The sequence below is a fragment of the Triticum aestivum genome, chromosome 6D (genome assembly GCF_018294505.1).
Source record: "Triticum aestivum cultivar Chinese Spring chromosome 6D, IWGSC CS RefSeq v2.1, whole genome shotgun sequence".
Taxonomy (NCBI): Eukaryota; Viridiplantae; Streptophyta; class Magnoliopsida; order Poales; family Poaceae; genus Triticum; species Triticum aestivum.
This window is the reverse complement of record NC_057811.1, coordinates 246,922,541-246,994,629: the sequence shown is the minus strand read 5'-3', so window position 1 is coordinate 246,994,629 and position 72,089 is coordinate 246,922,541. Positions and strand designations below refer to the sequence as shown.

The 72,089-nt window shown below is 46.9% G+C and overlaps 2 long non-coding RNA genes across 24 annotated transcripts; both read left to right on the top strand.

Annotated features, from left to right (window-relative positions):
• The first annotated feature begins 26,999 nt into the window (after nt 1–26,999).
• On the top strand, nt 27,000–50,791 carry LOC123144551 (uncharacterized). Of its 23 annotated transcripts, none has more exons than XR_006471680.1 (11): nt 27,001–27,399; nt 44,612–44,671; nt 45,087–45,367; nt 45,890–46,943; nt 47,012–47,251; nt 47,332–48,292; nt 48,425–48,453; nt 48,934–49,281; nt 49,534–49,736; nt 49,810–49,966; nt 50,344–50,791. It is a non-coding gene; the product is annotated as an uncharacterized lncRNA (long non-coding RNA). The 23 variants fall into 23 exon arrangements; XR_006471678.1 differs by having other exon boundaries at nt 27,004–27,399; nt 47,332–47,574; nt 48,215–48,292; nt 48,425–49,281; XR_006471675.1 differs by having other exon boundaries at nt 27,004–27,399; nt 47,332–47,640; nt 48,215–48,292; nt 48,425–49,281.
• A 2,156-nt stretch (nt 50,792–52,947) lies between these two features.
• On the top strand, nt 52,948–58,612 carry LOC123144550 (uncharacterized). Its single transcript, XR_006471657.1, has 4 exons — nt 52,948–53,487; nt 55,445–55,682; nt 57,675–57,794; nt 58,329–58,612. It is a non-coding gene; the product is annotated as an uncharacterized lncRNA (long non-coding RNA).
• Nucleotides 58,613–72,089: the final 13,477 nt, after the last annotated feature.

The following is a 72,089-nucleotide window of genomic DNA, read 5'->3' as shown; positions in this document are numbered from 1 at the left end:
CGAGGGGTGCCTCAGGCATGATGAAATCCTTGCTGCCGAGGCTCTCCTCATCCTCGGAGAGTGGACGATAACTATCGTCATCCGGGTCACTGGGCATGGCCTATTTATCAGGGTTAACTTGCCCGTTGCCTTGTTCTTCCTGTTTGGATGCTACTCCGACAGGGTCCTCATTGTTTTCGGCGTCGTCCGGAGTGCTATTTTCTCCGGGCCAGTGTTGCCGTCTTTTGAGCGGCGTTTAGGGCGCCGACGCTTGGACTGTGTCTCAGAAGGTTTATTCGCGACTGGATCTTCTTTGTCATCGTCGCTAGCTTTTTTAGGTGTGTCAACTATGTACACATCATACAAAGAGGTGGTCGTCCAACGTCCAGTGAATGGCGGGTCTTGGCCTTGCTCCTTGCTGGCATCGTCGTCCATACCGTCGATGTCTTCGGAGCCATAATCAAGCTCGTCGGTTAAGTCCTCGGCAGTGGCTATGAAGTGGGTGGTGGGTGGGAAGCGAAATTCCCCATCATCAGCCCCTACTTCGAACCGGACACAGTTCGGCTATGAAACCCCCGCCAGGGACAGGTTTTTAAATGAATTTAGCACATCGCCGAAGGGCGAGTGTTGGAAGATATCTGCGGCGCTGAACTCAAAGATCGATAACCGATCCAACTCGGTGTCCGCGACGTGCGCGGTTTGGAATTTATAGCCGGAAATGAGTCCGGAATTCCGTTGATGGAGATATTCCCTGGTGTTGAGTCAGTGTGCTGCTCCAACGCCGCGGACTCTGTATCTTCAGATGGTGCAATCTGCTCCGGATCTAAGGTCGTGGCAGTTACAGGAACCATCTCTTGAATCTGGTCCGATGACAGATTTAAGTCATGTTCATCGGAGCGAGGGGAGCGATCGCCGCGGTCTCAAATCCATTGAAGATCAAGTCTCCACAGATATCCGCAACGTAGTTCAAGCTTCCAAATCTGACCTGGTGGCCAGGGGCGTAGCTATTGATCTGCTCCAAATGGCCAAGCGAGTTGGCCCGTAGTACGAAGCCACCGAACACAAAAATCTGTCGGGGAGGAAGGTTTCTCCTTGGACAGCATCACAATAGACGATTGAAGGGGCCATCGAACCTTTCGTCGATGGCACAGTGGAACTCTCAATGAAAGCACCAATGTCGGTGTCAAAACCGGCGGATCTCGGGTAGGGGGTTCCGAACTGTGCGTCTAGGATCGATGGTTACAAGAGACAGGGGACACGATGTTTACCCAGGTTCGGGCCCTCCCTATGGAGGTAATACCCTACTTCCTGCTTGATTGATCTTGATGAATATGAGTATTACAAGAGTTGATCTACCACGAGATCGTAATGGCTAAACCCTAGAAGTCTAGCCTGTATGACTATGGTAATGAGTATGTCCTTTCCGGACTAACCCCTCCGATTTATATAGACACCGAGGGGATCTAGGGTTACGTAGAGTCGGTTACGTAAGAAGGAATCTTCATAGTTGGTTGCCAAGCTTGCCTTCCACGCCAAGGAGAGTCCAATCCGGACATGGGTACAGTCTTCGGCCTCCATGTCTTCAAAGCCCATCAGTCCGGCCCATGGATAACAGGCCGTTCTCCCAAGGACCCCTTAGTCCAGGACTCCCTCATACGCCGTGGGCCACAGGCAGACAAGTCTAGGGACCCCCATTCCCAGGACGCCGACAGTAGTCCCCGGGCCCAAGGCGCGCTCGGACTTGGCTTCGAGGCGAAGCCAAGGGGCAAGTGCGGAGCGCCGCGGGCCCCAACAGCCTGCGGCCTTGATTGACGCGTGGCGACTGACGGGACGTGGGCGTCTCCGCTTCCCCATGCAGCCTTGATATCTGTCTGGCTAGGCGGCCACCACGACCTACACTGTTATTCCCTCATTGCTGGCGACGCACTTCCCCAACTCAACCGCCTTCCTAAACAACAACCTCCTCTCCAAATCCGACCTGAGCTCGGCCGTCCCTGTCACCATGGCGCCGAGCCGAACGGAGAAGGGGAAGAAGAAGTCCCAGTCTTCAGCCGAGCCACCTCCGGCCATTGAACCTGCCGTCGGTCAGTTGTTGGTGCTCAACCAGGAAGCCATGGACAAGGTCCGCCCAGCGCTCGCCACCGGCTTCAACAAATGGGGGGAGACGGTGGCCTAGCCTGCATCCCGCGCCTCTGTTGATAGGACAGCCACCAAGGTCCAATTCTTCATTGACGCCCTGTGGGCCGGCCTAGTTCCCCCTTTCTCCACCTTCTTCAACGCCGTGCTTTCCCACTATCAGATCCATATGCTGCACCTAGATCCCTAATCCGTCGCTCTTCTTGCCGTCTTCGCCTTCGTCTGCGAGGCCATGGTGGGCATTGCTCCTTCTGTGGCCCTACTACGCCATTTCTACTCGCTGCACCTGACCGATCCTAGGCAATGCTCGGGATTCCTGAGCTTCCAGGCCGTGGCTGCGACAGCCGGCTGGGGGATTGACTTTGAGCTCCCACTGTCTGCGAGCGGGTTCCGGACGCGATGGGTGTTTGTGGACGTAGGCGTGCTAAGCCCCCTGCTCTCGCTTCCATCGGCGCCCGCCGTTCCTAGCTCCAGCTGGGGCCACGAGAGGCCTTGCCTTCGTCTGGCTCCGGTTGAAGAGGATGAAGGGTCTTGGCGTGACTACACCCATGGTGATGAAGGAGTTCATCCGACGCCGCGTCGCTTCGCTCCAGCGCCATTCTCGACCGATTTGGGCCTTGTTCGGCAGCAAGGACCGTATGAGGCTCCAAGAGTCCGAGCTTCCCCTAGAGGCGTGACAAACGGTGCTCGAGGTCTTGACGGGCGACCCGTCGCTAGCCAACATGCCGGAGGAGGGTTGTCTCTTGTACTGCTGCTCAAACAGGGTGGAGTTCGCGAGGCAGATGCCCCCTTTCGATGAGTGGGGGCTGCGTCCAGCCGGTCTTGAAGGGCCTCGCGAGAACCCTGACTCCGTGGTTCCCCTGCTTGCCACCAGCGCGGAGCTCACCCCAAGAGTGGGCGCAGGGGGGCGAGCGATGCCGAGTGCTAGAGATGCGACTGTTGCGGTGCTGACGCCGCTCGAGGCTCCCGAGGCGCCGTCTCCTGGGGCTCGTGACCTCCATCCTGAGGAAACGGTTGCGACACCATCCGCTACTCCTGAGGCCAAAGCCCCCGAGGCACCGGCGGGTCGCCACGAAGCGAAGCCCGAGGGCTCCTCGCAGCCCAGCGTTCCCGAGGTCACTCCCTGAGGAGCTTTGCCAGCCGTGCCCAACGCTGGTGACCACGTCCAAAGCTTCGGCCAGCTCTGACTGAACTTTGATGCGCTCCGCAAGAGGAAGGGGTCTCCAAGCTGCAGCGGTAGTACTTTCTGGCCATTGAAGCAGAGGAAATACATTGCCATGGACGAGTGAGTACCTTATCTCTGTAATTTTTTGAGTGCCGTCCTCCCTCCTGGCCATGGTTTCTCAGGTCCCCTTCCGCCAGGGTGACGAAATCTCCTGAAGAGCAACCTCCTCTTGCCTCGAATCCCCCGCCGGCCTTGGTCGCCCCTCGTCAGCATGCCGCACTCGACATGAGGTCGGCCGGAGAGGCAAGTGAGCCAGCCTGGTGCCTCGAACCAACGTTTTTGCCGTTCCTCCTTCGCGGTTTCGCCTGGGGTGCACGGGGTGAGCCAAGGACTCCTCCCCTGGTCAATGGTGGCGGCTGGATGGCCTCGATCTTGGCCTCTTCTCCAAGCAACAAGCTTCCTCCCCTCCAGGCCTCCTCCAAGACCCGAAGGGCGAATAGGAGGGCACCGGCCCCCAGCCCTCGGCTGGGGGAAGCGAACCACTTCGGACTCCTCCGCCATCCACTGGCGTGGAGGACGGACCTAGCCGCGTGCTCGAGTTTGCGCGCAAGTGGGGTGCCATCCGTCAAGAATCTTCCGGGAGGCGATAGGTGCACTGAGCCGGCTTGGGGAAGTACTTGTGGACGTTGATGCTCGTCTTGAAACCGAGGGCCTCCGACTGGTGGACGAATGGCGCCAACTGAAGTTGGCCATTAACCTTGGGCGCCTCCAACTTGAGCATGCCAACACGGAGGCTGAGGAAACCCTGGCTACCTCGCACGAGGCCAGCGCCCGGGCCTTGGAGGAGGCCAGGGAGGCGGACCACCGCCGCGAGATCGCCGAGAAGTGCTGGCAGGAGCTCCAGGCCCTGAATGCTTCCTTGGAGTAGCAAGTGGAGGTGCGCAGAGCTGCCTTGGCATCGATGAAAGGGGCGCCGTCCAACGAGGAGAAGGTCCAGAGGCGCGAGGAAGCGCTGATGCTGGTGGCCACGGAGCATAGTCTTGAACTTGAGCAGTTGGAGACGAGGGAGCGCCAAGTCGCCCAAGCAGAGGATGCTGTCAGCGCGCGTGAGGCCAGTGCCCAGGAGGAGGTCGACCGCAGGGTGGCCGAGGCTCGCACTGACCTTGCTAGCAGGTACGACCTGAAGCTGAAGCTCGTGGAAGCCGAAGCTGTGGGTAGGAGCGCTGCCCTCAAGTCAGGGTTGGCTGAGGCGGAACATCGCGAGAAAGCCGCTGGAGCCGCCCTGATCTCCGTCTAGGCCGAGCTGGCATTCGCCCGTGCCGAGCTGCTCTCCCTTCAGTAGCGGGTTGCCAGCACCGAGTCCTTCGTGCAGCAGAGCAGGGAAGAGGCGCTTCACGGCAAATGCTACTGCGCGAGCATGTTCCCATTCTTCGGGACCTCATGATGAGGGCCAATTAGGCGCTCGGTACCATCTGCGATGAGCACGCTCCCCACCCACACGCCGAGGACTATGTCGGCCATCTTCGCTTCTTCAGCGACGTCGTGACGCACCTGGAGAACCGGGCTGAGAGGGCTTGTGAGCTTGTTGACGAAAAGAGGCGAGGCCTCCTCGGGCGTGCATTCTCCCGCGTCTTCAGCCATCTCCTAAACACCAATCCTGACTTTGATTTTAACGCTGCCATTGCCCCACTGCCTGAGGTCATCCGGGGCAACCTAGCACGCTGGGTGGACGACAATGTGGATGCTCTGGTTAGGGCCTTCACTTCCGATGACGACGCGGTGGTGGTCGCGGCGGATGAGGGCGGCGTGGTTAATGACGGTGAAGATAGCACCAGCAATGGAGCCAGCAGCCTGTCCGGGAGCGACTCGGGAGATGAGGCGAGCGACATGTCCGACTAATCCCGCGCTCCTTTATTTTGAACCTGCACGCAAAAGCTTGGGTACGGCCCCCCACAATGTAAGAGCATATTGGGGAGGGGGAGCCCCTCATGTAAATAGACTACTATTTTACTCCTTAGGCTAGGTTAAAAACGGCTCTTGTGTGCTTGCGAGCCCCTTGTGGGTTTGCTGACGTAACTTACTTTGGTCCAGTCGGGCTTCAAACTGATTTGGCAGCTGCGGATGTGCATTTCTTCTGAGGGGAGCCCCTTGCGAGCTCGTGTGGTTTTGGTTTCCTGAGGAGTCCGCTCGCCCACCCGAGAGGGCCTCACGAGAAGCGAACACCAGTGATGGCGAAACGCGTGCATGGTGCGCGTACGCAGCTGCCAGCCCCCGCTCGCGAGGTGCTCGAAGGGGGGAATGACAGTGGACACAAATCTCAAAATAAAGCACGAATCCAGGAACTCACGAAATCAATACGAACAAGAAAGGATGCCCCCACGATTGCCAATGGAAATACAACTTCAAATTCAAGATCAAAGGCTGCAAATTTGAGCTACAGAAAAGAGGTGAAAAGCAAATAGCCGCGTCCGACACCTAGCTAGTCTTCTTTCTTCCCACCAGCGCGGAGCTAAGTGCTTTCACTGGCTGTGAGCATAGTCATTGGGGGACAGTGTCGACGGCCAGCGCGGAGCATGGTGCTTCCACTAGGACGTGGGCGGGAGCCCCCGAGGCCCGAGGGCGGCACTCCGGATACTCCGGGGCGTGTACAGCCCCACTCATTATTACGTGAGAGTGTCACGAGAGGAGACCTTCACAGGCGTGAGCCTTGCTTCATATCACCAGGCGAGGGCCCCGCCTTGCGCCACCCTCGACCACCGTTGGGGCGTCCGGAAACCGGATGATGCCCAGGGGCAAAGGGGACGCTAGCGGCGCCCTCGGCGACCACGGGACCTCTGTCGGGGGGAAGGCTCGCCAGTGCCTCCCCGGCAGAGGACCAACCTCCGGGCGATGCCTTGCTCCATGCGATGCGAGGAGGGGCCTCGCTCCCGGCTCCTCCCACGCAGCCCCCAGTGCACTTCCCCTGGTGGATGGGGGGCTGCCGTGCTGGGGCCATCGTCCACCGCTATGACCTGATTCACTTGCGACCCATGGTTAGCATAAGCCTGCTCGTGAGAGTTTAATGGTACCCTGCAGCTGTTGTCTCTGGCGGGATCGGCAAGGCTCCCGAGTGGCTCCTGGAAGGCCTCAACTTCCAGGGTCTCCTCTTCCCAATCCGGCTCGAGGAATGAGACGGGGTCATCTTCCGGCGTGTACTCCTGGCCCATCATGCGGGGCACATAGGCCTCCGGAGCCATCGCCCCAGAAACCCCGCCGAAGTGCCCCGCGCTCCACGTCAACGGGCCTAGCACGCCGGCCCGAGGACAGAAGGGCGGCATCCTGCTGGGGCCGTGATACGTCTCCATCGTATCTACTTTTCCAAACACTTTTGCCTTTGAGTTGGACTCTAACTTGCATGATTTGAATGGAACTAACCCGGACTAACGCTGTTTTCAGCAGAATTGCCATGGTGCTATTTTTGTGCAGAAATAAAAGTTCTCGGAATGTCCTGAAAATCAATGGAGAATTATTTTGGAATACATAAAAAATACTGGCGAAAGAATCAAGAACACGGGGCCCACACCCTGTCCACGAGGGTGGGGGCTCGCCCCCTGCCTCGTGGGCCCCCTGAAGCTCCACCCACCTCAACTCCAACTCTATATATTCACGTTTGGGGAGAAAAAAATCAGAGAGAAGGATTCATTGCGTTTTACGATACGGAGCCGCCGCCAAGCCCTAATCTCTCTAGGGAGGGCTGATCTGGAGTCCGTCTGGGGCTCCGAAGAGGGGAATCCATCGCCATCGTCATCATCAACCATCCTCCATCACAAATTTCATGATGCTCACCGCCGTGCGTGAGTAATTCCATCGTAGGCTTGCTGGACGGTGATGGGTTGGATGAGATTTATCATGTAATCGAGTTAGTTTTGTTAGGGTTTGATCCCTAGTATCCACTATGTTCTGAGATTGATGTTGCTATGACTTTGCTATGCTTAATGCTTGTCACTAGGGCCTGAGTGCCATGATTTCATATCTGAACCTATTATGTTTTCATGAATATATGTGAGTTCTAGATCCTATCTTGCAAGTCTATAGTCACCTACTATGTGTTATGATCCGGCAACCCCGAAGTGACAATAATCGGGACCACTCCCGGTGATGACCGTAGTTTGAGGAGTTCATGTATTCACTATGTGTTAATGCTTTGGTCCGGTACTCTATTAAAAGGAGGCCTTAATATCCCTTAGTTTCCATTAGGACCCCGCTGCCATGGGAGGTAGGACAAAAGATGTCATGCAAGTTCTTTTCCATAAGCACGTATGACTATATTCGGAATACATGCCTACATTAAATTGATGAATTGGAGCTAGTTCTGTGTCACCCTATGTTATAACTGTTGCATGAATAATCGCATCCGGCATAATTCTCCATCACCGATCCAATGCCTACGAGCTTTTCACATATTGTTCTTCGCTTATTTACTTTCCGTTGCCACTGTTACAATCACTACAAAACTATCACTGTTACTTTTGCCACCGTTACCGTTACTTCCATACTACTTTGCTACTAAATACTTTGCTGCGGATACTAAGTTATCCAGGTGTGGTTGAATTGACAACTCAACTGCTAATACTTGAGAATATTCTTTGGCTCCCCTTGTGTCGAATCAATAAATTTGGGTTGAATACTCTACCCTCGAAAACTGTTGCGATCCCCTATACTTGTGGGTTATCAAGACTATTTTCTGGCGCCGTTGCCGGGGAGCATAGCTCTATTCTTTGAGTCACTTGGGATTTATATCTGCTGGTCACTATGAGGAACTTGAAAGACGAGAAAACCAAAATTTATCCCTCAACTACGAGGGGAGGTAAGGAACTGCCATCTAGCTCTGCACTTGATTCACCTTCTGTTTTGAGTAAACTTGCGACACCTAAACCTGCTTCTACTATTAATTCTGATATGTCGCATGTTATTGATGATGCCACTTCTGCTTTGCATGATACTTATGATGAAACTACTTCTATGCTTGATACTACTGTGCCACTAGGTGAATTTCTTGATGAACAACTTGCTAGGGCTAGAGAGAATGGAATTATTGAAACTGATAATATTGATGAAAGTGATGATGAAGATTCTCCCCCTAGATATGAATTGCCTGTTGTGCCTGAGGGTTATGTTATGGATGAAGAAACTGCTAGAGACTTTCTTGCTTGCAATGATAGAAGTGATCTTAAGAAATTATTAGCTAAGCTGAAAGAAAAATCTCTGAATGCTAGAATGAAATATGATCCTGCTTATGCTACTTCACCTATCTTTATTACTGATAAGGATTATGATTTCTCTGTTGATACTGAGATAATTACTTTGGTTGAATCTGATCCTTTTATGGCTATGAATCTGAAACTGTTGTGGCACATCTTACTAAATTAAATGATATAGCCACCCTGTTCACTAATGATGAGAAAACTCGCTACTATTATATCCTTAAATTATTTCCGTTCTCGTTAAAGGGTGATGCTAAGATATGGTTTAATTCTCTTGATCCTGGTTGTGTGCGTAGTCCCCAGGATATGATTTATTACTTCTCTGCTAAATATTTCCCTGCTCATAAGAAACAAGCTGCTTTAAGGGAAATATATAATTTTGTGCAAATTGAAGAAGAGAGTCTCCCACAAGCTTGGGGGAGGCTTCTCCAATTACTTAATGCTTTGCCTGATCATCCTCTCAAGAAAAATGAAATACTTGATATCTTTTATAATGGACTAACCGATGCTTCCAGAGACCACCTGGATAGTTGTGCTGGTTGTGTTTTCAGGGAAAGAACTGTCGATCAATCTGAAATTCTATTGAATAATATGTTGACTAATGAAAATAATTGGACGCTTCCTGAACCAACTCCTAAGCCAACTCCGAAGAAAAGGGGTATTCTATTTCTCAGTCCTGAAGATATGCAAGAGGCAAAGAAATCTATGAAAGAAAAAGGTATAAAGCTGAAGATGTTAAGAATTTACCTCCTGTTGAAGAAATACATGGTCTTAATTCATCACCTATTGAAGAAACACACGGTCTTGATAACCCGACACAGGTAGTAAAGGTAAACTCTCTCTATAGATATGATAAAGCTGAAATCCCTCCTGCTAAGTTTGCTAGCCAATGTTTGGATGAGTTTGATAACTTTATGGTTAAGCAAGAAGATTTTAATGCTTATTTTGGTAGACAACTGAAACGCAATGCTTATATGATTGAACACTTGGGTGATTATATGTCTAGAGTTAAAGGTGAACTTAAACTCATTAGTAAACATGCTTCTATGGTTACCACTCAAGTAGAACAAATACTTAAAGCTCAGAATGATTTGCTCAATGAATTGAATAGTAAGAATAATGACTTTGCTGTTAGAGTTGCAACTAGAGGGGGTAAAGTGACTCAGGAACCTTTGTATCCTGAGGGCCACCCTAAGAGAATTGAGCAGGATTCTCAAAGAAATACTGTTGATACACCTAGTCCTTCTAAGAAGAAGAAAAAGAAAAATGATAGGACTTTGCATGCTTCTAGTGAACCTGTTGTTGACACACCTTATAATCCCAATGATATTTCTATCTCTGATGCTGAAACACAATCTGGTGATGAACATGAACCTAGAGATAATGTTAATGATGATGTTCATGTTGATGCTCAACCTAGCAATGATAATGATGTAGAAATTGAACCTGCTGTTGATCTTGATAACCCACAATCAAAGAATCAACGTTATGATAAGAGAGACTTTGTTGCTAGGAAGCACGGTAAAGAAAGAGAACCATGGGTTCAGAAACCCATGCCTTTTCCTCCCAAACCATCCAAGAAAAAGGATGATGAGGATTTTGAGCGCTTTGCTGAAATGATTAGACCTATCTTTTTGCGTATGCGTTTGACTGATATGCTTAAAATGAATCCGTATGCTAAGTAAATGAAAGATATTGTTACAAATAAGAGAAAGATACCGGAAGCTGAAATTTCCACCATGCTTGCTAATTATACTTTTAAGGGTGGAATACCTAAGAAACTTGGAGATCCAGGAGTACCAACTATACCATGCTCCATTAAAAGAAACTATGTTAGAACTGCTTTATGTGATCTTGGAGCCGGTGTTAGTGTTATGCCTCTCTCTTTATATCGTAGACTTGATTTGAATAAGTTGACACCTACTGAAATATCTTTGCAAATGGCTGATAAATCAACTGCTATACCTGTCGGTATTTGTGAGGATGTGCCTGTTGTGGTTGCAAACGTTACTATTTTAACGGACTTTGTTATTCTTGATATTCCCGAGGACGATAGTATGTCTATTATTCTTGGAAGACCCTTTTTGAATACTGCAGGGGCTGTTATTGATTGCAACAAAGGCAATGTCACTTTTCATGTTAATGGTAATGAGCATACGGTACACTTTCCGAGGAAACAACCTCAAGTCCACAGTATCAATTCTATTGGAAAAATTCCATCGATTATTATTGGAGGTTTTGAATTTCCTCTTCCTACTGTCAAGAAGAAATATGATATTCTTATTATTGGGGATGTGCATATCCCCGTTGAGGTAACATAGTGTTATTCGAAATTTCTCCGGTTCCATGTTATTCGGAATGAGTTTGTTAACAAGACTTGATCAACCTTGTTAGTGGATTCCTTTTGATGAGCATGAGATGGATGAAGTTAGAAAGCACAACCTTCTGTACCCTCCTTTTACTTTCTGTTATTTAGATTAAATAAAGCAAAAATAGTATTTTCTATCAGTTTTCTAAATTATCCGTGCAATAAAAAGTACCTCGAAAATAAAAGTTCTCCAAATGCCCCGAAAATGAAATATGATTTTTCTAGAATATTTGAGAATATCTGGCACTGAGAACACATCAGGGGGAGCAAGCACCTGGCCACGAGGGTCCAGGGCCGCCCCCCCTGGCGCGCCCCCTGCCTCGTGGGCCCATGGTGGCTCCCCTCCACTTATTCCAGCCACCACACACTCCTTCTTCCTCCCAAAAAATCACCAACCAGCTCAAGCACGAGTTCTAGCTCATTTTGCTGTGATTTTCGATCTCCTAGCTCAAAGCTCCACTCACAAAACTGCTTTGGGGGATTGTTCTTCGGTATGTGACTCCTCCAATGGTCCAATTAGTTTTTGTTCTAGTGCTTTATTCATTGCAAATTTTTGTTGCCTAGGTGACCCTGTTCTTGAGCTTGCATGTCAAATTTATATGGTCCCAAGTAGTTCTAATGCATGATATAGTCTCTAGGCACTTGTGGGAGTAGTTGCTATCAATTTTTTTGAGTTTGGTTCACTTTTATTTGAAGTTACTAAAAATTTCAGAAATTTTCAGAAAATGATGAAGAGATTTTTGAGGGGCTCTTCGAGCCGAAGCTCGAAGGATAATATGATGAAGAAGACAAGAGGTCCAAATATAATCTCCCTCGCACCGCGGAGGTTCGACCGTGTGAATGGCCTTGTGATGATTTCTTGAGAGCAGCCGGGATTTACGATGATTTTTATGAGTTGGCTAAGAATGCAGGCCTCACCGACTTCCTCCACGACCAACGCGAACAGTATCTCCTACTCACTAATATTTTTGTGCAAAATTTCCATTTCCATGCTAGGAGGTCGCCACCTTTGGTGGATTTCTATTTATATGATGAGTATAAGGAGATGTCCCTCCTTGAATTTTGTGAGGTTTGCAAGTTGCCCTTTTCGGGCAGCGTAGAGGAACCACACCGTAACGATGTGGAGGGGTTTATTGACACAATTGTTGTAGGAGAAACTAGGAAGGTTTCCGATGCAAAAATTACTAGCATACATTTTCCTGTCCTCCGTTACTTTGCAATTTTTGCTAGTAGATGCTTGATTGGTCGCGGAAACTGTGGCAACCTAAGTGCCCCTAATATTGTTCTTTTGTGCCATGCCCTGTTTCGTGATGACACATTTAGTATGGGCGCTATTGTTGCAAAGCGGTTAAATATTAACCGTACTAAGGGCCCCATCTTGGGAGGCATCTTCGCCTCGTGCCTCGCTGCATAGTTTAACATACCTATTAGGCATTATGAGAAATAAGAAAAGTTGTTGCCTCCTGTTTTTCTAGACTACAAGAGTATGGTTGCACATGATTTTATTGTTAAGAACAAGAAAAAGGAGCTTAACTATAGACTGATATTTGATAAAAATCACCCTGAGACTATTACTTTGCCTGCTCCTTCCTTGTTTGACTTATCTGCATGCAAGTACCTTGTTTCGCTGTAGGCCATTCATGCCTACAGAAACCCCACATCAGCTATAGAGCCAGATCTGGAACCATAATTTGTTCCTTCACGGCAGTCTGCTTACCAGTGGGATCTGGAGGAGATGGCCAACCAGTGGCAACCCGAGGCTTCATATCAGTACGACCCCAACTACAACTTTGGATATCCGATAGGCCAGCCGTGGCAATAGACCAACTGAGGCCAAAAGCCTAAGCTTGGGGGAGTACGTATTTCTCACCGACATTACATTTATATTCACACTCATGCTAGTTGTCGGTGCTCATACTTTTTCATTGTACTATCCATGCTAGTTTATTTTCCTTTTTGTGCTTTCTTCTTGTGTGTTTGAAAAACCTTAAGAAACACAAAAAATTTAGTTGTAGCTCTTAGCTAGTTTACTTTCCATGCTTGTAGTAGTAATTAAAAAGAAAACCCAAAAAGATTTCCTATTCTTCTTTTGCTTGTTGGGAGCTTTCCCGTGTAAATAGTTTTATTTTATTTCTTTTCTTTGGGGGCCGAGAGGAGAAGACCATGATGAAAATGTTGAAGTGGCTCTTATATGCATTATTGTTGATTTAACCAAGAGTCCGCATTGCCTTGTCTTCTCCTGTTTATTGAATGCTTGCAGATTCCAGCTTAGTCCAAATGCACGTGCACTATTATTCTTATCCACATCGTTCGGTCGTGCAAGTGAAAGGCAATTATGACGATATATGATGGACTGATTGAGATGAGAAAAGCTGGTATGAACTCGACCTCTCTTGTTTTTGTAAATATGATTAGTTCATCGTTCCTGATTCAGCCTATTATGAATAAACATGTTTGCAATGACAATTAGAGATTATAGTTGCTTATGCCATGCTTAATTAGCTAGGAGTTTATAATGGTTTACCTTGCGTGCCAACATGCTATTAAAATGGTTGTGATGTGGTATGATAGGGTGGTATCCTCCTTTGAATGATTCAAGTGACTTGACTTGGCACATGTTCACACATGTAGTTGAAACAAAATCAACATAGCCTTCACGATATTTATGTTCATGGTGGATTATATCCTACTCATGCTTGCACTCAATGTTTATTAATTTTAATGCATGTTCATGACTGTTGTCGCTCTCTAGTTGGTCGCTTCCCAGTCTTTTTCTAGCCATCTCTTGTACTAAGCGGGAATACTGCTTGTGCATCCAATTCCATAAACCCCAAAGTTATTCCATATGAGTCCACTATACCTTCCTATATGCGGTATCTACCTGCCGTTCCAAGTAAATTTGTATGTGCCAAACTCTAAACCTTCAAATGAAATTCTGTTTTGTATGCTCGAATAGCTCATGTATCAACTAGGGTTGTCTGTATCTTCCATGCTAGGCGGGTTATTCTCAAGAGGAGTGGACTCCGCTCCTCACTCACGAGAAAATGGCTGGTCACCGGGATGCCCAGTCCCATGCTTTATGCAAATCAAATCAAAATAATTGCAAACAAAACTCCCCCGGGACTCTTGTTAGTTGGAGGCACTCGTTGTTTCGAGCAAGCCATGGATTGATGCTTGTTGGTGGAGGGGGAGTATAAACTTTACCATTCTGTTTGGGAACCGCCTATAATGTGAGTAGCATGGAAGATATCGAGATCTCTCGGTTGTTATGTTGACAATGAAAGTATGCCGCTCAAAATATTATTTATCTCTGCTTTAAAATCGAGCTCTGGCACCTCTACAAATCCCTGCTTCCCTCTGCGAAGGGCCTATCTATTTACTTTTATGTTGAGTCATCACCCTCTTATTAAAAAGCACCAGCTGGAGAGCACCGCTGTCATTTGCATCCATTACTATTAATTTATATTGAGTATGACTATGACTGGGTCTCTTTTACCATGAATTACAATGTTTAGTCAGTCCTTGATCTTTAAAGGTGCTCTGCATTTATGTTTTGCGGTCTCAGAAAGGGCTAGCGAGATACCATCTTGTTATATCATATCATGATTGTTTTGAGAAAGTGTTGTCATCCGAGATTTATTATTATTGCTCGCTAGTTGATTATGCCATTGACATGAGTAAACATGAGACCTAAGTGTTATTGTGAATATGGTTAGTTCATAATCTTTGCTGAAAACTTGAATGCTGGCTTTACATATTTACAACAACAAGAGCAAACAGAGTTTGTAAAAGTTCTTCTTTATCACTTTCAGTTTATCAACTGAATTGCTTGAGGACAAGCAAAGGTTTAAGATTGGGGGAGTTGATACGTCTCCGTCATATCTACTTTTCCAAACACTTTTGCCCTTGTTTTGGACTCTAACTTGCATGATTTGAATGGAACTAACCCGGACTGACGTTGTTTTCAGCAGAATTGCCATGGTGTTATTTTTGTGCAGAAATAAAAGTTCTCGGAATGTCCTGAAAATCAATGGAGAATTATTTTGGAATATATAAAAAATGCTGGCGAAAGAATCAAGGCCAAGGGGCCCACACCCTATCCGGAATATATAAAAAATGCTGGCGAAAGAATCAAGGCCAGGGGGCCCACACCCTATCCACGAGGGTGGGGGCGCGCCTACCCCCCGGGCGCGCCCCCTGCCTCGTGGGCCCCCTGGAGCTCCACCGACCTCAACTCCAACTCTATATATTCATGTTCGGGGAGAAAAAACTCAGAGAGAAGGATTCATCGCGTTTTACGATACGGAGCCGCCGCCAAGCCCTAATCTCTCTCGGGAGGGCTGATCTGGAGTCCGTTCGGGGCTCAAGAGAGGGGAATCCGTCGCCATCGTCATCATCAACCATCCTCCATCACCAATATCATGATGCTCACCGCCGTGCGTGAGTAATTCCATCGTAGGCTTGCTGAACGGTGATGGGTTGGATGAGATTTATCATGTAATCGAGCTAGTTTTGTTAGGGTTTGATCCCTAGTATCCACTATGTTATGAGATTGATGTTGCTATGACTTTGCTATGCTTAATGCTTGTCACTAGGGCCCGAGTGCCATGATTTCAGATCTGAACCTATTATGTTTTCATGAATATATGTGAGTTCTTGATCCTATCTTGCAACTCTATAGTCACCTACTATGTGTTATGATCCGGCAACCCCGAAGTGACAATAATCGGGACCACTCCCGGTGATACCCGTATTTTGAGGAGTTCATGTATTCACTATGTGTTAATGCTTTGGTCCGGTACTGTATTAAAAGGAGGCCTTAATATCCCTTAGTTTCCATTGGGACCCCGCTGCCACGGGAGGTTAGGACAAAAGATGCCATGCAAGTTCTTTTCCGTAAGCACGTATGACTATATTCGGAATACATGCCTACATTACATTGATGAATTGGAGCTAGTTCTGTGTCACCCTATGTTATAACTGTTGCATGAATAATCGCATCCGGCATAATTCTCCATCACCGATCCAATGCCTACGAGCTTTTCACATATTGTTCTTCGCTTATTTACTTTTCCGTTGCTACTGTTACAATTACTACAAAACTATCACTGTTACTTTTGCCACCGTTACCGTTACTTCCATACTACTTTGCTACTAAATACTTTGCTGCAGATACTAAGTTATCCAGGTGTGGTTGAATTGACAACTCAACTGCTAATACTTGAGAATATTCTTTGGCTCCCCTTGTGTCGAATCAATAAATTTGGGTTGAATACTCTATCCACGAAAACTGTTGCGATCCCCTATACTTGTGGGTTATCAAGACTATTTTCTGGCGCCGTTGCCGGGGGCATAGCTCTATTCTTTGAGTTACTTGGGATTTGTATCTGCTGGTCACTATGAGGAACTTGAAAGACGAGAAAACCAAAATTTATCCCTCACCTACGAGGGGAGGTAAGGAACTGCCATCTAGCTCTGCACTTGATTCACCTTCTGTTTTGAGTAAACTTGCGACACCTAAACCCGCTTCTGCTATTAATTCTAATATGTCGCATGTTATTGATGATGCCACTTCTGCTATGCATGATACTTATGATGAAACTACTTCTATGATTGATACTACTGTGCCACTTGGTGAATTTCTTGATGAACAACTTGCTAGGGCTAGAGAGAATGAAATTATTGAAACTGATAATATTGATGAAAGTGATGATGAAGATTCTCCCCCTAGATATGAATTGCCTGTTGTGTCTGAGGGTTATGTTATGGATGAAGAAACTGCTAGAGACTTTCTTGCTTGCAATGATAGAAGTGATCTTAAGAAATTATTAGTTAAGCTGAAAGAAAATTCTGTGAATGCTAGAATGAAATATGATCCTGCTTATGCTACTTCACCTATCTTTATTACTGATAAGGATTATGATTTCTCTGTTGATACTGAGATAATTACTTTGGTTGAATCCGATTCTTTTAATGGCTATGAATCTGAAACTGTTGTGGCACATCTTACTAAATTAAATGATATAGCCACCCTGTTCACTAATGATGAGAAAACTTGCTACTATTATATCCTTAAATTATTTCCATTCTCATTAAAGGGTGATGCTAAGATATGGTTTAATTCTCTTGATCCTGGTTGTGTGCGTAGTCCCCAGGATATGATTTATTACTTCTCTGCTAAATATTTCCCTGCTCATAAGAAACAAGCTGCTTTAAGGGACATATATAATTTTGTACAAATTTTGTGCAAATATCCCTTAGTTTCCACTAGGACCGCGCTGCCACGGGAGGGTAGGACAAAAGATGTCATGCAAGTTCTTTTCCATAAGCACGTATGACTATATTCGGAATACATGCCTACATTACATTGATGAATTGGAGCTAGTTCTGTGTCACCCTATGTTATAACTGTTGCATGAATAATCGCATCCGGCATTATTCTCCATCACCGATCCAATGCCTACGAGCTTTTCACATATTGTTCTTCGCTTATTTACTTTTACGTTGCTACTGTTACAATTACTACAAAACTATCATTGTTACTTTTGCCACCGTTACCGTTACTTCCATACTACTTTGCTACTAAATACTTTGCTGCAGATGCTAAGTTATCCAGGTGTGGTTGAATTGACAACTTAACTGCTAATACTTGAGAATATTCTTTGGCTCCCCTTATGTCGAATCAATAAATTTGGGTTGAATACTCTACCCTCAAAAACTGTTGCGATCCCCTATACTTGTGGGTTATCAGGCCGTAGGGGGCAACACTCATGACTGCGCCCACCGGGGGAGGCACGGGTGCGGCTGGGTGCCCGGCTCCACTGGCGGCGTCGCTGCTGATGAACCCTCCCGGTGCGCCTGGGATCGTGCGGGCACGGCGAGGCCCACCGTGTGATCTGACCATGACTTGAGGCGTAGGTAGGGAGCAGAAAAGCGGCGTAACCCTTGTTGCGGCATCCAGCAGCTGAGGGACGCGTTCCAGCAACGCATCGCGGCCGCTCTCTGCTAGTCGGCACCGCAGCAGCTCCCGTGCCACTATGAGTGCGGCCCTCATGTTTGCTTGCTCCCATCGGGTGTGCGGCGTCGTCGCCACGGTGTAGCTCGAGGCCCTTGCGGCGGCCCGCGCGTGCCGCCCGGTAAGGGTGGAAGGCGTCAGACCGTGCCGCCCGTGGCCCGCGGTGTTTGGCTGTGCGCGTGCCGCCTGGAGCACGGAGTTGAGGTCTTCTTGGGCGGACGACGCCGCCCGGGCTGACCAAGCTGCCCAGTGGTCGGCGTTGGCCCTCGGGTCGTCGGACATCGGCACTGTAGAGCGTTGGCGGGTCTGCTGATGGAAGAGAGGCTTCGGCACACCGCTACCTGGCACGCCAAATGTTGGATTTCGGGTTCCGGCAAAACCCTTAAGGTTTGAACACTGGGGTGCGCAGGAAAATCTCTCCCTCCCTCTAACTCGCTCACTCACCACGATCTCAAAGCTCAGCACGTCGAACCCGAAGAACAAGGGACACAGGGTTCATACTGGTTCGGGCCACTGATGTGGTGTAATACCCTACTCCAGTGTGGTGTGCTGGATTGCCTCTTGGGCTAAGGATGAACAAGTACAAGGGAAGAACAACCTCCTGAGGAGAGGTGCTCTTGTGCTTGGTGAGCTGTTGTGTGTGAGGATGGAATGGATCCGATCCCCGATGAGATGAGTTCTACTGTGGTGGCTAGTCCTATTTATAGAGGCCCTGGTCCTCTTCCCAAATGTAGGCGGGAAGGGATCCAACAACGGCCAAATTTGAAGGAAGACAACCAGTACAAGTTATCCTCACTAAAGGTGGTCTTCGCCTGCCAAAGGCTCTAGTGGTGACGCCGTCCTAGGCTCCACGGTGACCTCCGTCCTGCCGTCCTACTGGTCTTGGTCTTGTTGCACCAATATGGAAACCTTTGCCTGATGCCTCGGGACTCCTCGCCTGCGCCTGCCTCTTTAGCACCAAAGAGGAAACGAGTACACTACACGCGCTGGCGCCCGCCTGGCCTTGGTCGTCATGGCTTGCGTCACAGGAACCTCGCGAGGTGCCCATTGCCTTGATCTCTCACCCCTCGCGAGCCAGCCTGGTGAGGCCGCCCCTGAGGAGGTCTTGTGTCGTCTGCCTCGCGAGGGTCTTGAGTGTTTGCTAGTGAAGATGGGCCGTACATGGCCGCTGGTGGAGCCACGCCGTGGGCCGCAGGCATGCAAGTCTGGGGACCCCCGTTCCCAGGATGCCGACAAGGTCAATACAAGGAATACATTTCTGTTTGTAAGTACATCCCAGACAGCCAATCCAAGAAGTACCTTACCGTTCCTATGTACATCCCACACAGTCAATCCAGGGAAAACGTTTTTGTTCGTACGTACATCACACACACAATTTTCCCCATTAAATCATTTGTGATAGTGTTGCCACTGCAGATGATGTTAACACTTTTACCGTTTGCATTATTGAATGCATCACACAAGGTGCATAGAAGAAACTGTGTGGCATAGGTTGTCCATCACACGCACTTTTTATGTGGTAAACATTTGCGCATGGTAGTATAACGCAAACAGTTTTCAAGAGGAAGTCGTGGGAGATTGTTCATTGATCCAACATGTTTTATTCCTACAAATTGTGTGCATTGTCTGAGGCCATCACCCACGGTGTTTTCTCAATAACCGTTTGCAAGAGAAAAGCCCAATTAGCAAGCTAATTGGTAGTTAGTATGCTAATTGGCCTATTATTAATAATCCATTTATTAATCAAATTGACATTTCATATTAAGCACACAATATATTTCATTTTTGCATTAAGGAAGCAGGATTTCATAATTGAAATACATCAGAGTACAACACCATATAGCTTCAGCACTCACCTACCCCATTACACAATTGCACCAGCAACAAGTTTCACATGCAACATCTATAAGCTTTGGAAATTAGCATCACAGACGGTACATAGATAGATGAATCTCATCTGGAAAACTGCTGAAGTGGAAGGCGAATATTGACCCTTCATTGATGTTGAAGGTCTTTTGCAACTTTAGGACAGTGCCTATGGATGATTGGCCGTCCATCCTTCGTCCTCTTTAGGAAGACTTCGATATTGACCCGTGGGTGTTGTATGAATACCTTCCTCGCCTCCTATCCATACAGGTGGTTTGAGAGGTAATCATCAGTGAACTTCTTTGGAAAGGCCTAAACACAAGGATATGCATAAATATCTTCTCTAGATTTGAAATGGCGCAAAGAAATTAAAAAGACAAGGTATAACAGTTAGAACCATGCTGTAGTGAACTGATGTCTTCTTCATTGTGCAGACAAAAATCTTGTAGTTTTTTTGTCGCTAATTTCTTTATCCTAACAATCTTTCTGAGTTTCTTGACTTCACTGATATTCATGGACAACTCATTTCCCCATATGCAAGAAGGGTCGAACAGTGGGTCAAAACCTCTGACAGCAGGACCTACACGTGTAAGACCAAATTGTTAAAAACCTAATATTTAAAAACAAGAAGTGGAAAGGTGTGTTATTAACTAAAACATGCCTAATATTTAAAAACAAGGAAACATTGTCATTGAAACTTGTATTGTGCAGGTCTAAGTACACTAGTTATTGGCCCTGTTTGGATCCATGGGTTATAGTTAGTTTGAGCTAGTTTGGGCTCAAATAGCCCTAAAGTATCCAAACATGAGGGCTAGTTTGAGCTAGTTGCGTCTAACCCACCCAAAATAACTATCCCACCCTAGAGGTGCTAATTGGGGCTAGTTCTCCTAGTGCATTTATTGTCAATCTAACCCTGTCATCCAAACACCTGTTTGGCTAGAGTTAGTTTAGCGTTAGTCAATGTTGAGTATCATTGTTATTTAGGAAACGTAGGATAGCTTAGGATTTATTCTACCTTGACTTTTACTCCAAGATGACCATGTACTCATATATATATTCCCACGAGGCTCAAGCAATACAATCAACTATTCCACCAATCTGTCTCTCTCCCTTTTAATTGTCATGAGCTAGAAACTAACCCTAACCTCTAGCTAAGTTAGAGTATCCAAACAGTGCCATTGTTAAATCAAATGGAAAGGCATGTTAAATATTCCCTCCGCTCCTTTATACTCTGCATATAAAAATTGTCCGAAGTCAAACTTCATCAAGTTTGACCTTATTTATATGAAAAACATCAACACCTACCATGCTAAAGTTATACAATATGAAAATTTAAGTCATGACACATCTACTGATATTGATTTCATATTGTGAATGTTGGTATTTTTTCTATAAAGTTGGTCAAACTTTACGAGGCTTGACTTTAGACAAACCTTATATGCAAACTAAACAGAATCGGAGGGAGTACAACATGCTTAACAGCAACAAAATATAGTCATTCATAGAGCTATTGTTAAAATTGGTATTGATGAAATTGAACTGCACAGTTCATACTAGAACATATAGAACATCACACTGTGAATAGCTGAAACAAACAAGGCATACTACGAACAACCAAAGATGGCAATTGAAACTAGACATATGCTAACTACAAACAACTGAACAACCCAAAATAGTAGAAATAAACAAGGCGTAATGCAAACAACCAAATATAGCAATAAATATTGGACATGTTCTCACTACAAAAGGGGTTCGAGAAAACAAATCATGGGATTCCCCCGGTGAAGAGGCACGGGAAAACAAATCATGGGTTTCCTCACTTGTCACAGATTGGCGCCTCCTCGTGGTCGCCATTAATGAGGTTTGACTTGCCAGCTGAGGATCCCAAGCCAGCGTCACAGAACGTGTCCTTTAGAAATGAGAAAAGGGGCTCCATGGCGATGAAGCATGGGAAATTGTTCATAATGAGCCATCGGAGATCAGCGGCAGGGCCCTCGATGAGATCGACGGCTGTCGAACTCGAAGGGTTGGGGGTGGGCAACTTAACCTGTGACATAGCCCGCGTCAAGCCATCGTTGTCGACGACCTTGATGTCATAGCCGGTGTCCGCGAAATGCCAGAATACTCTATCCCGCTGATTAAAAGGCTCTGTCCAGGTTCAGTCATCGTCGTCAGATTCTGTGACGCCCCCGATTTGACCGTACACTAATCATACATGGAACATGTACGATCAAGATCAAGGACTCACGGGAAGATATCACAACACAACTCTAAAAATAAAAATAAGTCAAACAATCATCATAATACAAGCCAGGGGCCTCGAGGGCTCGAATACAAGTGCTCGATCATAGACGAGTCAGCGGAGCAACAATATCTGAGTACAGACATAAGTTAAACAAGTTGTCATAAGATGGCTAGCACAAACTGGGATACAGATCGAAAGAGGCGCAGGCCTCCTGCCTGGGATCCTCCTAACTACTCCTGGTCGTCGTCAGCGGCCTGCACGTAGTAGTAGGCACCTCCGGTGTAGTAGGAGTCGTCGTCGATGGTGGCGTCTGGCTCCTGGGCTCCAGCATCTAGTTGCGACAACCAGGTAGAAGGGAAAGGGGGAAAAGAGGGAGAAAAGCAACCGTGAGTACTCATCCAAAGTACTCGCAAGCAAGGAGCTACACTACATATGCATGGGTATATGTGTAAAGGGCCATATCGCGGTAGGAGGTGGTACCGGCAAAGGGGTAAAACATCCGGGAAAGTATTCCCGGTGTTTCGCGTTTTCGGACAGATGAATCGGAGGGGAAAAGTTACGAGTTTGCTATGCTAGGGATGTGTGGCAGACGAACGGGCTGCGTATCCGGATTCGTCTCGTCGTTCTGAGCAACTTTCATGTACAAAGTATTTTCATCTGAGCTACGGTTTATTTTATATTGATTTTAAAAGATTTAAATCACTTTTTAGCATTTATTTAATTATTTTAATCCAACATTATCTAGAATAGTGTTTTATGACGTCATCATGACATCAGCCTGACGTCAGCAGTCAACAGAGTGTTGACTTAGTCAAACTGACGTGTGGGTCCCGCATGTCATACTCTGTTAACTAATTAACCAAATTAATTAGTTTAATTAACAGATTAGTTTGGTTAGTTAATTAATTATGTTAATTAAACAGGATTAATTAAATTAATTAGTTTAGTTAATTAATTAATTAAATTTATATTCATTATTATTATTTTATCTCTTTTTTGAAGTCGTTCTGGGGGCGGGGTCCCACTGTCATAGGCCCTATGGGCCTTAACGGGCACGGGCACGCGTTAACGGGCACCGGGGCGTGCCGGTGCGGGCGCCCGAACTGGGCCACGGCGAGGGGGGAAACGCCGGCGTAGGCAGCGGCGAGGCCATGGCGGGGCAAAAGGGGATGAGCAGGGCAGGCGCCGGAGCGCCGGTGGTGGCCGCGGGCGTGGCGTCACGGGTCAGGCGACGCGGGGCGCGGGAAGGGGTCGCGATGCGCGGTCGCCGTGCGCGGCCGATCGTGCGCGGCCGGGGCCGTGGTGGCCGCGAGCACGGCGCGGGCGGCACGCCGGCGTGGAGCTGCGGGACGCGGGCGGCGCGCCGGCGTGGAGCTGCGGGACGCGGGCGGCGCGCCGGCGTGGAGCTGCGGGACGCGGCCGGGCACGGTGAGTGCGGCCCGGACGCGGTGACGGCCGCGCGGGACAGAGAGGGGAAGGGAGGGAGCTCACTGCGGGTGTAGGGTACGGGGCAGTGGGGCTTGAGGAGGAGGACGGGACGAGCGGCGGAGAGGAAGCAGGCCGGCAGGGTGGCTCCGGCGTCGAGGCGAGGCCGCGGCGTCAGGCGGGCGCCGCGCGAGGGAGAGGAGGGGGCGCAGAGGAGTCCCTGAGGGGCGGCGCCGAGCCCGGCTGGCGGTGGCCTTAGCGGTGCGGCGACTTGCGTCGGGTGCGGCCGTGCGGGAGGAGGGGATCGAGCAGGGGCGCCCCTCCCCAGGCACGATGTGTGCGTGTGCGTGTGCGCGTGTGCTACGTGTGGTGGCGGCGGTGTGGGAGGACGGGAGAGCGGGTGGGGATCGTGGGGGTAGTGGGGATCGGGGGTTAGGGTTTTGGGGTTATGGGGGCGCTAGCTGGCCGGCCTGGTTAGCCCGGTGGCCATCTGGGCCGAAGCCCAGTGAGAGGGGGGTTTGCTTTTCTCCTTTTCTTTTGTTTTAGTCTTTTCCCTTTTCTTATTTTTCTTTTCTGTTTTCTTTTAGTTCCTAATTATTTTAGTTTTATAATCTATAAAAGTAGTCCCTAATTTTGTCTAAATAATTATACTACTGCCACATAAGTTTGGGCAACTAAATAGAATAGTTTAGGAATTTATTAACTGTAAAAAGCATTTAATTAATTGTTTTGCTACTATCTTATTTAGTTTAGGACAATCAAACACTTTCAAAGAGGTTGGTTTCTCCACCATTATTATTTATGCATTATTTGGCTCTCTCCGAACATTTTAGATTCAAGATTGGAAAACTTTTATTGCTTGTTTGATTTTGAATTTGGATTTGAATCGGTTTCGAACTATCGCGAGATTAGTAACCGTAATGGAGGTGATGTGGCATCATTAGTAGAGAGTTATTGTAGCTTAATTATCCGGGCGTCACAGATTCCTAGGCGGCCACCATGCTGACATCGGCAAAGAGGCCGCAGTAAAGCTCTTTTGGGAAATTCGCTCCTCAAGCTTCGTGGGAAGCTTAGCCCGGCTTAGGCTGCAATGCTCTGCAGTGGGGGAGGGGGTCGGGATCTGTGGGAAAGGGGGTGTTTCGCAGGAGTCATCTACGAAACTCAGGGCGGCTAGGGTATATATATCAGTGGTGAAACTGCACAGGCAGACCGGCAAAGGTTGACGATAGAGGCGGCGTGGCGGCGACCTAGCTAGGTTTCGAGCGAAGGAGGTGTGGTGTGTATGTGTGTGAGCGGGGGATTTGAGGTGTGTGTGGAGGGGGATCCAAGGTGGTGTTTGAGGAAATGCCTTGGGTACTGAAAATTTTACTAGGCGGGAGTAAAATGGCACGGCTACCAAAAATTTGGATCAAGGGATTGAAGCAGAGTGGGGCGGGAGTAACGAACATCACACACGGTTAAACATAATAATAATGTGCTATCAAACAGAAAAACACTCCAGCCGAGTAGACAGTTTTGAGATTGTGAGGAATGCGGGTGGGAGTAAAGTGCCCCGGCTACTGAAAATTTGGATCTACTGATTGAAGCAGAGCAGGAGTAACAGACATTGCACACGGTCCACACATACTAACCGTATGCTATCAAACAGAAAAACCATCTAGGCTGGTAGATATTTTCGAGATTGCGAGGGAGTAGATATTTTCGAGAGGGTGAGGGAAGCCTCATAGAGCCCAATCTACTGTGATCATATGGGTGACAGGGGCAGGGGCGTGGCACACGGGTAGTCCCGGGGAACCATGTCTTTCGTACCTGATCACAGACGGTTGCTACGTCCGACTCGTCTATTTTTATAAATTTGGTGAAAAAACGTGGGAAAGGGTTAGAACACGAACACACTTGCATGTGGACCAAATATATGTATCAAAAGGGTGGTTTGACATTCAAATACCCAATGCACAACATTGATGTAGCACCTGTCACACAAAGCGCACGTTATTATTGCTAGCCCTCCCCCCCCCCCCACACACACACACTTCGTGTTAGCGAGAGGGGAATCCTAGCTATGAACGCACATGCCCAAATAGCTAGGTCTGACATCTCACCCTACTGTAACACAAAACCGAAAGGAGTACATAATGGTCAACCCCCCTTTGCTTCCGATCAAATGTGGACCGTGTGCAGGCCCACATATGTGTTCTTCTGGCGTTAGATGGGTGAGACCACATACGAACCACACCTGCGGGTGGCCCGATATGTGTGTGTGTGTGTGTGAAAACGATGTGGTGTGATATTTAAATAACCAAATCACAAATTTGATGTGGCACATGTGCATCGCAAATTAACCGGACATGACCCCATGAAGGTTCATCTAGTGCGAAGTTGTACTATGCCCCCCCCCACACACACTATGAGTCGGTGGGAGGGGGCATCTCACCAAGGCGTATTGTAAGACTGACCAACAAAGAATCACCACCTTGGTTGTCTAGCCTGTCTTGTTGTTGGGTCAAAGTCATACATGGTCGTCCACACACGGCCCCACAAAATAGGCTAGCTTGTCGCCGATAACCACGCGAGGGAGTGCCTGAAGACAACCACTGCGTGCATGTGGCCCAAACATATGTATGAAGTATCATGTGGTTTTTAATATACCCAATGCACAACTTTGATGTGGTATCGTGCTTTTGGAACCGGAAAGTCCCTAGACGGAGCGAGGGTTCACGACGCGTATACTATCTCTACTCCTAATGTCTGAGTTGCTAGTCTCCGTTCCGGATTTATTTTCATCCCACCATTTTCGTCCGAGTTTTTTTCGTTGGTTTTTTTTCGTCACATCCCCACCCCGCACACACGCACCCGAAAAACCCACCCGACACCAAACACGGCTCCTCTTGACCCCCTCGAGAGTAAACGCCGCCGCCGTCCTCTTCCCGACGCAACTGCAGGTCACAGTGCCGCCGCCAACGTCCGAGAGTAGCCGTGTAACGCCCGGATAATTAAGCTACAGTAACCCTCTACTAATGATGGCACGTCACCATGATTAATGTTGATAAACTCGCATTGCTTCAATCCCATTCAAATTCAAAATTCAAAATCAAGTTTTTTCAAACGGCAAAAGTTTTCAAACGTTCAAACTAAAATGTTCACAATATTCTATAAATTCTCCTGACCTTTGTCAAGTTGAATCCAACTTAAATTGACTCACAAATAATTTCCTAGGATTTCAATAAGTGGTCCAAAGGCTTTTAAATTGGCCTATTCAATTAAGCAAATCTTCTCAACCTTTGCAAATGCCTCGAAAACTTTTGTGCAGCCCTAGAATATTGCATAGCATTTTTGTGCATAGTTTGAGCTCCGACAATAATCAATTACTATCTAAACTAAATAGGAAACACTAGCACTTTTATAAAAAAGGGAGAAAAGTCCCCCCCCCTCTTTTCCCTATGGACCTAAACCTACAGTCCACCCCCTGTCCCACTGGGCCTTGGCCTAGCTAGCAGCAAAAACAGGTCCAGCCCACCCCTGCCATCCCCAACCTCCTGCTACAGGGAGGCAAGGGGGTCGTGGCACCCATCGGCAGGCCATGGCCGCGCCGTGCCTTGCGTGGAGGCCATCCACAGCCTCCCTCCCTTGCCTACAAGCGCCCCGCCTCCCTCTCGTTGGAAACCCTAGGACATTTTCCCCCTCGCCTCTCGCCCTCTCGCTCGATCTCGAGCTCGCCCGCCACTGACATCGCCGCGCCACCGTCGTTGTCGCCCACCGCATCCACCCAGAGCCGCGCCAAGGCGACCAGGGGCTCCACCACGGTCGTCTCCATCGCCTGAGGCCGCCCGTTGGAGCCCAGCACCTCCGCATCAAGCTCGTCGACGCCGTCTTCAACCTCTGCCCCGCCGGACCTCGCCGCTCAATTCGCCGCCTCCGGTGCTCCCCGACCTCACTGACCTCCCCAGCCGTACCAATGTGAGCCCCTACACCGATTCCCCCTTTCCCACCGTCGAATCCATCGTCGTAGGCCGTTGCATCACCGTGCCCGAGCTCCGGGCGAGCTCGCGGCCGCCGCGCCCGTGGCCGCACTCTCGCGCGCCTCCGGCTTCCTGGCCTCGCCCCTGCGCTATCGGCGCGTGTGCCGGCCGCACCCAGGACCTGCCCGCTCGCGCCCGTCGCTCCCCGCCCGCGTGCCTGCTGCTGGCGATGCTACTGCGTTCGGCTGCTCCTCACCGCCTGATGCGCGCGCCGACTGCTTTGCTGCTGCTCGTGCCGCCGCTGATGCTACTCCCTGCTACTGCTCATTGCCGTTGGCTGCTACTACTCCTAATCCCTGCCGCTGCTTCTTCTTACTACTGCCACTGTTGCTAGTTGCTACTGCTCTGCCGCTACTGCTGCTCTGTTTTGCTGTTGCGTGCTCTATGTGTGTGTGTGGCTGCCTTTGCCACAGCCGTGTGTGGCCGGCCCTTGTTTTAATTAGGACTAGTTTAGATTAGAAGTAAAGTAGTGCTAAGTTAGTCTAATAGCAGATGACATGTGGACCTACTGTTAGTTTAAAGGAAAAGCAAGTTTAAAAAAATGCCTAAGTCAATGATACATGGGACCCACTTGCACTATTCATCTGTTGACTAGTCAAATATTGACTGGGTCAACTCTGCTCAATGACCCCACTTGTCATGCACTCTGGTTAGCACTGCCCTAGGTGGCAAAAGTATTTACTGTTATTTTTTTGAATTTCTTTGAAAAATCATAATAAATAATCCGTAGCTCAGATTAAAATACTTTGTACATGAAAGTTGCTCAAAACGACGAGACGAATCCGAATAAGCAGCCCGTTTGTCAGCCACACGTCCCTAGCTTAGCAAACCTCGAACCTTTCCCCTCTGGTTCATCTGTCTGACAGACGTCCGGAACCGGGAAAACATTCCCGGATGTTTTCCCTCTTCGTCTGTATCACCTAGCACCGCGTTAGATCGCTCCTAGCACCGCGTTTTCCCATGTTATGCGTTACGATGCTTTGATTGCTCTGTTATTTATTGTGTTCCCTCTCCGTTACTTCTTTCCGGTAGACCCCGAGGCGGCTGCCGATGCCACTATGTTCGACTACGTCACTGACGACCCTCCTTGTCTGAGCAACCAGGCAAGCCCCCCCTTTGATCATCCCGATATCGCCCATTCCATTCTCTCATGCTTGCATTAGATTTTGCTACTGTAATTGATTGCTCCTATTCTGATGCATAGCCTGCTTTTGTAACTTGCTTAATGTTACCTGCCTGCTTATCCTAAACTGCTTAGTATAGGTTGGTTAGTGATCCATCAGTGAACCCCCACCTTTTCCTTGTTGCCCCTGCTTCATCATTGAAGACCCGATCAACGGGATCGAAGACCAGGCCCCAGCACCGCACATCACTTTCCCCTTAGTTGCTCGACAGTACTGGGTTACTATCGAGTGCCAAGGGTGAGACCTCTACAGCACTTCTGATGTTAACCCTGTAGTGTAGTTATTCGGTTGTGGTCATCGAGGGTGATTCCGCCTTAACCACTTCCGATACGACTCTGTCGTGCAACCCCTCAAGTGTGAACCTCGGGGGTGGTTCCTCTTACGTTCACCTTGATGATTACATCGAGTGGAATTCACCGGGGTGATTCCTCGGGTTTTCCCCTTGATGTTTGGACACACGGATACTTGGACTTTACAGTTGTTTCTTGGAAGGGCGGGTCGACCCTGAGGGGTACCCGCGATTGATGTGGAGACGGGTTGACCTGGAGGGTGCCCGCGAGATACTTACGAGGCGTGGCCGGGCATTCTTAGCCCTTGTCGCAAGTCCTCGAGACGGGGCAACGGGGTCACATCTTTCGTGAGTCTCTGCTTGTTACCGCGTGCTCCTAATCCACTACGATTTGGATAATTGATCTGAGGGGCCTCTGGCCTGATAGCACTAACCATCACGTGGGCATAGTATGGGCGTTCTGCGTCGTATGCATCAGCCGAAGCTTAATATACGTCATGCGACTGAGCGGCGCGCGCCGGGTTGGACTGGTAAGCTCCCGCCTTTTTTAAGGAGGTAGCTAGGTCTGCTCACCGGCCGCCCACGCAACGTGCAGGAATTCCCGGGGCGATGGCCCATGACCCCTGGGGGCATAGGTTTAGTCCGGCGTGCTTGACCTCTCTATTAAGCCTAGGTCGGGTTGCGGCGTATTGTTTGGCCGAGGCCGGGCATGACCCAGGAAAGTGTGTCCGGCCGGAGTTAATCGAGCGTGGTGGGTAAGTTGGTGCACCCCGGCAGGGACGAAAACAACTATCGATAGCCTGTCCTACGGTAACGGACACTTGGAGTTGTATCCCGATCGATACAACTAGAACTTGATACTTGTGATGAGTAATGGATTGTGATGATAACTGGATAGTATGGCTCTGGGATTGCTTTCTCGCAAGGAGTCGAGAAAGGATCTCCGGCCGAGGTTGATAACACTGCTACTACTTTACTTTATGCTACTCTTACCTCTTCTGATGCTGCAAGATGCTTGAAGATGCTGAAGATGCTAGTCTTTGATAGTACTAGGCCTTCTCTCTATTCTGGCATTTCTGCAGCCCAGTCCACATATACAGCCTTCCTTTGATAATGTTGCATATGTAGTGTAGATCCTTGCTTGCGAGTACTTTGGATGAGTACTCATGGTTGCTTTGCTCCCCCTTTTCCCCCTTTCTTCTCCTTTTGAGTTGGTGCAACCAGATGTCGGAGCCCAGGAGCCAGATGCCACCGCCGATGTTTCCTACTATGTGGAGGCCGCCGACGACCAGGAGTAGTTAGGAGGCTCCCAGGCAGGAGGCCTTCCCTCTTCGATCGTGTTGCTTTTGTGCTAGCCTTCTTAAGGCAAACTTGTCTAACTTATGTCTGTACTCAGATATTGTTGCTTCCGCTGACTCTTGTGTTTTCGAGCTTATGTAGTCGAGCGCTCGAGGCCCCTAGCTTGTAATACAAAGCTTGTATTATTTTAATTTGTGTCTAGAGTTGTGTTGTGATATCTTCCCATGAGTCCTTGATCTTGATCGTACACATTTGCGCGTATGATTAGTGTACGATTGAATCGAGGGCGTCACAAGTTGGTATCAGAGCCGACTGCCTGTAGGAACCCCCTTTCCAACTCCTTGGCCGAAGTTGAGTCTAGTCACTACAAAAAAACTTTTACTAACCTGGCTGTGTGTCTTACGGGCCCACGTCGCCATTGGGTGATGTTAGGATCTTTTATTCCTCGTCTATGCTCTGAGACTCTGATATCTCTTCTAGTCGGGTTAAACGATTTTACTAACTCTAATGCTAGGTTCTCGCAACTACTTCCTCCCGGGGAGCCCCTTCATTCCAGATGATCGCCTACTTCACCAGAAGACTTCGAAGATACTCTGTGATGTTCACTCGAGAACTTGTGCTCATCGCTTTTTTGATTCCCTTCCACCGTCAACCCCTATGGATAACGACCTAAAATTGCCGTTCATACCTTCATCCCCAGTTGCTCTTGTTATTACAGGATGCTGAGATACTCGCCGATGTTCCGAGAATCCTTTATGCTTACTGCCCTGCAGTTCCTTACCACATGAAAGCCCTTGCGAATAATTCCTCACACTTACCGGGGATCCGTTCATCCATAGTTGTTCATGTGTTTCACAAATTTTTTGGAATACTATTCGATCTTCCGATAATCCTTAGTAGCTTATTGCTCATGTTCTTCCTTATCGTCTTGCATTATGGTTAATTCCATATGTCTAACAATATTCATTAAACTCCTTTGAGATTGCCATTCCTTTCCTATTGATTTGACATGTGCGTGAACGCACACATTCATTAGTTATTCCCTGGTAATTATTTATCCTTCTGGCTCAGACTCCACTCTGGACATGAGCTGTTTCTCGGCAAATCAAACCTTGATTGATTGTCGATCTAAGCCTATTCAACTGATCCACCTTAATCAGAGCGTCTGCTTCTGATCCCTTGATTTGGAAATCATACTTCCTTTGCATTTGAGCTTTGAATTAGTCGGTTGTTTCTATAATCTGATATCCTTGCATTATTTCTTCTTCTGGATGAGTATCGATGCTCACATCAGATCCCTTGTGGACCATCACATCCTTTGTTGGATCATTATCCGACAGTGCCCCTCGTATTTAATCACCTTGTGAGTTCTTCCCTGATACATAATGCCTTTGGTAAATTGTATCCTCTCCTTTGGTCAGCCATGCTCTACCTTTGAGCTTGTGTTAGTTACTCTTTAAGTTTGTGGTATATGTTCCTAAGATGCCCCTATGGGTTGAACTTATGCCTTCCCTAATCCTGTGAACCCGAGAGTTCTCACGAGTCATACTCTTCTGGCGTTTTGGCGGATCAATTCCAACGCTACAACTCCATCGAAAGCGAGAAGTGAATGAAAGGTTATGCATTGAAGAAGTGGGAGTCGACCTTGAACTTCGTGTTCATGCCCATGGACATGATGTAGATCCTATCATGGAAGCTTCTTGTTATAATAACTATTTTCTTGATATAATATCATTTGGTATCTGTGGATTGATCCTTCGCAACCGTGGTTCCGACCATGATTGTTCTTCTTTGGTCCCATTTCTTGGACGAGTTAAATCACTTGTCTTCTGCAGGTCAATACGCCTGCCAAACCCCTATTATGATCTACCTTCGAGTATTACCCCTGATATCTCGACGATATCATGCCACTGCAGTACATCTTATGAACTTTTGATGGAGTACTACCTTACCCTGTCTTTGCCACTTCATGGGTTCTAGGTTGTTTGTCAACCGAGAACACCGATAAGTGAATCGATTCCACACTCCGATTCTATAACTCTAAGTAATTTTTGTTGCTTACGAGTTTAATAATCCTTCAAGTCATTCCTAGCCTGATCGGCTATATCTTTACCGTGGTAACTTTTAACTGTGCTACCTGGTCCTTCTTCCCGGAGCACAATTTTCGACGACGAGCTAAGCCTACGTCGATCTTCCTCGTCATAACATTTCGCCTTGAACAGCAAGATCATGGTGATGCATAGCAACGAGAGGGGAGAGTGTTGTCCACGTACCCTCATAGACCGAAAGCGGAAGCGTTAACACAACGCAGTTGATGTAGTCGTACGTCTTCACGATCTGACCAATCAAGTACCGAACGCACGGCACCTCCGAGTTCAGCACACGTTCAGCGCGATGACGTCCCTCGAACTCCGATCCAGCCGAGTGTTGAGGGAGAGTTTCGTCAGCACGACGGCGTGGTGACGATGATGATGTTCTACCGACGCAGGGCTTCGCCTAAGCTCCGCTACGATATTATCAAGGTGTAATATGGTGGAGGGGGCACCGCACACGGCTAAAAGATCGTTGATCAATTGTGTCTAGAGGTGCCCCCCTGCCCCCGTATATAAAGGTGCAAGGGGGAGGCCGCCGGCCTAGGAGGTAGAGGCGCGCCAGGAGGAGTCCTACTCCTACCGGGAGTAGGACTCCCCCCCTTTCCATGTTGGACTAGGAGTGGAAGGGGGAAGAGGTGGAGGGGAGGAAGGAAGGGGGGGCCGCCCCCCTCTCCTTGTCCTATTCAGACTGGGGGAAGGGGGGCGCGGCCCTGCCCTAGCCTCCTCTCCTCTCTTCCACCTAGGCCCAATAAGGCCCATTAAGTTACCGGGGGTTCCGGTAACCTCCCGGTACTCCGGAAAAATCCCGATTTCACCCGGAACACTTCCGATGTCCAAACATAGGCTTCCAATATATCAATCTTTATGTCTCGACCATTTCGAGACTCCTCGTCATGTCCGTGATCACATCCGGGACTCCGAACAACCTTCGGTACATCAAAACATATAAACTCATAATATAACTGTCATCGTAACTTTAAGCGTGCGGACCCTACGGGTTCGAGAACTATGTAGACATGACCGAGACACCTCTCCGGTCAATAACCAATAGCGGAACCTGGATGCTCATATTGGTTCCCACATATTCTACGAAGATCTTTATCGGTCAGACCGCATAACAACATACGTTGTTCCCTTTGTCATCGGTATGTTACTTGCCCGAGATTCGATCGTCGGTATCTCGATACCTAGTTCAATCTCGTTACCGGCAAGTCTCTTTACTCGTTCCGTAATACATCATCCCGCAACTAACTCATTAGTCACAATGCTTGCAAGGCTTATAGTGATGTGTATTACTGAGTGGGCCCAGAGATACCTCTCCGACAATCGGAGTGACAAATCCTAATCTCGAAATACGCCAACCCAACAAGTACCTTTGGAGACACCTGTAGAGCACCTTTATAATCACCCAGTTACGTTGTGACGTTTGGTAGCACACAAAGTGTTCCTCCGGTAAACGGGAGTTGCATAATCTCATAGTCATAGGAACATGTATAAGTCATGAAGAAAGCAATAGCAACATACTAAACGATCGAGTGCTAAGCTAACGGAATGGGTCAAGTCAATCACGTCATTCTCCTAATGAAGTGATCCCGTTAATCAAATGACAACTCATGTCTATGGCTAGGAAACATAACCATCTTTGATTAACGAGCTAGTCAAGTAGAGGCATACTAGTGACACTCTGTTTGTCTATGTATTCACACATGTATTATGTTTCCGGTTAATACAATTCTAGCATGAATAATAAACATTTATCATGATATAAGGAAATAAATAATACTTTATTATTGCCTCTAGGGCATATTTCCTTCAGTCTCCCACTTGCACTAGAGTCAATAATCTAGATTACACAGTAATGATTCTTACACCCATGGAGTCTTGGTGCTGATCATGTTTTGCTCGTGGAAGAGGCTTAGTCAACGGGTCTGCAACATTCAGATCCGTATGTATCTTGCAAATTTCTATGTCTCCCACCTGGACTAAATCCCGGATGGAATTGAAGCGTCTTTTGATGTGCTTGGTTCTTTTGTGAAATCTGGATTCCTTTGCTAAGGCAATTGCACCAGTATTGTCACAAAAGATTTTCATTGGTCCCGATGCACTAGGTATGACACCTAGATCGGATATGAACTCCTTCATCCAGACTCCTTCATTTGCTGCTTCCGAAGCAGCTATGTACTCCGCTTCACACGTAGATCCCGCCACGACACTTTGCTTAGAACTGCACCAACTGACAGCTCCACCGTTCAATGTAAATACGTATCCGGTTTGCGATTTAGAATCGTCCGGATCAGTGTCAAAGCTTGCATCAACGTAACCATTTACGATGAGCTCTTTGTCACCTCCATAAACGAGAAACATATCCTTAGTCCTTTTCAGGTATTTCAGGATGTTCTTGACCGCTGTCCAGTGATCCACTCCTGGATTACTTTGGTACCTCCCTGCTAAACTTATAGCAAGGCACACATCAGGTCTGGTACACAGCATTGCATACATGATAGAGCCTATGGCTGAAGCATAGGGAACATCTTTCATCTTCTCTCTATCTTCTGCAGTGGTCGGGCATTGAGTCTTACTCAATCTCACACCTTGTAGTACAGGCAAGAACCCTTTCTTTGCTTGATCCATTTTGAACTTCTTCAAAACTTTGTCAAGGTATGTGCTTTGTGAAAGTCCAATTAAGCGTCTTGATCTATCTCTATAGATCTTAATGCCTAATATATATGCAGCTTCACCGAGGTCTTTCATTGAAAAACTCTTATTCAAGTATCCCTTTATGCTATCCAGAAATTCTATATCATTTCCAATCAGCAATATGTCATCCACATATAATATCAGAAATGCTACTGAGCTCCCACTCACTTTCTTGTAAATACAGGCTTCTCCAAAAGTCTGTATAAAACCAAATGCTTTGATCACACTATCAAAGCGTTTATTCCAACTCCGAGAGGCTTGCACCAGTCCATAAATGGATCGCTGGAGCTTGCACACTTTGTTAGCTCCCTTTGGATCGACAAAACCTTCCGGTTGCATCATATACAACTCTTCTTCCAGAAATCCATTCAGGAATGCAGTTTTGACATCCATTTGCCAAATTTCATAATCATAAAATGCGGCAATTGCTAACATGATTCGGACAGACTTAAGCATCGCTACGGGTGAGAAGGTCTCATCGTAGTCAATCCCTTGAACTTGTCGAAAACCTTTCGCAACAAGTCGAGCTTTATAGACAGTAACATTACCGTCAGCGTCAGTCTTCTTCTTGAAGATCCATTTATTTTCAATGGCTTGCCGATCATCGGGCAAGTCAACCAAAGTCCATACTTTGTTCTCATACATGGATCCCATCTCGGATTTCATGGCCTCAAGCCATTTTGCGGAATCTGGGCTCACCATCGCTTCTTCATAGTTCGTAGGTTCGTCATGGTCTAGTAACATAACCTCCAGAACAGGATTACCGTACCACTCTGGTGCGGATCTTAATCTGGTTGACCTACGAGGTTCAGTAATAACTTGATCTGAAGTTTCATGATCATTATCATTAACTTCCCCACTAATTGGCGTAGGTGTCGCAGAAACTGGTTTCTGTGATGATCTACTTTCCAATAAGGGAGCAGGTACAGTTACCTCATCAAGTTCTACTTTCCTCCCACTCACTTCTTTCGAGAGAAACTCCTTCTCTAGAAAGGATCCATTCTTAGCAACGAATGTCTTGCCTTCGGATCTGTGATAGAAGGTGTACCCAACAGTCTCCTTTGGGTATCCTATGAAGACACATTTCTCCGATTTAGGTTCGAGCTTATCAGGTTGAAGTTTCTTCACATAAGCATCGCAACCCCAAACTTTAAGATACGACAACTTTGGTTTCTTGCCAAACCATAGTTCATAAGGTGTCGTTTCAACGGATTTTGATGGTGCCCTATTTAGAGTGAATGCAGCCGTCTCTAAAGCATAACCCCAAAACGATAGCGGTAAATCAGTAAGAGACATCATAGATCGCACCATATCTAGTAAAGTACGATTACGACGTTCGGACACACCATTACGCTGTGGTGTTCCGGGTGGCGTGAGTTGCGAAACTATTCCGCATTGTTTCAAATGAAGACCAAACTCATAACTCAAATATTCTCCTCCACGATCAGATCGTAGAAATTTTATTTTCTTGTTACGATGATTTTCAACTTCACTCTGAAATTCTTTGAACTTTTCAAATGTTTCAGACTTATGTTTCATTAAGTAGATATACCCATATCTGCTCAAATCATCTGTGAAGGTGAGAAAATAACGATATCCGCCACGAGCCTCAATATTCATCGGACCACATACATCTGTATGTATGATTTCCAATAAATCTGTTGCTCTCTCCATAGTTCCGGAGAACGGTGTTTTAGTCATCTTGCCCATGAGGCACGGTTCGCAAGTACCAAGTGATTCATAATCAAGTGATTCCAAAAGTCCATCAGTATGGAGTTTCTTCATGCGCTTTACACCGATATGACCTAAACGGCAGTGCCACAAATAAGTTGCACTGTCATTATCAACTCTGCATCTTTTGGCTTCGACATTATGAATATGTGTGTCACTACTATCGAGATTCATTAAAAATAGACCACTCTTCAAGGGTGCATGACCATAAAAGATATTATTCATATAAATAGAACAACCATTATTCTCTGATTTAAATGAATAACCGTCTCGCATTAAACAAGATCCAGATATAATGTTCATGCTCAACGCTGGCACCAAATAACAATTATTTAGGTCTAAAACTAATCCCGAAGGTAGATGTAGAGGTAGCGTGCCGACCGCGATCACATCGACTTTGGAACCATTTCCCACGCGCATCGTCACCTCGTCCTTAGCCAATCTTCGCTTAATCCGTAGCCCCTGTTTCGAGTTGCAAATATTAGCAACAGAACCAGTATCAAATACCCAGGTGCTACTGCGAGCATTAGTAAGGTACACATCAATAACATGTATATCACATATACCTTTGTTAACCTTGCCATCCTTCTTATCCGCCAAATACTTGGGGCAGTTCCGCTTCCAGTGACCAGTCTGCTTGCAGTAGAAGCACTCAGTTTCAGGCTTAGGTCCAGACTTGGGTTTCTTCTCCTGAACAGCAACTTGCTTGCTGTTCTTCTTGAAGTTCCCCTTCTTCTTCCCTTTGCCCTTTTTCTTGAAACTAGTGGTCTTACTGACCATCAACACTTGATGCTCCTTTTTGATTTCTACCTCCGCTGCCTTTAGCATTGCGAAGAGCTCGGGAATTGTCTTATTCATCCCTTGCATGTTATAGTTCATCACGAAGCTCTTGTAGCTTGGTGGCAGTGATTGAAGAATTCTGTCAATGACGCTATCATCCGGAAGATTAACTCCCAGTTGAATCAAGTGATTATTATACCCAGACATTTTGAGTATATGCTCACTGACAGAACTATTCTCTTCCATCTTGCAGCTGTAGAACTTATTGGAGACTTCATATCTCTCAATCCGGGCATTTGCTTGAAATATTAACTTCAACTCCTGGAACATCTCATATGCTCCATGACGTTCAAAACGTCGTTGAAGACCCGGTTCTAAGCCGTAAAGCATGGCACACTGAACTATCGAGTAGTCATCAGCTTTGCTCTGCCAGACGTTCATAACTTCTGGTGTTGCTCTTGCAGGAGGCCTGGCACCTAGCGGTGCTTCCAGGACGTAATTCTTCTGTGCAGCAATGAGGATAATCCTCAAGTTACGGACCCAGTCCGTGTAATTGCTACCATCATCTTTCAACTTTGCTTTCTCAAGGAACGCATTAAAATTCAACGGAACAACAGCACGGGCCATTTATCTACAATTAACATAGACAAGCAAGATACTATCAGGTACTAAGTTCATGATAAATTTAAGTTCTATTAATCATATTACTTAAGAACTCCCACTTAGATAGACATCCCTCTAATCATCTAAGTGATTACGTGATCCAAATCAACTAAACCATGTCCGATCATCACGTGAGATGGAGTAGTTTCAATGGTGAACATCACTATGTTGATCATATCTACTATATGATTCACGCTCGACCTTTCGGTCTCCGTGTTCCGAGGCCATATCTGCATATGCTAGGCTCGTCAAGTTTAACCTGAGTATTCCGCGTGTGCAACTGTTTTGCACCCGTTGTATTTGAACGTAGAGCCTATCACACCCGATCATCACGTGGTGTCTCAGCACGAAGAACTTTCGCAACGGTGCATACTCAGGGAGAACACTTTTATCTTGAAATTTTAGTGAGAGATCATCTTATAATGCTACCGTCAATCAAAGCAAGATAAGATGCATAAAAGATAAACATCACATGCAATCAATATCAGTGATATGATATGGCCATCATCATCTTGTGCTTGTGATCTCCATCTCCGAAGCACCGTCATGATCACCATCGTCACCGGCTCGACACCTTGATCTCCATCGTAGCATCGTTGTCGTCTCGCCAACTATTGCTTTTACGACTATCGCTACCGCTTAGTGATAAAGTAAAACAATTACATGGCGATTGCATTGCATACAATAAAGCGACAACCATATGGCTCCTGCCAGTTGCCGATAACTCGGTTACAAAACATGATCATCTCATACAATAAAATATAGCATCATGTCTTGACCATATCACATCACAACATGCCCTGCAAAAACAAGTTAGACGTCCTCTACTTTGTTGTTGCAAGTTTTACGTGGCTGCTACGGGCTTAGCAAGAACCGTTCTTACCTACGCATCAAAACCACAACGATAGTTTGTCAAGTTGGTGCTGTTTTAACCTTCGCAAGGACCGGGCGTAGCCACACTCGGTTCAACTAAAGTGAGAGAGACAGACACCCGCCAGTCACCTTTAAGCAACGAGTGCTCGCAACGGTGAAACCAGTCTCGCGTAAGCGTACGCGTAATGTCGGTCCGGGCCGCTTCATCTCACAATACCGCTGAACCAAAGTATGACATGCTGGTAAGCAGTATGACTTATATCGCCCACAACTCACTTGTGTTCTACTCGTGCATAACATCAACGCATAAAACCAGGCTCGGATGCCACTGTTGGGGAACGTAGTAATTTCAAAAAAATTCTACGCACACGCAAGATCATGGTGATGCATAGCAACGAGAGGGGAGAGTGTTGTCCACGTACCCTCGTAGACCGAAAGCGGAAGCGTTAACACAACGCGGTTGATGTAGTCGTACGTCTTCACGATCTGACCGATCAAGTACCGAACGCACGGCACCTCCGCGTTCAGCACACGTTCAGCTCGATGACGTCCCTCGAACTCCGATCCAGCCGAGTGTTGAGGGAGAGTTTCGTCAGCACGACGGCGTGGTGACGATGATGATGTGCTACCGACGCAGGGCTTCGCCTAAGCTCCGCTACGATATTATCGAGGTGTAATATGGTGGAGGGGGGCACCGCACACGGCTAAAAGATCGTAGATCAATTGTGTCTAGAGGTGCCCCCTGCCCCCGTATATAAAGGTGCAAGGGGGAGGCCGCCGGCCTAGGAGGTAGAGGCGCGCCAGGAGGAGTCCTACTCCTACCGGGAGTAGGACTCCCCCCCTTTCCATGTTGGACTAGGAGTGGAAGGGGGAAGAGGTGGAGGGGAGGAAGGAAGGGGGGCGCCGCCCCCCTCTCCTTGTCCTATTCGGACTGGGGGGAAGGGGGGCGCGGCCCTGCCCTAGCCTCCTCTCCTCTCTTCCACCTAGGCCCACTAAGGCCCATTAAGTTACCGGGGGGTTCCGGTAACCTCCCGGTACTTCGGAAAAATCCCGATTTCACCCGGAACACTTCCGATGTCCAAACATAGGCTTCCAATATATCAATCTTTATGTCTCGACCATTTCGAGACTCCTCGTCATGTCCGTGATCACATCCGGGACTCCGAACAACCTTCGGTACATCAAAACATATAAACTCATAATATAACTGTCATCGTAACGTTAAGCGTGCGGACCCTACGGGTTCGAGAACTATGTAGACATGACCGAGACACCTCTCCGGTCAATAACCAATAGCGGAACCTGGATGCTCATATTGGTTCCCACATATTCTACGAAGATCTTTATCGGTCAGACCGCATAACAACATACGTTGTTCCCTTTGTCATCGGTATGTTACTTGCCCGAGATTCGATCGTCGGTATCTCGATACCTAGTTCAATCTCGTTACCGGCAAGTCTCTTTACTCGTTCCGTAATACATCATCCCGCAACTAACTCATTAGTCACAATGCTTGCAAGGCTTATAGTGATGTGCATTACTGAGTGGGCCCAGAGATACCTCTCCGACAATCGGAGTGACAAATCCTAATCTCGAAATACGCCAACCCAACAAGTACCTTTGGAGACACCTGTAGAGCACCTTTATAATCACCCAGTTACGTTGTGACGTTTGGTAGCACACAAAGTGTTCCTCCGGTAAACGGGAGTTGCATAATCTCATAGTCATAGGAACATGTATAAGTCATGAAGAAAGCAATAGCAACATACTAAACGATCAAGTGCTAAGCTAACGGAATGGGTCAAGTCAATCACGTCATTCTCCTAATGAAGTGATCCCGTTAATCAAATGACAACTCATGTCTATGGCTAGGAAACATAACCATCTTTGATTAACGAGCTAGTCGAGTAGAGGCATACTAGTGACACTCTGTTTGTCTATGTATTCACACATGTATTATGTTTCCGGTTAATACAATTCTAGCATGAATAATAAACATTTATCATGATATAAGGAAATAAATAATACTTTATTATTGTCTTTAGGGCATATTTCCTTCAGCTACTGCGTTCGGCTGCTCCTCACCGCCTGATGCGCGCGCCGACTGCTTTGCTGCTGCTCGTGCCGCCGCTGATGCTACTCCCTGCTACTGCTCATTGTTGTTGCCTGCTACTGCTCCTAATCCCTGCCGCTGCTTCTTCTTACTACTGCCACTGTCGCTAGTTGCTACTGCTCTGCCGCTACTGCTGCTCTGTTTTGCTGTTGCGTGCTCTATGTGTGTGTGTGGCTGCCTTTCCACAGCCGTGTGTGGCCGGCCCTTGTTTTAATTAGGACTAGTTTAGATTAGAAGTAAAGTAGTGCTAAGTTAGTCTAATAGCAGATGACATGTGGACCTACTGTTAGTTTAAAGGAAAAGCAAGTTTAAAAAATGCCTAAGTCAATGATACATGGGACCCACTTGCACTATTCATCTGTTGACTAGTCAAATATTAACTGGGTCAACTCTGCTCAATGACCCCACTTGTCATGCACTCTGGCTAGCACTGCCCTAGGTGGCAAAAGTATTTACTGTTATTTTTTTGAATTTCTTTGAAAAATCATAATAAATAATCCGTAGCTCAGATTAAAATACTTTGTACATGAAAGTTGCTCAAAACGACGAGACGAATTCGAATAAGCAGCCCGTTTGTCCGTCACACGTCCCTAGCTTAGCAAACCTCGAACCTTTCCCCTCCGGTTCATCTGTCTGACATACGTCCGGAACCGGGAAAACATTCCCGGATGTTTTCCCTCTTCGTCTGTATCACCTAGCACCGCGTTAGATCGCTCCTAGCACCGCGTTTTCCCATGTTATGTTTTACGATGCTTTGATTGCTCTGTTATTTATTGTGTTCCCTCTCCGTTACTTCTTTCCGGTAGACCCCGAGGCGGCTGCCGATGCCACTATGTTCGACTACGTCACTGACGACCCTCCTTGTCTGAGCAACAGGCAAGCCCCCCCCCTTTGATCATCTCGATGTCGCCCATTCCATTCTCTCATGCTTGCATTAGATTTTGCTACTGTAATTGATTGCTCCTATTCTGATGCATAGCCTGCTTTTGTAACCTGCTTAATGTTACCTACCTACTTATCCTAAACTGCTTAGTATAGGTTGGTTAGTGATCCATCAGTGACCCCCACCTTTTCCTTGTTGCCCCTGCTTCATCATTGAAGACCCGATCAACGGGATCGAAGACCAGGCCCCAGCACCGCACATCACTTTCCCCTTAGTTGCTCGACACTACTGGGTTACTATCGAGTGCCAAGGGTGAGACCTCTACAGCACTTCTGATGTTAACCCTGTAGTGTAGTTATTCGGTTGTGGTCATCGAGGGTGATTCCGCCTTAACCACTTCCGATACGACTCTGTCGTGCAACCCCTCAAGTGTGAACCTCGGGGGTGGTTCCTCTTACGTTCACCTTGATGATTACATCGAGTGGAATTCACCGGGGTGATTCCTCGGGTTTTCCCCTTGATGTTCGGACACACGGATACTTGGACTTTACAGTTGTTTCTTGGAAGGGCGGGTCGACCCTGAGGGGTACCCGCGATTGATGTGGAGACGGGTTGACCTGGAGGGTGCCCGCGAGATACTTACAAGGCGTGGCCGGGCATTCTTAGCCCTTGTCGCGAGTCCTCGAGACGGGGCAACGGGGTCACATCTTTCGTGAGTCTCTGCTTGTTACCGCGTGCTCCTAATCCACTACGATTTGGATATTTGATCCGAGGGGCCTCTGGCCTAATAGCACTAACCATCACGTGGGCATAGTATGGGCATTCTGCGTCGTATGCATCAGCCGAAGCTTAATATACGTCATGCGACTGAGCGGCGCGCGCCGGGTTGGACTGGTAAGCTCCCGCCTTTTTTAAGGAGGTAGCTAGGTCTGCTCACCGGCCGCCCACGCAACGTGCAGGAGTTCCCGGGGTGATGGCCCATGACCCCTGGGGGCATAGGTTTAGTCCGGCGTGCTTGACCTCTCTATTAAGCCTAGGTCGGGTTGCGGCGTATTGTTTGGCCGAGGCCGGGCATGACCCAGGAAAGTGTGTCCGACCGGAGTTAATCGAGCGTGGTGGGTAAGTTGGTGCACCCCTGCAGGGAAGAAAACAACTATTGATAGCCTGTCCTACGGTAACGGACACTTGGAGTTGTATCCCGATCGATACAACTAGAACTGGATACTTGTGATGAGTAATGGATTGTGATGATAACTGGATAGTATGGCTCTGGGATTGCTTTCTCGTAGGGAGTCGAGAAAGGATCTCCGGCCGAGGTTGATAACACTGCTACTACTTTACTTTATGCTACTCTTACCTCTTCTGATGCTGCAAGATACTTGAAGATGCTGAAGATGCTAGTCTTCGATAGTACTAGGCCTTCTCTCTATTCTGGCATTTCTGCAGCCCAGTCCACATATACAGCCTTCCTTTGATAATGTTGCATATGTAGTGTAGATCCTTGCTTGCGAGTACTTTGGATGAGTACTCATGGTTGCTTTGCTCCCCCTTTTCCCCCTTTCTTCTCCTTTTGAGTTGGTGCAACCAGATGTCGGAGCCCAGGAGCCAGATGCCACCGCCGATGTTTCCTACTACGTGGAGGCCGCCGACGACCAGGAGTAGTTAGGAGGCTCCCAGGCAGGAGGTCTTCCCTCTTCGATCGTGTTGCTTTTGTGCTAGCCTTCTTAAGGCAAACTTGTCTAACTTATGTCTGTACTCAGATATTGTTGCTTCCGCTGACTCTTGTGTTTTCGAGCTTATGTATTCGAGCGCTCGAGGCCCCTAGCTTGTAATACAAAGCTTGTATTATTTTAATTTGTGTCTAGAGTTGTGTTGTGATATCTTCCCATGAGTCCTTGATCTTGATCGTACACATTTGCGCGTATGATTAGTGTACGATTGAATCGAGGGCGTCACAAGCCGCCGCGCCTGAGGACCGAGAGGAGTCGCCACCGAGATCCGAGACTAGCCGCTGCGGCTGAGGACCGAGAGGAGCCGCCGCCTCCAGGTTGCGACTGTGACACACCGCCGCCTCCAGGTCGCCGCCGAGGTCCGCAATCGCCGAAGCCGGCCGGCCCTCACCTCCATAGACCTCCTCTCGGATGGATCCTGCACGTTGCTAGATCGACGGAAGGGGACCTCCACCACCGCCGTTCTTCTCCCTCCCCGACCTCCCGTCACCGTGCTCCCCGGATCTGGCCGTGGCTACAACCGGCGGAGCTTCCCGGCCACCGCCGACGACGCCAGCGAGGTAGCCACAGTCGTTGCTGCCAGATCCATGGAGGAGTGTACCCCGGCCTTCTCCTCGTTTTTCTCTTGTTGTATGCCTTTATTCATATTGCTATGCATTATCACTAACACATTGGCAATGCAACACCTTCTGGAGATAGCATTGACGGTAGTACACATGTTTTGTACTGTAAGCCATTGCATTTACCTATAGGAATATGCAACTCACAGTTCTCTCTGTATGTTTTCGGTACATGTTCGGAATATCTGCTACTAGGTGCATACAAGATGAATCTTCAAGACATGCTATCTTGCTTCGTAAGTACTGCTATTTAAGGTGAGCCTTGCAGAACTATCTTTTAATGTCTCCAGTTTATCCTAAAGTATTTTAGCCTAAATTTCCTGTCATTTAGATAGATGTGGGTTATGCTAATCTGACTGGTAAGTTATGGTATTGTAGCTACTGCACATGTCCCTCAATTTCCCACTTCCATGTGTCAGGATGCTAATATGGGTGTTACTATATTGCCTTCCAGTTTATCCTGAAGTATTTTAGCCTAAATTTCTTGTCATTTAGATAGATGTGGGTTATGCTAATCTGACTGGTGGGTTATGCTAATCTGACTGGTAAGTATGGTATTGTAGCTACTGTACATGTCCCTCAATTTCCCAGTTCCATGTGTCAGGATGCTAATATGGGTGTTACTATATTGCCTTCCATTTTGTAATATGTTATGTTTGCAATTTCTCAGGGCCGCTGCTGCCGCCGTCCGTAGCAACGCATAGGCCGCTTGCCCAGCTCCCTCATTCCGAGCACGGCACCACGCGTCGGAGCTTGTCGGGAGGCACGGAAGGACGAACAGAGTTCTACCGGTGATCCGTGTTGTCGTTGACGGTGTCATAGGATCTGCGGTGCACGTGGACAAGGCGATGGGGCTGCCAACCTACCTCCTCTTCACCACAGCACATGTGGATTCTTGGGCTACCTCAACTTGGATCAGCTTTTTCAAGAGGGGATGCTTGCCATTCAGAGGTAAATGGTGCTCTTCAATTTTGTTGTTGTTTGATTTGGCTTGCAGTTTCTACAAATGATGTGAGGCTTGGCTTTGGGTAGTACATCATCTGCTCCAGTGTCTAATTGCACGCATAACAATCACTTGATTTATGCGCTTCAACCTTCAAATAGTTTGTAATTTATAGAATTCACTACGGCACTTGTTCATTCATGTATATGTGGCTGGATCTGATGGAGAAGATAAAGACAACTAATACGCTGAAAATGATTTTACATCCTGGTTCGAAAAGTAAAAGGGAAATCTTCGAGTAAATGTATGTTCTACTACAAAGGAACTTCCCGAGGGATCCCATTGAAATTTAAAGTATGTTTCTTTTTTTATTCCTATGCATACTAAATGTGCATCTTGGCCTGGCTCTTGGCACACGCACAATCCATCAGATGAACAGAGCACTCTTCGAGTACTCCTGTATTTCCTAGAGCAATATTACTTACATTTAGTTTCGTGCCATCATGGAAATTCAGACGGGTGTTTCGCAGAGTGTTCAGAATAATACTTTGCAAGGGACAGGAGCGCGATGTCAAGCAGCAGCAGCAGGTTCTGCAGCTTCGACGACCCTGGTGAGTCCACGGTCGTGCTCAACTCCCGCCAACAGGGCGCGAAGGAGTTTCCCCTTGAACCCCATGACCTGATTCTCAGGTTCGTAATTTAGCCTATTTTTGGCTGTTGATCACTCCTTTGTTTCTTTGTACATGTTCTGATTAATGGTGCTTTGGAACAGTTCAACATGTAGTTTTTGATGGGATTTAGTATTTTTGGGCTGTTGAGATGGAACAGTTCAACACGGTCGTAATTTTGGGCTGTTGAGGTGGGATTTAGTACAAATCTGGGGAGCTGAAGCTTAAGAAGTTACAGAATGAGTTTGCCTCGTTTTTCACTCTATATATTGATTTTATTGACTACAAAGATTTTGTATTTTCCATCGTCAAAACAGGCTGCACTATTCCTAAATTTTATGACTAATGGAGCTGTATGGTGCAATCTAAGCTGGAGTACAACTTGTATGCTTATTTATATCCCTCCTATTGCTAATACGCAGGAAGATATTTATCATATATTTTTGTTGCCTCATAAAAAAATGAACCTAATGTTCTTCCCTGATATACTATTAGTCACGGTGTTGGCTATTGTTATTTGAAGTATAGATTGAAATGCTTCAGATATTGTGCCTTATGAAAGAACACACTTATGTTATGAAATCAAACTTTCCAGTTTCTAAAAAGATTAAGTGTCTATTGGCTGCTAATAATTTTGTTTATAAATAAATTATATTGTTGTTTATTATATATGCAGGTTGATTTGAACAATGTATAAGGTCGCCACTGCTGGCCGAGTTGGATACCCATTTGTGGTCCTTTTTTCCTTGTTCTTGTTGTACAGATGACAGTTCATGGATTTCTGATATGATTGCTTCAGTGATGATTTTTGCAGAACCACATGCCGATGGTGCACTTGCCTTTGGAATTAAAGATTAGCTTACTACACTAACCAGATATCATATATAAATACTCTACTCTACAGCAGTATGAAGGGGTGAGCTAATTCTGTTGTCACTGTGTTTCACACTTCTCTGTCATAGTTTGCGTCTAATTTCCCTACAGATTTCAGGGCTAGCAAATATGTTAAAGATAGATACAGAGAAAGGCGATTAGGGGAGTGGATTCCGATAATGATGCGAAAAAAATTCCTTTGGGTCGAACACATACTCTTGAAAGAAAGCAAGAAGCTTCTTGGTAATGGAGATGGTTCTCTTATATTTGGCAGGAGTCAGAAAAAATCCAGCATGGAAAAACACCACATTCAACATGGTGTAATTATGATGATCTAAACGAGTATTCCTGGTCTGTCTACAACCTTATTTTATGGTCACATACTAACACACCTTTTCAAATTTTCTCTAATAGATCCTACTCTGTTTTAGGACTTCTGATTGTTTCTCACTGCCATGACCAATACGGGATGATGGTGGCTTCTTCAAATATGTCCAAGATATGTCCTCTTTAGCATCACTGTATTTTTGAAAACGTTATATCTGAATTTAGAGTGCACTTCTGCAAAAAAAGATTTTGTCCTGATTACTATTTCGATTTTATTTCTGTAGGCACTGTGAAATGATCGAATGCCGCTAATCATTTTGGAGGTTTGTTGTAGGGTGCTCTACCAGGTTTTTTGTTCAGATATGCTCTTTCTCTGCCTGCCATTTTAGCCATCAGTTGAGAATTATATTCAGGTTAGCAAACAAGTTTCTTGATACTTATAAGGCGAACATACTTATAAGGTGAACATACAAAAGAAATAAAATCTTGATGACTTGTGAGCTTTGCCTATTAACTTAAAATTAACGCTGACAAGTTTCTTGTTCTGTACCATGGTAAGTCATGAGTCTGCTGTCTTGATACAAGGAAATAAGGAAATATTAGTTTTCTGCTTATTCGTTCATATCTTATTACTGAAAGGATTGCCAGTGTAATAGTAATTCAAGTTTCACCTTTCGCAGTGTAGTCTGGAATATTTTAATTAGCAAGATGAACTCCTATCAACTACTCCCAAGGTTTTCTGAAACTGTACGAACATTTGCTAACAGAAACTTAAGTTAGCAAGTTTGCATAGCTGCTTAGCTACCAAGTTGCTCTGCAGTTAATAACTTAATATACACCTATGTTAAATACATATACTTGTTGAAAGGTTTTTGTGTACTGCTCCTTGTCCTTTATGTGACATTTACTTTCGCAGTCAGTCATAAATGGATCCAGGTAGATGTATGGATATCTATATGGTGGATGATCCGTGTCATTCTTTTACAGGTCATAATATGCACCCACACAATTCAAGTTCATATTCTGGAAGGACATTGACCAACGAACCTTGTAGTAATGTTACAGGTCATAAAATTGTGTATTCCTACTAACCATCATTGCATGTGTGCAGTGGTTAGAGATTTTGTAGTGGATAATCAATTATCTTTATCTTCTTCTAACTCAAGGAATCATACTGCAACATTTCCTCCAGTGCAGGCAAACTCGAATGATAGTTAGTAAACTTGGTTAGTAATATTTTTTGTTTTCTTACCTTGCATTTGTGATACGTCACTGAACATGTTTATTAGTTTGTCACGTCACTCCTGCTTGACATGCCAATTCACAAAGGGCAGCCTGGTGCACATCGCTCCCGCTTGCGCAGGGTCCGGGGAACGGTCCGACCACTTGACATGCCAATTCACAAAAATGAAAGAAATCCAGATGACCTGTGAACCTCCCTGTTGACATAAAATTAATGTTGTTTTATGTCTAAGCCTCATCTATTATATACATGTACAGTTACGGTGGTGGATTTCAATTCCTGTAACTTAGTTTTCTTACGAGATGTAACTCATCTACTAATATATAGTAGTATGTATAAAGTTTCTTAATCAAGCCAGCCCAATGGACGGCACCATACTTAGCCAAGCTAATAGACGGCCCATGCCCAGTACGATTTTTTCAACTGCTGTATAATGGTATTATGATTTCGTGCTCTTTTTCAGAAAATCTGGGTGATGAAGCTGACTCAATAGATCCAGATTTTGGCCGCTAAAGCTGGTAGTGCATCCTTGTCTATGGTGTGGACAGAGGGAGAAAGGAGGCAATTAACTACAGTCTAAATGTAAAATAAAATCGTCTGAATTAAAATAGAATCTGATAAAACAAAACAAAGGAGGTCATTAACTAGAGAATTAGGCTGGACTAGATATACATATTATACTGTATTTTCCCACTAAAAACATCCAGCGGGGAGGCTGATGCAGCACTATCACGAATTGTTCCAGCTCTTCCTGAATCGATATGGTTTGTCGATGTTGGGATCCTCGACGGTGATTAGCAACTGAATCGTGGTAATCATCGACACTTCTCTCCCACAGCCAACTCCCTTTGATCTGGCCCATCATTTTATATTGCTCCTCTTCCTGTTTGTTTGGATAAAGTTAGTCTTTCATATCTTTTTTACCTGTTTGATATGTCCTTGCACTAATTTTGATCAGTGTGCTATTAGATTTCTACAGCTAGAACAAAGTGTATGTGTATTCTGAATCCGGGTGCGTTGACGTTCTGTTGCTTGAAGTGATGTTTTCTTGGTGACGATGTAGGATGGAAGTACACTTTACTTCAAAGGATTGCACACATATGAAGCGGTTATTGATGAAGTCATGGAAAAGGGACTTGCCAATGCTACACAGTCATGAAATCTTTGTCTGTTTCACTCTTCTTCCATACATGATGTGCAAGGTTCTTGGGATGCTCGGTACTGTTGCCAGGAGGTACGAAATGGTTTGATCTGTCAAGCATGGATGTAAGTTCACTTATATGATTCCCCAATTGTTAGATCTATAGTATCACTAGCTGAATCTTCTGTTCGTGTTCAGTGCTGAAGCACAAAATACAAGGGGGTGCATGAGGAGGCGAGAGCTGACGGCAACCATTGGAGGAGGTCTGGTCGGTCGAAGAGTAAGGCGTCGGCAACTCCGGAGAGATTTGGCTTGAGCAAATGTCGATGCTACTGCAATGAGAAGACCCTTTTCTGTGAGCCCTATCCCTCTCATTTAGCGTCTCGATTTTGGGTTCTTCTGCTCCCTGTTTCTCTGTTCATTTGTGGTGATGGATAGAAAGCATCCATACTTCCATAGGCAGAAGCTTGCACTTACCAAATAGGTAATATTTCCAGTTCTGAGTACCTATTTCTTAGAACAATGCATCTATTATGTCATCAGTGTGCTGATAGAACCGAGTCACCGGAAATATTGCAGTATAGCTTGTTGGAGTAAAACATGTACTTTTGATTTTATTTATCAAAAATCCTGGTTCATTGCATGGTTTTGTTATCATAACTCTGTTTCATCAAGTTTTATTCTGAAAGTGATATGAGATTTTAGCCAAGCTGTTTTTAAATTTGTGAGCAGGCATGTAATTCAGGCAATAGCTGAGCTCCCAGCCTCCTAAGACTGGCATGGGCACATCAATAAGGGCATGGAGCCCGTCAAAGAGGAGGTCGGAGCGGCGTTGGACCTGGATCAACTCATCTAAATCAAGCGGCCGGCCTCGGCTGGGAGTCACCGACGCTCCACCTGGACGGCGTCGGCTGGGACAGCTCCACATGCAATGGCTGGCCGGGGACCAGACCTCGACAGGAACGTGTTGCCCTTTGAGCCGGTGCAGAGCGACAAGTTCGTAGCATCGTTATAGTTTTTTGCACAAAGATAGACCCTGTAGTACTGATTAGGTGAAACAGATCGATGTGGCACTGGTACTGAACTGAAGCAACAATTTGTTCAACAAAATATGATCCAAATAGAAAATGAGTGCGCATATTAGTTTCTATAACAAGGAATCGTCGCCGGTTTTGTGCCATTCATGTGTTTTTTCCCTATATATAGGATTGCTCTTTCGTTTTGGTTTGTCAAGATTTGAAATGGTTGTTGTGGTTAATATCTCTGTAGGTGTTCTTTGACCTCGAGAATGGCAACCAGGAGCTCAAGAGCGACGTCAAGGACCTCTACATCAACCTCGGGCAAGTAACGACATGTTTGAAGTGGAAATGTATCCATGACTGTTAGTTGTTGTTGTCAACAATTTTTTTGGAGAAGAATTAATAAAGCCATTTTTGTTGAACAATAACTGGGGGGGGGGTAGCACCCCACCGGTTTGTAATATTACACGCAGGACGATATATTTTCATCGAACTGTTAAAAACAACTAGATAAAGAGCTAAAACAAAAATATGGGGGACTGGTCATGCTAGGTCAGAGCAAAGCAAAAACCCGTATAAATGAGTCCCAAGGAGCAAAGATCATTATGTAGAATAGAATTTTTTTGCTCCAGGAAACCTTTCCTGGGCTCCATAAATTGTGTTTTTGTGCTCATGCTTGTGCATATTCTATAATTTTGATTCGTTGTTCAGGCATTTGGAGTTCACAGTTATCTAAGTTTCTCTTATGTGTGTTTTTGAAGAATTTGGTACTTTAGAGTCTTTCTATTATATTATCTTTGAATCTACTTAGAATAGATTAGTAGTATGATAGTGAAGTAATCTAATTCAATTTCCTTTTTCATTGCAACCACTTAATTTCAATCGGGTCAAAATAAAAAATCAAAGACAGTTTTTTCCAGCCATAAGTAGAACACCGGAGCTAATTGATACACCATTTTGAAAATTGATACACTGTTCCAGGGAGAGCAGCGCACGCCGCGGTGGTCAAGGGCTTAGTGCCTGTTGACCTCGTCCGTGGCCGCTGTTGGTCGATGAAGGAGGCATGCATGAGGTGGTGCAAGGGCATGCTGGTGACGGAGTCGCGCATCATGAGGCCGGGTGAGTAACGCTCGGGAACTACCGGGCACTCAGACTGACGCGGGATGGGGTTGGCGTGGTGACTCAAGGAGGAGGATGTAGTTATGGGGGAGGGAGTGACGACGGAGGGGCTTCGATGGCCCGACGAAACCCTACATCATAATCAAGGACCCTACATCTAAAGGAAACAGAGCAGTCTATATCATTAGTCTATTGGGTTTCTAGAAGAAGAAAAAGGGGAGAAATGGTTGTTTCTGCTACTCTACATTTGCTTTAAAATTGGTGTACATATATCAACAAGAACTTGGTTGCAAAAGTGATCAAACATAACATTCAACACAAACACATTGGTTTTGTAATTAAATGCCTAAGATCTTATAATTTTGAATTAAATTGTTTGATTATACAATCAGTTCACATTATTTGGTGTAGCATGCTGTTTAACATTTTAGAGTTCCATCCTTTTTAGTAATGAAATAATGATGAACTCATATTAGTGGATCCATAAAAGTGTATGATATTAGTTTGACAAGGTTATATAGCAAGGCAATTCTTGTTTGACGAGAATAATGAAAAACCAAGCAGCAAAAGAAGATAAATTTGGAAAGAAGAGATAATTTTTCGCTCGAGGGTGGGGCTGTAAGGAATCCGTGGCACGAGTAAACAAAAGCATCTTGGTCGCCATATAGAAAAACATCTTGGTTGCCTCCTCTCTATCTCGCCCATCTTGTTGCCAGGCATGGAAGAGAGGAGGGAGAGCCGAGGAGCGTGGTGGCCTCTGGCTGTTGCCCGGGAAAAGGTAAAGGCCGTGGCACGACTGCCCGTCGCAATGCCGCTGCTCCTTGCGTGCTTGTTCCCCTCCTTACACCCCCACGTCCAACTCGATCTTCGGCTGCCGCAACGCCGTAGATGACCAAGTCTAGCGCCCGCGCCCGCCGCCCTCTTGTGGATGGCCAACTGATAGCCGAAGGTGGGGAAGGCTTCGATAGTATGATGTGTGTTAGCTGATTGTCAAGAAAAAGATGTGAGTTAATTGAGACGGCATTATTCTTGGTTATTTTAGCTTCGTGAATAGCATTTTAAATTTTTCTAAAAGACGGACGTTTTACTAGTATATATAGGACTGGACTATTCTGTTACCGGTAACAAAATATTATTCTCTTACCCTCGCGCCATATATAGATCGATCGACGTGAATCTTATAAACTGACCGAAGCAATCATTCCCGACGAGAAAACAAAATGGAAAAAAGCCCCACACCCCATCGTCTTTCACTAGGACCCCAATCCACCCCTGCATCCCGCCGCCGCCCGAGCGTGCTCCCACCAGCGCGCCGCCGCCCCGGGCCTCCTTCCTCCTCCGGCCAAGCTCGCCGCCGCCCCCGGTCCTCCTTCCTCCTCCGGCCAAGCTCGCCGCCGCCCCCGGTCCTCCTTCCTCCTCCGGCCAAGCGCGCCGCTGCCCCTGTCCCCCTCCTCCGGCCAAGCGCGCCACCGCCCCCGGTCCTCGCGGCACGCCATCGCCGCCGGTGCGCCTTACCTCGTGCGCGGCCGTGGCCCCTGACGCACCCCCACTGCTACCCTGTCCGCGGATCCCCACGGCACGACGTCGAGGTCATGGAGCACGAGGGAGGTTCTCTCACTAATTTGTTTCTCTCTGTGCTGCAGCACGAGGGAGGTTGGATGAACTGCACGAAAAAAAGCTCAGTTCTACAGACAGCCCCCGCCGCCCACACGGACTACTTCCTCCGGTCCTCATCCAGGTATGGGGCTCACATCAGTCCAACTATTCCCCCCTTATCCGTCCGAGCTCCTCCTGCCATGCTCCTTCACGTACGAGCTTTGCCGGCACTGGTGCACGCCACCACACGTTCAAAGAGTGTCTTGGAAAATGTTCAGAAGTTTGGTTCCATAAAAAAATGCACTTGTTCATCTCGAAAGATCATGAAAGTTGAGAAGTCAAGGTGCCTAGCACCTGTTTGATGAAATGGCAAGCTAAATAATTACATTACAGATGCATATATCAACTTAGCTCAGTTGTGCATATGACAGCATGATCTAACTTTCCCCCCAATCTGATGTGATTTTATCTGGATCAAATGGACTCACAGAAAAGTTGCACACAAATAGCATCTTCTAAAAAGGTTTAAGATCTATTTCATAATTTGCCAGATAAAGAAATTTATATAGTACTCTTTAATCATTTTGTAGTTCCTCTAGAATGTTTGCTGATGGTTAGCAATAAGCAGACCAAAGCAGGGACAATTCATTCACATGTACGGAATGAACATATTTGATTTCTCATGAAACCTCTAAAAATCTAATTTCATAACCTTAAGAAATTACCAAATGGATGAGCAAATTACTATTACCACTGTACTGAATATTCTGAAGTGGTTAGTATACTAGAGAGTAAAACTGTGCCCTATTGTTTGGTTTAATTTCTGTTTAGTTTTGTGTTCTGTTGTTTGCCCTAGTTGATCCATGTGTTAATGCTTCTATGTTGTGCACTTCTAATTCCATCATGAAGGAAAGAAGATAAGCGAGCTAAGTACTTGTTTGGAAAGTTGGTAAGTTCGAATAGATAAACCTATAGAAGTTCATTGAAAAAGTTTGGTTTCGTTTAAAAATATGTGATTTTTGGTTGGAAAATCAGTGAGGAAATAGTTCACTTTGCTAACTGCTGCAGTTCTCTGGTTGGAAAATTAATGGTTCAATTTGCTGAGTCCTTTGGTCTACAAATTTATTTCTGTTTGTATGTAAGTGGCGTAGGCAACAGAAAAAAGCAAACAGTTTTGTTCAAGGGAGTTCAAAAACTAACATACAGGAAGTTCTTGATTATTTGGGTTATTTTGTATGATTTATTTTTTGCAGAATCTTGGTGTTATTTTGCCTTCCAGATATTTTTTTTACTGAGTGTACTGAGTCCCTACTGGCTGTAGCAGCTTACTTTAAAAACTGAACCTTACTGTCTCCAGATTAGCAGAAACTAGTTATTACTTTCTTGGTTAAAAGAAGTGTATACACTTTACTATTTATAGATTCAGATTGTCGGAACAAGTTCTCATACACGCCTTTTGACTCTGTTACAACTTGCTAAAAGGGTTAGAATGTTATTGGTGTTGCAAAAATATCAGACGCTCTCAACTGAATAAGAAGTGTGTAGCGCAAGTTTATGTATAACTACTGAGTTCAAAAATCTCAACGAACAAAGCTCTAACCAAAGTTTAAGAATTGTTTCCTTCATAAATTAGTTTTCTTTTGGTTAATTTATTGTTCTTGGCAGTACAGACGTAGAGTCTTGTGTAGTACATGTGTGTATTGTACATTGTATATTGTTATCACTTACCATACCATCATGGACAGAAATAAGAGAGATACATAGAGTCGTTCTATTAATCAACTTGCTAGCAACACTAGATACATTTCATCTTTGCAAAAATGTGATATATTTGGTGCAATTTCTGAATGATTTGGTTTCAAATTTGAGCTATCGTGCAACTTAGTTAAAACATGCATTTTAGTTCAAACACTAAGTTTTGGACCACAGAGTTCATGTTTTAAAGGTTTGTATAAATTCCAAACAGTCTGTGTAAATTCCCATCGAGTAGGTGCGCGTGTTGAGCGGCTACTGAACTTGTGCGGCTGCTGCTTTTGGACTGCCCAGGAAGCACGTCATTATATAGCTCCTGTTTGTTCTGACTTCTTGTTTCTCTACAGCGGCCAAATCCCGGCACACCTGATAGTTCAAACTTACACCGACTGACCTGCGACCAACTACCCCGCCTCTACAAGCTCCTCGGGAATGACTTGGTAGTAGCTGGGATCCCCCTACAGCGGCAAAATCCCGGCGCACCCAGCCGCCGCTCGTGATCCCCGCTCCTTCAGCTCGACTTCGTCGGCGCAGTCAGTCCACAGGAGTAGGAGCGGCGTGCCCGGCAACAAACAAGAACAGAAGGTATGTGGTCGGAAATTTAAAATTCTGCATACATTTGCCAAAGTTGTAGCTTCTTTCAAAGTTCAAAATGAAAAAGATATTTATTTCAACTTGTTCTAGCAAACCATGTGTGAGACCTTGGCAGCATGTCTACACACTATGTAGCGCAGAAAAATGTCCGGCGTAGTCAAACTCCTATCCCTGTTTGGGTAGATAGTCTAAACAGGACAATGTCAATCTCATAAATCCATTTCTCTATTCACCAAATGTTCTTTGGAGATAACAACCCATGTAGTCCCTCAATCTCTCAAATTTGTTTGAAGCTGAGTGTACTTATTCTGATGCTCTGGTTGACCTTATGCTTGCAGCTGAGTTGGACTTCCTCCTATTCAAATGCTTGCAACTTTTAATTATGTTTTGTTCGAAAGATAGTTGCTGTAAAGTAGTACATGTGCTAGCATTTCAGTATAGCTTCCGAAAAAACGTGGTTAGAGTTCTCAATTTGTTTAGAAGAAGATAGGACGGGAAATCTTGAATGGAAAGCTCATATGAGTGTGGATAGTTTGAGTAAATTGGTGACGGGTGGAGATCATTCATGTTGATTATTTTTTACAATAATGGTAGGTCCACTAGAGAATTTGTTGAAGATTAGATAGGAGTGAAAAAAAAGTTTAGAAGTGATGCTAAAAACTGAGACGTGTCAAATTTAACATTATCTAATTTCTTTTCTATTATTTTTAGTTTTGGTGTCTGAATTTGTGGATATATGCATTACAGCGGGCCCCAATATTTATTTCTTCAATTCTCTAACAAACAAGAGCTCTTTTTCAGTTCATAAAAAAATCACATACAGTTTTCTCTAGCAATTCATGATGCTTCTTCAGCGAGGACACCGTGCTGCACCGGCGCCGCCACACATGTCCGGTTTTCTCTAGTATATTTGATGTATGACCTGCAGTAGTTCTTCAGTGCACACAGGAAAAAAAAACTAGCAGTTCGATTACTAAATTAATTTTTTAGTTCAGTTCAATTAATAAATTTACTTCAGTTCAAAAATGTTACTCCCTCCTTCCCATATTGTTAGGCGCTTTAGATTTCAGCACGAAAATTAGCGCACATCGTTTGTTACTCAAGCTATCGTACAGGTATGAGAGACGGAGGCATGTACGACCTCAAAAAAAGGAAAGGGAGGCATGCACGATCTCTTTGACCACGTCTTTTAACTGCACGATCCCTTCGTTACCTACTAGTACTCCCTAATTTCCAGGAATTTAGCGATCGTCAGGATATTTTAACTGCTCGAGAGAAGGAGTTGTTTGCATGTGCCTTACATATTCGGATTGCATGCAAAAGCTAATACGCCTAACAATTTGGGAAGGAGGGAGTACTAAATTTACTTCAGTTCAAACTAGCAATGGTAACGAGCTGTTCAATGTGGGGTTCGTGCAACATATAATGCAAAGTAGATAGGTGCAGGAAGAAAGGTACTTTATTTGATTTAGTTCTCCCATGATGCTTGTGTATTTCAATCCTCTAAGTTGCATTGCAAACGGCCAACAGTAGGGTTTTTTCAATGCTTTTATTGGAATTTTCAATGTATAGTTGCATTTATTTTGCATCTCCTCACTGATAGAAGAACCCTGCTACTACTTCTTGGTGGGAATGGTTTGACATGTATGTCACTGCCTAGTATCATAAATATCCTAGCTAAATAGATCATGATTTTCTCTCTTTCGCCTATGTCTCTTAGTGTGTTACCCCTTCCTCTTTTCATATAGCATATTCTGAACATCAGATGCTTTCAAAAATGTGTCGTGCAAGTCCAAGTATAACTGCTGTAGGAGTTCAAAAAATCTAACAATTTAAGCTCAACCCAATTTCAAAGAACTGTTTTCCTTCATAAATTGTATTTTTGTTAGTTTGTTGTCATGGACAGTACAGATTCACATTGCTGTGTAGTACATGTGTCCATTGATGTGTTCGAATCCCTTCCGTTCACTTTGATTCCTACAGGTGGTTCAATGTGTCGAGCGGCAGCAGCGCTTGATCCCTAGTGGTTGCCCGCGCAAGGAGGATACAGGGACGCTACAGTGGTGGAGGAGTCAGTACATGTAGTAGCTAGCTCAAGAAAAGGTATTGTCATGTAGCTTTGGTCTTACCATTGTGGTTTGTTGATTTTTTTTCTTGTGTTATTGCATGGGAAAATGAAAAAGAAAGGAGTTTTCTTTTTACAATTGATGATGGGATTGCATGGTTTCATCCAGAAAAAAGTGTTATTGATAAACCAGCAGCAAGGATGATATGTTCATGAGCTGAGTCCACATGCTGTCATTTGCAAATCAATATCTAAATGTGAGAATAAAAAAGCGAGACTCTGAGTGTTTGGTTTCATTGCACAAATAAAGTTCACATCCATGCCTTCTCAGACCTACATGTTCTACTTCTTATTTTAGTGACACACTCAGTTTAAGTTTCTTATTTTAGTTCAGTACAATTTCTAATTTTAGTTAAGTTCAGTACAATTTGTTCTATAAAATATAGTACAGCAAGCAATTCTATTTAGCGTTTTCTGTTGATATGTGCCCAAGAAACAAGAGATTCTTATTGAGTACAAGCTCCAAGTTTGCAATATATATATGTTGTATGATATATATTCTGTTCCTGTAGGAGGTTCAAAGACTGCCATGTAGCAAGTTCAAGAGTTTAGTTTTGTGAAAAAAGTGATTTCTTGGTTAATGCAATCCTCCTGTGGAAGCACTAAAACACGCTACCTGTTGAACTGATACCGAAGACAAGGAGCAGGACCAAGTGTGCTGGAAGTTTTTTTGTACCCATGTGCGGAAGCACTTTATTTTTCTGATAATTATTGTTGTGTTCATGTGGGAAACTTCAAAAACATCTTGTTTAATAAGTTATTGAGCTAAAAATGGTATGGTTCATACATTCTCGTTGATCTCGTTGTAATCGTCCTTGTTTTTGTGAGTTTCCTGATGCAACTTTTGTGGTCAGTCCGGATGGAAGAAGGTGATTCGTCCTTGTTTTTGTGAGTTTCCTAATGCAACTTTTGTGGTCAGTCTGGATGGGAGAAGGTGATCCGTCCAAAGTGTAATTCTGTGACATTGACGTTCAAGTTCTACAACTGATCCGTACAACCAAAAACGGAACAAAAACAGTGGTCCATTCTACAAAGGAAAAATGATTGAATTAAATATATTGATCAGTACAAGTTAAAAATGATGGTTCGTTCGGAATAAAAGAAATGACAGAAATTCAACTTGTAAAAAAGTTCAAGCAAAAAAGAAACCGCATGCAATTCAAATGGGAAAAGTACAAGTCGTAAAAAAAGAAAAGTCCAGAACATCGTTGTAAAAAAATGTTTAGTTCAAAAAAAGAATAAAAAACATTTTCTTTTAAAAAACTATCATTCAGTTCAATGATATAAATCATGCAAGTACAGGGGCGACGATACAATAAACCGTTGAAAACTTACGAGCAAAAATGTTACCCAAAACAGAGCACGTTTAGTACAAACCCATGCAAGCATTAGTTCAAGTACTCTTCTTTTCGGAACCTTTCAAAATTACTCTCCGAAGAATACATCAGTACAAACGCACACGTAAATCAGTACAAGTACTTTGTTTTTTCTGATGGAAAAACAGCATGACGGGTCTCATCGTAATCCAAATTACTCTTTAACGGTTGCGAATTTAAGAAAACGTTCAACATGACTAACTTTCGTATTTTCGATATCTTTCCAGCCGTATATTATTTGCCTCATTTCGACAAACTAAAAAAAAACCACGTTCGAAATCAAATTTGACCGTATTCAAATTCGTTTCTAAACTGTAAGGAATTAGAAAAACATTTCAATACGAAAAAGTTGCGCATTTTCCATAGCTTTCCAACGCCGTATTATTTGCATCAATCCGACAAACCGTTTCCAAAAAATCGCGAAAATACATTTCGCCTAGAATTTCACCGTTTTCCAAATTACTTTTAAATCGTATAGAACTAGAAAAAACAATAGATATATGGAAGATGAGGATTTTCACCAGCTTTCCAACGCCATCTTATTTGCTCAATTCTGACAAACCGTTTGAAAATTAAATCCAAAATACGATTCGCGTTTTCGGTTTTGAAAAAACGATTTTTTCAAAACTGCTCTTAAATCATAATGATTTTGCAAAATAATTCTATATATTTGTAATGTAGATATCAAGAGCTTTCCAACGATATATTACACGCCCCATTCCGACAAAAAGACGATCAGTTCGACGAGATGAAAATCATCAGTATAATCGCCTGAAGCCATCAGTTCAAGTAGGGTTACAGAATAATATTCTGTTACGCGTAATAGAATAGCCCAGTTCAAGGGATTCATGTGTATGCAAGCCCTTGACCTTAGGTATCGAATCTCACGATGATCGATGTACGGCTATACGGTAACGCGAACCAAGAGAAGAAGAATCCACCTTGGTAACCTCTCTCGCGTTGTTGGTCGAAGTGATGGACATCCACGCGGGCCCACGAATATATAGGCCGTCGATGATAACCAAGCGAGGGAGAGTGTCCAAAGACAACCACTACATGCATATGCCCCAAACATATGTGTGGACATGCGTGATGCATGCATATATGTTTGAATACCAAAAGCACAACATTTTGACGTGGCGCATGCATGCGCCGAAAATCGCACTGTCCCCACACATATTTGGTTCATGACGCGTCGCGTGCTTGCCTCCCGCCCCCACTTCGACCCGGTGGGAGGGATTTGTGTGTACACTTGCGCTCAAAAGGGTTGTTTGGTCTGTGACTAACTTGCCAAAGATTGCCACACTTAAGGTTAAGCAAGTTTGACCAACTTAAGTGAGTGCTTGGTGCCAGCCACACCTTAGGCAAGCCACGCTTGGGCCCCACATGGCATACACACAAAAAGTATGGCAAGATTCCCTTAGACTTGCCAACTTGTGGCTCTAATTTTGATGAACTAACCTTAGGCAAGCTTGGCAAAAATGTGTGGCAAAATGTGGCAATGTTAGGCCTTGAACCGAACAGCCCCAAAGTATAATATGTTATCTCTCACATTATGACATGCATGTACCGTACGACATGCATGTACCGTACCGTATAAGACGAACCAAAATTTAATCCTGTCCTAATTATAAGTCAAATTAACCTCTATCGTTGTAGGTCAAAGTGATTGACCAAGCGGGCACACACAGATGAACGAAGCATCTCGCCGATTACCCCTTAGTGAGTGCTAGAGGACAACCGCCATCGCTTTGGGCCAAACACATTTATGGAGATGTGTGGTTGTGATGTTTGAATACCTAATATATATGCAGAACTTTGATCTGGCACCTGCCTCGGAAACCTTTAAGTCCCCCAGATGAACCGAGGTTCATGACACACAGTATATATATGTTGCCCCCCTCCCCTCTTCGACGCGTAATGTATACACATCCCGAAAATAATCCTCCTTGTTTGTCAAATTACCTTTCTCGTTGTGTCATATATTAGATGGACGACGACCTCGCGGGCCCATGGAGGGAAGCGTCGCATGTGAGAATGAGTGACAACCATCATCTGCACGTGGCCCAATGTGTTGGTGATGTTTTTAATACCCAATATGCACAACTTCTTTGTGGCAGTTGCCTCGGAAACCAAAAAGTCCCGACACAGAGCGAGATCGTTCATGATGTGTGTGTAGTATGTGCTACCCCGGCCCCTCCTACCCTCTTCGACGCGTACTATATACTCCTACCGCAACACAACCCAAAAGGAAAACCTCCTTGTTGGGTCAAAGTGACGGAGGACAACCTCGCAGGCCCACGGATGGAACCATCGCACGCGAGTGGTTGTCATATATGACGCATAGTATATGTTGCCCCCGGCCACCCTCTTTAACACATACTATATATATACTCCTACCATACGTAACAAAAACCAAAAAAATGACCATCCTTGTTGGTCAAATTAACCTCTCTCATCGCATGTCATAGTGCTGGATGGCGACCTCGCAGGCCCACAGAGAGTGTCACACGCGAGTGAGTGTCCTAGGACCACCACGTACATGTGGCCCAAAGATGCCTGTCAAACTTTTTCTGCAGCGAACATGCGACCAAAGGAGTTTAGTGTTAAAAATTAAAAAAATTAGATAACATTTGTCCGTATTTATACATTGATTGATTTGCAAGTGATTTAATGTGCAAAAATCAAATTTGATCTACATGAGACCCGTGATAGTGTACGAAAATGGATTGCAAAATCATATGTGTACGTGACCCTGGGTGCATGTTTAGTCCCCATGCAAGAAATTTCTAACATCGAGAATCTTGATATTAAAATCCAGTAAATCCAAAACTAAGTTGAAATTCATGAAACTTATTGTCGTGTCATATGGACACCAATATGCTATGATATTCTTTTTCCAAATTTGAGACGCGTTTTGAAATATTTTTGTTATAGACAGGAAATTATCAATAATTATCAACCAATATTGCAAACAAACTCTTTATTTGAGCCGTGTGCGTTAGACCAACATTGTACGAGTCGTGCTTCGGTTAAGCAATAAAGCGGCATAATTAATCATCAAAAAGGAAATATCAATATAATACATGCCGTGCACGCGTCCCATGTGTTGTATGAGCATGCGTGAGTTGACGAGACGCATGCTAGTAGTCCGTCGTGCAGGTAGACCGGGAGGCCGAGGCATGCGCGCGTTCTCTACACACTCACGTGGGGCGTGTCAGTAGCTATGTGAAATGAAGGTAGGCATTCCAGAAGTCCGCTGTGCAGGCTCACCGGGAGGCGAGCCAGCCCTTTGACCGCCCACCCCGTTCCCACTGCTCCATATTAATGGCGTGACGGATCCGCTGGTCATAATAGGCGGTTGCACCCCTGTCGGGTACACAAACAGGGGTGTATGTTTCCCCATGACTTGTGCACAGATAGCAAACCACCAGCCCGACAAGATTGCAGCATCCAAGACCAGACCAAGCACAAGTGACCAGCCCTTTGAGGAATCAGAGTGCAGATTAAGAAGACCAAGTCAAGCCAAAGAAGCAAGATACCACTAAGGGAAAACCTCCCTTGTCGGGCAGGCGAGCCTGGCGAGGCCAAGGTTACCCCGGAAACAAACCTCAAGACTGCCCCTACAGGCCTGCCGGGCCCTACAAAGGCGAACTACCCCGCCACGGCTCCACTGCACCACCTCACAGCGACGCAAGTCAACGATCGGTGCGGTGTCAAGCCCCCAAGTGACTAAGTGGCTGTTTTTTGCCACATGGCAGCCACTTCCTATGGAAATCACCTCCAAATGACACCCATCTAGAGACGTGTCATGCAGGCAGGAGAGAAGGTGGCCGAACAGCCCGACAAGGCTTGCCAGGCAGGCCATGATGCAACACTAACAATGCCTTTAATGCGCTCTGCTCTGTCTGCAGAGTTAGGTATGATTGCACAGTTTGCTATCTAATCTGTGTGCAATGACTGATTTGCCATTGTGGCGGCCCCTTCATCTATAAAGGGAGGCCCGTGGCAACCATAGAAAAGATTCGGACCCTTGTACACTCATACGCGCGTAGCCGTTCTCGCCCCGAGGCAACCCTGTCGGGCTAGAGCGCTGCGCTTCCACCACAATCCACCACCAATCCACCAAAGCAGGAGTAGGGTTTTACGCCTCGCGGCGGCCCGAAACTGGGTAAAATTGCCCGTGTGATCTCTGTTGTGCTGCACAACGTTCTCCGCTCTTTGTGTAATGCGTTCATCCCCCCTGCTTAACCACAAGGGGCTCATGGCCACATAGGTGGCTTTGGCTTCCCACGACATCTTTGGCGCGCCAGGTAGGGGGATGCGCTTGCACGAACCCGAGAAGCGTACGCGGCACGTCATCTTCATCCTCCTTTTCTTCATCGATGGCTTCATCATCCCTGGCGCCCAGGAACAGGCGGGGGATGAAGGGAACAGAGAGGGGGAGCGATATCGCTTCCCCCGCGCCTATTCAGTTTCCATCACCTCCCTCTGCCACAACTGTTGTACCGGCAAGAATCAGTAATGATGGCGGCGAGCTGGCCCCGACAGATCAGGCGGCATGATCGTCATGTGAGCCCTGTCTAGGGTGGAAGAACAAAGTGCATAGGCACAATGATTCTCTTTCCACCACTCTCACTTATCAACAATCGAGCCACTCTGGGTTTTAGCATCATCAATGTTGATGAATACTGCGCAAAACTTGTTTCAGCATTTACCCTATTTAGGGAAATCCTGAGTGTAGGACTGGTGCGAATCCGTTAATCGACGCCTCGGCAAGTGTGCTCTGGTAAGGCCGTCCGTAGTAGCGTGACTTCTAGGCCAGCCGCCACCAGATTGTTTGAAAAGTATGGAGGGGAGGAGAGAGAAACCGGTTGTACCTTGCACCACGTCCTACTGCCCGCAAGATACATATGGTTTTTATCGGCCCCTGCCGGGAACTAGAGAACTAGCCGCCTGGCATCCATCCTTAACGAAGCATGCGGACGCGGCAAGTGCTCGCAGCTAAAGGGGATGGTAGGAAGCAAGGACAAAAGCTAAGTCCATGCAGTCATTGCTCTCTTATGAGTTTAAGATTTCACATACGTTTATCCCTTGGGTATCGAAGTGTTCGGATGAGGAAATCCTTGGTGTAATGGCACCTTGCTAGCTTCTCTGTCTGCACCCTCGCTCTGTTCCGAGCCTGCTCGCAAAATGAGTGGCTTCGTCGAAAACTACCAAGGAAAAACCTGCCGGGACACATCCACGCCAAGATGAATGCTAAGGGCCTGCCCCTTACGACAATCGTGGCAAATATGATACCGCCAGGCAACCAGTACATGCATAGGGACTAATCATACGAACATTGACAGGTGAACTCTAAAGGGATAAACATGCAAATAAGATTAAGCAAGAACATCAGTTTCATGCGAGCATAAATAAAACATTGTTTAAACACAGGACATGCATCGTGTTTTGTTACAGGATAGTGCGATGACGAGAATAGTTCAGCACCGGGCCTGGCGACCGCGTGAAGCCATTGGGATGGAAAGGACCTTGGCAGCAAGGGGGCAGCCTTCTCCTCAGCGGCAGGAACGTATGCGTGCTCCGGCGGCTTCTTGAAGGCATTGGCAAGATCGATATCCGGATGACGGCAGGCGACGTTGCTCAGAACCATGAAGAGGGCGTCATGGGCAAGCTTCCGGGATTCAGTCGCGAAGCGACCGGCCCTTCCTTCTTCATGCCCCTTCAGGTTGTCGATCAGCTCGTTGAAGAAGACCCCTAGCTTGACACTGGGGAGCTTCTGCCTGTTGGCCGACAAGACTGGCCCTTCCATGCCCATTGCCACAGTTTGAGCAGTGAGACGCTCAGCGATGTCGATCAAGCTCTTGATCCAGAGGTCGACCTGCTTGGAATGATTCGCCAGATTGTCCTCTGCATCCTTCCAAAGACGCCTTGTGGTATCCAGGTCTTTCGTCAGCTGCTGCTCACGGGCCCCGTTGGATTCAACCGAGCTCTCCAAGGTGCCGATCCTGGCCTTCAGATCTTCGATGGTGCCGTTGGTGGTCTCGAGGCATTGACTCTTGGAGGAGAGCTGCGATTGTATATCCTTCAGGAGGACCTCTGCTTTCTGCGCCTCCTCCTTGAGGGTCGAGGCCTCCTTGGCGCTCCCAGCAAGCTCTTCCGTCAGCTTGGTCACCTACTGGTTGAGGACAGCCTTGGTAGAAGATGCAGCGGCAAGGTCATCAACAAGCCTTTTCATTTGGTAGATGAATCAGCAGTGAGGGCATCCAGGGCGGCCTTGTGCTTGTCTTCCAGCTCTTTGGTGCGCTGCTACACGAGGGCTTCCAGATCGTCGTCCTTGGCATGGAGGGAGGCCTCGAGCTTCTCCTCCCGGGAAGAGATATCATGCTCTCTAGCGTCTAGAAGCACCTTGCGCTCCGCCATGTGGGCTTCCCGGGCAATGACACCCTCCCTCGCCATCGAGATGGTCTCCCGCTGCTTCATCAGGACTTGGAACTGCTTGCCGTGCCAGTCACACAACTCGTGTCCTTTGTCCCTCAGCCGCTGGTCCACCTTGTTGGCAGACTTGCGCTGCTCCTTGAGCGCCTCCCACTTCTGGTTGTGCCGACCCTGCATCTCCTTAAGGCCTGCCGCCATGGACTCCATAAAAGACAAGTACATCGCCACAACAACGGAGTCGTCGACTTCCTCGACCCCTTGATACAGCGATGCTAGAATGCGCTTGAGCTCTTCATCAAGTTCCACACTCGTCCCACTGACGAGCCGGGGGCCCTGAGCCTAGGCTGCTCGAGCACCAGCGCCAACTGGCTCGAGGGTGGCTGCGAGGTCCCCGTCGCAGTACCAAATGAGGGGAGAGGGTCCATGGTTTGAAGGGGAACTTTTTCTTTGACCTTCGCCCCCGCCCCTGGCACGCCGTCAAGGTTCTGCTTCATTTCAGTTGGGGTCTCACGGACGCTCCCGACAGCATGTCCTTGCTCCTCCGCGGCAGCAATCTTGCCGGCTTCATCCATGGTGTCTCTCCCTATGCTGACCACTTCTTCCAATAGTTCAGGCTTCGGCCTGAGGATTTGCAAGCGAAGGCGACAAGCAAAAGTCAAGAAGTTGAAATATCACGGAAGCCCGAAGCATGAAGTAGGATGGTAAAAAAAAGAGAAAGAGAGGGAGGGAGAAAAGAATAGATAAATTACCTGGAGGAGTCTACCGGGCGGAGGCCTGAGTTTCCCCGGCAACATTAGTTGCAGGGCCATGGTTTCCGTCCCCTCCCGCAGCACCCACGACGTCGTCCTAGGCAAGCTCTCCTGTTGAAGCCATCGTCGGGGGCTCCTCGACTTGATCGGTGGGCGGAGTTGGTTCTTCTTGGAGGTGCTCATCCCGGATCACCTCCCCTCCTTTTCCAGCCGACAAGGTTGGGAGATTTCCTGCATCACTCCCCATAGGAGGGGGCCAATCCCGTGCTTTCTTGCCAGGGGGCTGAGCTAGGGGCTTGGTGGCAGGTCATTTGTGCTGCTCCCCGCCAGACCCGTGCCCTCCACATTCTTCGGCGGCTCCGCGCGTGGAGCCGCTTCGAACGGTGGATGAGGGTCTCTATCTCCTCCTCCTCCCTGACAACAGCGGCAAACAAAATATCAGTCAACAAGAGTAAGAAGGCACACTGAACTACTATAAGAAAAGGGGAATTGTTCTCTCTTACTCCTCATCGATGAGCATGGAGTTCAGCTCGAACTCAAGGGGCGGTGAGGGTGCCCGACCTCTGTTCTGGGGCAGAGGAACGGAACTTCCCGGCAGCTTTGGGCTCTGCCAAGGCGCAGGGGACTCCAACGAAGACGAGTTCTGCGAGGAGATCGAGCCGGACTGGGAGTTGGAATCAACTCCCGCAGCCACAGATTGCTCGGCGGGAGGGGTTTTAGCCTCCGCAAGTCAGGAGGACTGTCGGTGCACCACATCCTGCTTATTGCTCTTGGTGGCAATCTTCTTCACCTTCTTGGCGATAGGCACGAGATCGGGAACCGCCGCTCCCCGGTTGGTAGCCTGCCTGAGAGGGCGCTGGTCCAAGTCTACTTTGGGGGCTTGAGGGCCTGCTGTGAGCCAATCCTCCTCAGGCTGCTCCACCCCCTCACCCTCCTCTTCCTCCTGGGCCTCTGCCATCATGGTGTACAGAGCTTCCATCCCGGAAGGCTCGTCCCAGGCATGCTCACCCCCGGTAAGATCATCTCCGGCAACCTCCTTCGTGGCTTGCACCTTGCTCCTGCCGTGGGAGGAACCTTTGTCCTTAGCCTCCTCCTTTCCCTTTGCTGCCTTCCCGGCCTTCACCATCGCGGCGGCCCGAAGCGCCCTATATTCCTTCAGCCGCTTCCAGATGTACGCCTCCTCCACCTTGGAGGTGCGCTTGTACATATTGGATTCCACCCTGGTAGCCCTTTCCACCAGGACGGAGGACCATGGAAGCTCTTCGTCGAGCGTGGGTACCTTCCAGTCACCCGAAACTCCATGAGCATTGCAATCTAGCATCCATTTCAAGATCTGGTCCCTGACAGAATTGATATGCAGTGGGATGACATTTGCCGGCAGCTTGAACAGCCCAAAGCTACCCAACAGTTCGTCACACAACCAAGCGTGGCCATAGACTGACAGATTGTTGGCCAGGCCAGGGAGCAATCTCATCCTATCCGCTGCATCTCCATACTCCCAGGAGAACCTGTCCCTCTTCTGCAATGGTGCGATGCGATGAAGGAGGAAGTCGGCCCTCACATGCCTGATAGTTAGCCCGGCAGCATTTAAGCGGGTGATCCTGTTTATTGCCGGGCAGAGCCTATCGTCAAAGAGGCCGAATTCCCTCCAATCGTTGCTGTGCTCCATGCACTATGTCCGAGCTTGGCAGAAATCTGGGGCCTTCCCATCTTGGATCCAGCAGCAATCTGCTCTCCATTCCTCCCATCTGCCACGTTCTAGACCTGGGAGATAATCCCAGCTTCCTCTCGCCACCCGTAGCATCCAACTTATGTTCCCGGAACAATAGGCTTTGTTCTCCACCCACGGGACAAAATAGTGCCTGAATAAATAACCATTGGGGACGACTCCAACAAAATTCACACACAAGTGGGCAAAAATCGCCATGCACGCCATTGCATTTGGCGTGAAATCCAGAAGATGAAATCCGTAGATCAACATCATTGCTTCAAAGAAATCTGAGAAGGGAGGGCAGAGGCTGCGGATGAAATATGCATAGAAGAATCGGTATGAATCTGGTGGGTCCTCTTTCCCCTCCGCCAGAACTTTGGGTGCGCCATGCCCTTTCGGGACTTCCCTCCCCCACAGGTATCCATACCTTGCTTCCAGCACCCCGCCATCCAGATTCGATGGGAAGAAGATGATGTGTCCCCTCCGCCTCTTGTCCAGCTCCGTTGCCCTCTTACTCCCATCAGCAGCCGCCTCTTTGACGGTGGTTGTCTGCTTCCCCTTGGCATCGGCTTTCTTCCCCATTTCCTCAAGCCGCGACGGGGATGGGGGAATGAAGATGGGTGGAGGATCGGTGGCGGGTATGGGCGAGGAGGAAGAACTGTTGTTTGGCTTGCGAAAGAAGATGGTGGAGGAGCGGAGCAGGTGATGAATGAGCAGTTCCCTTCCGCGTTTTCCTCTTAAGGAAAGGACGTGGGGGAGGGCGCGACTCTTCAGAAAGTTACCGTTTAACATTAACTGCTGCAGTCCCACTACCCCATGGCCCGTGGTAATTGCGCGAAGTGGGCGTTGGATTGACTAGTTATCATGACAAACCGCTGCACACGCAACAGTCTCTCACCACGTGACTGTGCACTGTTTGGGGCCTAACCCAACGTGCCCAGCGACACGTATGGCTCAGGCCTCGGGGTGCAAAAACAGGGGTGTATGTTTCCGCCTGACTTGTGCACGGACAGCAAACCACCGGCCCAGCAAGATTGCAGCTTCCAAGACCAGACCAAGCACAAGTGATCAGCCCTTTGAGGAATCAGAGTGCAGATCAAGAAGACCAAGTCAAGCCAAAGAAGCAAGATACCATTAAGGGAAAACCTCCCTTGCCGGTTAGGCGAGCCTAGCGAGGCCAAGGTTACCCCGGAAACAAACATCAAGACCGCCCCGGCAGGCCTGCCGGGCCCTGCGAAGGCGAACTACCCTACCATGGCTCCACCGCACCACCTCACAGCGACGCAAGTCCTCGATTGATGCGGTGTCAAGCCCCCAAGTGACTAAGTGGCAGCCACTTCCTATGGAAATCACCTCCAAATGACACCCGTCCAGAGACGTGTCATGCAGGCAGGAGAGAAGGTGGCCGAACAGCCCGGCAAGGCTTGCAGGGCAGGCCATGATGTGACACTAAGTGGCACATTTAATGCACTCTGCCCTATCTGTAGAGTTAGGTATGGTAGCACTGTTTGCTATCTAATCAGTGCACAATGACTGATTTGCCATTGTGGTGACCCCTTCATCTATAAAAGGAGGCCCGTGGCAACTATAGAAAGATTCGGACCCTTGTACACTCATACCCGTGTAGCCGTTCTCGCCTTGAGGCAACCCTGCTAGTCTAGAGCGCTGCGCTTCCACCATCAATCCACCAAAGCAGGAGTAGGGTTTTACGCCTCGCGGCGACCCGAACCTGGGTAAATTTGCCCGTGCGATCTCTGTCGTGTTGCGCGACGTTCTTTGCTCTTTGTGTAATGCGTTCATCCCCCTGCCGAACCACAAGGGGCTCATGGCCCCATAGGTGGCCGTTGTGTAACGCCCGGATAATTAAAGCTATAGTAACCCTCTACCAACGATGCCACATCACCATGATTACTGTTGTTAACATCACTTTGATCCAAACCCGATTCAAATTCAAATTTAACTTAAAGTCAAATAATTAAAGTTTTCAAATGGCAAAATAAAAATGTTGGTTTGGTTGCAAATATTCGCTAATAATTTGTGATGAAAGGATCACCATTTTTCAGAATGATAAAATGCCCATAAGCTATTTGTAACTGACCCATAAAGCTTTTAACTAGACCATCTCAATTTAAATAAATATGTAAACTATTCAAAAATATTTGAACTTGTTGGACTAGCCCAAGGTGTTGCTTGGAATTTATGTGATACTTGCACATTTAGTTAAAATTATTTAGTACCTAAAACTAAATACAAAGCAGTGTGTAAAAAGAAAAACAGTAAACACACACACACACAAGAGAAAAACCTAAACTGCTGGGCGCTTTGGCCCATGTGGCTGGGGAGGCCTAGCCCAGCCGCCCTCCTCCCACCTCCTGTTCACAAGAGGGCGTGGAGGCCATCCATGGTGCCTTGGCCACGCGGCGGCCATCCCCGCCTCCCCAACGCTTACATGGCACCCCGGACGCCCCTCGTGCCCTCGGCAAACCCTAGGCGCCCCCTCACTCTCCCCCTCTTTCTCAGAGCCGCTCTCCCTCGTCGCCTTCGCTCACACCCGAGCCGCCGCCGCCAAGGACGTCACCGTTCCCGCGCTCTCCGACGTTCTGCGCCGCTAGCTGATGTCCAAGATGGATCGTCGTCGTCCTCTACGTCGCCTACGGCTACTGGATTGGGTTGGGGCTCTGCATCGACGGCTCTAGCGTCGATCCCCTCCACCGGCCGTCGCCTCTGCTCGTCGCCGCTTCACGCCCCTTCGACCCCCTTAGGCTCCTTTGACCCCGCATCGAGCTCCTCGGTGAGCTCCTCCTTCTTTCCCTCACTCGATTTCCCCTTCCCTTTTCGTTCTCCGCCACTGTAGTCTGCCACACACTATGCCGAGAGCTCGTGCTTGCTGCAAGCCCAACCTCGCCTCTGGCTCGGCCATCACGCCGTGCCCGCCGTCGCATCACCGCTACCGTGCCTGGCGCAGCCCCACGCACACCCGCTCCACGCCCTGGCCGCGCCTGCTCCACCCGGCCATGCCCGCACTAGGCCAGCGCGCGCCCCAGCTGCCCAGCCCCGGCGCAGCCCTGACGTGTCCTCGCCGCTGCCATCTCCGACGCCCGGCGCCCCTCCGCGCCCGCTGGTCCTCGCCCGGGTCGGGCACCTGCAGCGCCCCATCGCCCGTACCCCCAGCGCCGCCCCTGGCTTCTCCTCCGCCTACCGCTGCCGGCCGGCAAAAAGCCATGGCCGCTGGCAGGCCTTCGTGTGCGCGCGCGCGTACAAATCCCCGCCTGGGCTCTGCCTAGCTTAATTAGGGGTAATCTCCTTTTAGTACTAACCCCCTAATTACCCCACTAATTATGCTTTTAGTTAAAAAAACCCTGCTAATTAACCCTCTCTCACTGACCACCGGGCCCTGCTGTCTAAATTAAAACGGTTAAAATTATATCTAACTTAAGTATAGACAAAGACAGCTGGGACCCTGTTGCACTATTCCACAGTTGACTAGTCGAACTTGGACTGGGTCAAACCACCTCCCTGACCCCACCTATAATAGACCCTGGCTAGAGTAGTAATAGTTGACAAAAGAATTCAGTTATTATTGCGCTTTAAATAACTCCAGAAATTCTAGAAAATGTTTTAAAACTTTAAAAATTAATATAAAATAATCCGTATCTCGGATGGAAAAACTTTGTACATGAAAGTTGCTCAGAACGACGAGGCGATTCCGGATACGCAGCCCGTCCGTCCGCTACACATCCCTAGCATAGCAAACACACAACTTTCCCCCTCCGGTTCATCTGTCCGAAAATGCGAAACACCGGGGATACTTTCCCTGATGTTTTCCCCCACCGCCGGTACCACCTCCTACCGCGTTAGGGCACACCTAGCACCGCGCATTGTCATGTCTTCCATCGTCATGCTTATGTTTGCATTATATTAATTGTTTCTTCCCCCTCTTCTCTCCGGTAGACTACGAGACCGACGTCGCTGCTGGTGCCCCGACCGACTATGCTG